The 72089-nt window shown below is 35.3% G+C and overlaps 1 pseudogene; it reads left to right on the top strand.

Moving 5' to 3' along the window:
- The first annotated feature begins 21130 nt into the window (after positions 1 to 21130).
- LOC100856140 lies at positions 21131 to 68696 on the top strand (annotated as a pseudogene).
- The last annotated feature ends 3393 nt before the right edge of the window (positions 68697 to 72089 follow it).

Genomic DNA, 72089 nt, shown 5'->3' with positions numbered 1-72089 from the left:
GGATTATTGTATTAGTCAATGCAAGAGGCCAGGTTCCTGGTAATAGAAGAGCTGCTATGCTGCCAGATTTGGGGTGTGTTTTAAAAGTAGAACAGGCAATATTTGCTGACTGGTTGATCATAGAACATATGTGAGAAGAAGTAGTGAAACATTCTCTTGTCTTCTCTTGTAACTCCCAGGGTTTTGGCCCTGATGAAGTAGATGAACAGCACTGTCATTACGTAAATAGGGAAGATGGTAGGAGAAGCAAAAGTTTTGTTTTGTGCTCCATGATTTTGAAATACCCACAGTTCAAGCTGGTTGGTAGTTCAGGTTGGTTACTGTTTTCCTTCTACTTGGTCTATGATTTACTGAAGGAGGAAGGCTAAAGTTTCCAAGTAGCTGTCGACAAGATTTCTTCCTTTTCCCCTTTGGTTTCTGTCATTTAACTATGATTTATCCTGGTGTATATTTTTAAAAATTTATGTTTCTTTTTCTTGCAGTTCTCTGAGTTTCTTGAATCCGTGGTTTGATATTATTCATTGTTTATGAAAAATTATTTACTCTTCATATATTTTTTTCTATACTCTTTTTCTTTCTCCTTTCATTTTTTGTCCAGTTACACATATTGTTTCTCATTGTCCCATAGTTCATGGATGCTGTATTTGTTTGTTTGCTTCACTCCTTTTTCTTTCTGTTTTTCACACTTACTATTTTTCTTAACAGACTACTCTTGGTGCTATTGGGTGATGATGTGCCTGTCCAAGGCATTCTTCATCTGCTTGTTTTTATGCTAAGCTTCTTGTGGTTTGGCTTTTTAACAATTTGCATCGATCTACCAGATTTTCTCATCTCTTCATGCACATTTGTCTCTCTCTATTTTTTTTTTTCTGGGATCTCGCCCCATTTGTCTCTTACCTTTAAGATGTTTTAACATATTGAAGCATTTTTAAATGTTCTGATAGTTCTAACATTTAGGTTATCTCTGTGTGCTGTTTTAATCTGACACTTTTGAGGCAATTTATTATGCAGCAATAAAATAGTCTGCTTCCATTGATTGTTTTGTTTCTTGATAACGTTTTTTTTTTATAGCTTGCTTTCTATGGGGTGCATCATTTCTGATTGAGTGCTAGACATTGTTTACAGAACAGTGATGACTGAGGTGAATAATGGAATGAGAATGCATTTTCTTCTGTTTGGCTGGTGAAATGGAAGAGTGAATCAATCTAAGCAGTGGTTAGGCTGGGTGTGGCTCCGTTATTATCACGGTTACCTTCAGCAAACCTTGGTTTCAAATGCCTCTAATTTTATGTAATACCTACTATAGAATCTGATGTGCAAAAGATCTTTTTCTTTGTAATTCAGCTACTGACTTCCCTTGTACTTATACCTCAGATGTGGTTTCTTTCTACTCTTTTGTCTCCTTCGTGTGACAAATTGCAATCGTTCACTGCCTAGTGGTTGCATACTAGGTGGGAAAGCCCAGTTTACTCTCTGTTGTTGTAGTCTAATGGTGTCAATGTTTTCTGGACTCATGTTTCTTGTTCTCCATGCTCATAAGTTTCTGGTTTTCCTGATTTTTGCATCCTTTCTCCCCATGGTAACCATGTCTTGTCTTATAAATTTGATGAATCTTGTGTGAGAGACCACAGATTGTCCTTTCCCTAGAGGTAGGAGCCCTATTATATCATCAGATTAGGATTAGTATGGACTCCGCATTCTCTTGTCTTCTCCTCCCGTGGTAAGTATTTTTCTTTCTTTTTCTTCTAGTCACAGTGGTTCTTCACCTGTGCCCTGGGGATGGCAGGATTACTAACTTCTCTCTCAGTGGCATAAGCCTTTGTTCTGTTTGGGAGAAGGTTTTGGTGGGGTTTTGAAAATACAATTGACAGCTGCTTCTCTGTTGCTCTGCCACAGATGACCAGGGATCATGCCTCATCTCTTTTGGAATTGGCCTGTTTTTACATACTCACTAATTGGTTCCATTGAGACCACAATGGTTCTAGAAAAGTTATTATTTTGTAATTTATTTGCTTTTTTGTACTCAAGGTAAGAGCAAAGTATTAGCCAGCTCTTAATACCCTAGGAAGGGGATTTTACCAAAATACCTTTGAAACATCAGCAAAGACATGTCCAGGGAATAGAGTGGTGGTCTCCAGCAGCTGGGAGGAGGCCGAGATGGGAAGCTGCTGTTTGACAGATAAAATGTTTCCATTATGCAAACTGAGTAAGTTCTAGAAATCTGCTGTACAACATAGTGCCTATAATTAATAACATTGGATTGTGCACTCCAAATTTTTTAAGAGAGTAGATCTCATGTTAAGTGTTTTTACCACAATTAAAAATAAAGGAAGAAAATGTAGACTTCTGAGGTTATAATCAGCTGTTCTCCACAGAATTATTCTTGGACTCCATTCTCAATACTTCTTGCCACTGGATTAAACTTTGCCATAAATCCATTGTGGCTTTGTAAATATTCTTCATGTAAGCCAAAAAAATCTTGTCTAATTAGCAGTGGAAGATACAATCCAGAGGTCAAGAAACGTTTAATATTTGAGAAGTAATGGTATATATTTTTGCCTACTCTGTCATTTAATCTGTAACATAATGCCTTGAGTTAGCTTTTCATTTATATCACAATAGAAAGCCAGGACTCAGAATTGGAATTTGTGCTCATAGCCATCACATTATACTTCATCTATGTCCTAACAGTAACTTCAAGGCAGTGTAAGTAAGCTAAGAAGCACAATACACCTACCATTTTTGTCATTTACTTTCACTAGAAAAGTGAAAGGAGTTAAAATGATTTCGCTAGCTGAAGCTGCCAATTAACCACTAAGAAGAGAAGATCCTAAGAGTCTATGATAAGCCTTAAAACTCAAAGGCTGATGTTGTCTCCTGAAGTATGGAGAAGTTGGGTAATTTTAAAGTCTAAATTTAGAAGCTTAGCTCTGAGAATCTCAGCTCTGGCTTCATAATTAAATGATAATAAGTGATAATAAGAATATATATATCTGTTTATTAATCATGACATGGGACTTAGGAGATATAGAAGTAATTGCTTCCAATATAAGATTAGGCATCAGTTGTATAGCAGAAAGAAAGAAAAGCATTTTTCCAGCAGTAGTTTTTCACTGTAATAGTCTGAAAATAAAATACCCCTTGCAAGAAAGATTTATTAGTATAAAGAAAAAGGATATATTATAACTGACTGAAAGAATTAAAAAGTATACCAGCTAATTGCTAGAGAAAATGTATAGATTCATACTGAACCAGCATTAGAAAGTTTGAAATAAATATTTCATTTAGAAGTTTGATTTAAATTGCTACATCATGAAAATGTGATGAAAAGCATTTAATATAAGTATATACATAATATATAATCTATAATACAAATATCTATATTTCATAGCAAAAGTAACCAAACCAATTATGCATCTTAGAAGGCCTCCAACAATTAGGTCAACATAGTTTCCACTATATGAGTAGCCACAAAAAGTCAAGTGAGAAGACTAATGAGGCATATGTTTGAAAGGGCGCATAAATCATGTGCTTTAAGAAAACTTTTTATAAGGAAGAGATAATTACAAAATCTGTGAATGTTATCAGATATAAGCTTTTCTCATCAAATTTGAGTACCTGGATTATCAAGAAAAACTGAACAGCAGAAGTATGGATGTGGAGAACATATGATAAACTTCTTTTTAAATCCATAGGGGTGTGTTTCCTGAAATACATGAGTGGAGATGTCCAATGATCAACTAGAAATACTATAGAACATAGATATGCAAATATATATGAACGTTTTCAATATAAAAGTGGTTCCGAATTTATATTTGAATGATTTACATCATGAATTAGAATAATATCCAATAGAATGTGTTAAGTGATGAAAGAAAAAGACTAGAAACTGGATAAATGTAAATATTTAAGATATAAGAAAGAAAAGCTCAGCAAATGTCATAGATAAAATATGGGCCATGTACTTGAGAAACAATATTAAACAAAATGTCACAGAAACCTCTTAAGACAGAAGACAGAAGCCATAGATGGGGGTAATGCCTTTGAATACATGGAGGATTTGAAATGTGTCTGCCATCATTGATAACTTCCCCATGATGGATTCCAAGAGTAGTAAAGACACAGGATGGGAAACCTGCATGTAAAAATGTGGAGGCAGAGGAGAACAATGAAAATACACTGGATGTAAGACAGGAAGTATTTAAGAATAATTTCCATCTGATTAGGAAATAAATTTATTTTTATTTTTTAAGATTTTATTTATTTATTTATTTATTTATTTATTTATTTGAGAGAGAGAGAAAGACAGCACAAGCGGGGGGAGGAGTAAAGGGAGAGGGAGAAGTAGGCTCCCCCTGAGCAGGAAGCCCCATGTGGGGCTGGATCCCAGGACCCTGAGATCATGACCTGAGTCCAAGGCAGACGCTTAACTGACTAAGCCACCCAGGCACCCAGAAATAAATTTAAAATAAGAAATAGTGAGACGCAAAATTGGTTGGCATTTTATCGGCTATCACAATGGGTTATAAAGGCTCCATAATGAAAACATTGATTGTAGCAGTCTAACGGACATATGGAACAGAATAGAGTCTATAAACAGAAACAAACCTTCAATTTATGATTAATGTGGCATGGCAAATCAATGTAGGAAAGCTATGCCTGTGATATAAGAAGTTGGCACAACTGCGTAAGCATCTTGGTAAAAAAAATTTGGATCCGCACTTTACACTATACAACAAGAACAATTATAGATGAACCAAATGTTTCAATGGAAAATGAGAAAGTGAAAGAATAAGAGGAAAATACAGTAGGGTTTTTTTTTTATGTGCACTTTTTAATTGTGGGAGAATACTGAAGTGTTGTTAGTTTGTCAGAAATTAGGGAAAAATTGCTTCCACTACACATGTGCATGCACACACACAATTATGAAGGAAGTATAAATAAAAATTAAAATCTGGGAAGATATTTACAACCAGTAACATATTATATTTTTCTTGTAAGAAGCTCTGTGAAATGAATACCAAAAAAAGACCTAAAATGAAATGGAAAGATTAACTAATTCTTTACAGGCAAACCCCACCAAACCCAAAAAAACCCACAGATGTTTTACTTAAACATATGAAAAATGTGCAAACTCCTTTAAGTAAGGTAAAATAAAATAATTTAAATAAAATGATTAAAATTCAGGGGTGCCTCAGCTGTTTAGCGCCTGCCTTCAGCCCAGGGCCTGATCCTGGAGACCCGGGATTGAGTCCCACGTCAGGCTCTCAGCATGGAGCCTGCTTCTCCCTCTGTCTCTGTCTCTGTCTCTGTCTCTGTCTCTGTCTGTCTGTGTGTGTGTGTGTGTTTCTCATGAATAAATAAATATATATTTTTAAAAAGGTTAAAATTCCATGAAGATCCTATCCAAAAGTTTGAATACAGTTGATGTTGGTAAGACCTGACTTAAGCAGGGATTTATTTGCATTACTGATTCAGCGTAAATAATCCCACTGGAAGGAGAATTTAGAATATTTACAAAAATTATGAATGCAGATTTGTGTTTCTCTTTCAGCACAAATTTCAGCACATTATTGAAATCCAAATAATGAGAACAAGACAGAAAATTCTGCCCCCTGTCCTCTCTTCCAGCAATATTGGCCCCCTTTCTGACACATCTATGCAGGCAGTTCCTGCTAAGGGGTTACCCATGAGTTGTCATTCAGGCCATTCCTCATACTATGAATGTTCTCCCAAATATTCCTAAATAAAATTCTTCCCTCCTTCAGGTTTTTGTTCACGTGTGACTGAGCCATGCCCTGACCCTATTAGCACATTTATATGGCAAAATGATCCTTGGTGGAATCTCTTTACTTATCGAATAAAGAGAGAAATTAATTCCATCAGTGAAAAATTAAGGCAAAATAAGTATCTGAGAATAGATCTGTTTAAATTGAACCAGAGGAGGATTTTTCAGAGAAGCTTTTGGTGTTCTTAAAGAAGATCTTCAGTAAAGTTAATGGAGCATTGCAGACTTCCCTGAATTCATGATAGAAGTCATATTCTACAAGCTATAGTTGAAACTGCTTTTCATTTCTTAATGAGGAGAGTGCTCTGTAAAACTTTTTTCTCACTGGGTTTTGTTTTTCTACATTATTGACTTTTCATTGTATTTAAATAGCAAGACATGACAGGTACTGGATGCCCGGGTGGTAGTATATATATTTGGTGTAAAGAATAAATGACTTTTGGAACCCCAATATACAACATTTTAACAAATGTTAAAATACCTCATTGCTTTAAGAAACAGAAATCTTATATTACCAGAAAAATCAAACTAGTTTAGGGTCTGAAATATTTCTCAACAAATACACCACAATGCACATAATAGTTGAAGCACCTTTTCTCTTTTGTACTGTGGAATCACTGGCAAATTGCACACTGTGGCATTTAAACTCTACCAGAAAAGCTTTCAGTGATAGTTACAACTTTTGAAGACTATATCTAAAATAACTTTTCCTTTGACCAGCAAATAACCCTTAGTACCTAACACTGTACCCAGGAAGAAGACAAAGCCAGAATATTCTTGCAATTGCTTTGCAGCAGCCATGTTATAAGTGAAAGACCACCACCACCATCATCACCACCACCACAAGGTAAACGTCTTAGAGTACTTTCCAGTGAGTTTTTGCCATGAAGGAAAATATCTTACCTTTCTTCTTATTTTGCTTTCATTAATTGTAAAGTTACACTGACATAGAGATGGGAATATCTCAGAGAAATCAAGAATACTTAAAATATTTTGTTAAATTTCACTCTTAGAAGGAGCAGACCAACATAAAAACACAATTAAAATTTTGAGGTGAAAATACTGGAATTCTACAAGATAAAGACAGTCTTTGTATAAATATAAATTCAAAATATCGTTAATGCAGTGGTGATAATTATTGCTTGGCAATGAATTAAGTACAGACCAGAGAGTCAGTTTACCAGGGTCATCTTGCTAGATGAAGATGGTTGGAAAATACCTACATGTGCCTCAGGTTTTCTGTGTGTGAACTGGACCATCTACCACTTTGTTATTTTTTTTTAACATTAAATTTTTTTCATCAAAAAAAAGAAGCAGGCTAAGGTAATATTTTTATCATGTTTTCTGTAAAAGGAACATAGTATTTTTTATTAGTAAAAAAACATAATCAAAAATTGTATCAGTTGGAAGGCTATCATCAAAAAGAGCCTCTTTCTGAAACTGGACTATTGCATGTGGAAAATCTATTACCTCCTATAAAAACCTGTGCAGGATAAAACAAGAGACCAGCTGTGTAACTGTACGATTCTCTTTCTGGATCTTTGTGATCCCTTCATTTTTCACTTTTACTCTGCCTTGCATTTCATGTGTCTCTGTCCCCAGATATACAATGGCTGCATGTTTGCTGGTATTTGTTTCCTAAGCATAAATTCCATAGAAAATCTAATGGATCTTGTTGAAATATATCTATACCTATATCTATCTATATCTATATCTATATCTATCTATTCAGCAAAAGGCACTGCTAAGAGAATAAAAGGACACAGATTGAGAGAAAATATTTGCAAAAGATATATCCAATAAAGAACTGTTGAGACGCCTGAGTGGCTCAGTGGTTTAGTGCCTGCCTTCGGCCTAGGGTGTGATCTTGCAGTCCTGGGATGGAGTCCTACATTGGGCTCCCTGCATGGAGCCTGCTTCTCCTTCTGCCTGTCTCTCTCTCTCTCTCTCTCTCTCTCTCTCTCTCTCTCTCTTTCTCTGTGTATCTCATGAATAAATAAATAAAATCTTAAAAAAAAAAACAACTGTTATCCAAAATATACAAGAATCCTTAAAATTCAACTGTAATAAAACAGCAACCCAATTAAAACATGGGCCAAAGGCTTTAACAAACGCCTCAGCAAAGAAGATATACAGGTGGAAAATAAGCATGTGAAAAGATGCCCCACATCATATAGCATCAGGGAAATGCAAATTAAAATGGTGAGAACACTACTACATACCTATTAGAATGCTACAAATCTGAATACTGTCAACATCAAATGCTGGCAAGAATGTGGAGCAAATAACTTTCATTCATTGCTGGTAGAAATGTTGAATGGAAGAGCCACTTTGAAAGACAGTTTGGCAGTTTCTTAACAAAACTAAACATATTCTTACCATACGGTCCTGCACTTGTGTTTCTTGGTAATTACCCAAAGGAATCGAAAACATGGCCATACAAAAGCCTGTACAGGCTTCTTTACAGCAGCTTTATTTACAGTTGCCAAAATCGGGAAGCAATCAAAACGTCCTTCAGTAGCTAAATGGATAAACTGCAGAATAATCAGACAAACAGAACATTATTCAGGACTAGAAAGAAAGAAAATATCAAGCCATGAAAAGACATGGAGGAACCTTAAATGCATATTACTAGTTGAAAGAAACTAGTCCGGAAAAGCAGTATAGCATGTTTTCAACTATGTGACAGTCTGACGAAGACAAAATTATGGAGACATGGAAAAGATCAGTGTCATGATCTCATGATCTTTGCCTAAACCCACAGAACACACCTCGAAGGTGACCTGTAACGTAAACTTGTCTTTGGGGATGGTGGTGTGGCAGTGTAAGTTTATCAGTTGTCACAACTGTACCAGTCTGGAAGGAGATCTAATGTTGACAGTGACAGTGTGGGGCCAGGAGTCACATGCTAAATGTCTGCTCCTTCCTCTCTCTTTTGTTATAAACTTAAAGCTGCTAAAAACAATAGATACAATCTAAGATAGAAAAGAAAAATGAACAGCCAGATTTGGGGAACAAAGAAAGAATTCCAAATTTAGTATTAAATGGAGAGGCTAAACAGCAGGTCAGGAAAAGCTGAATGTTAAATGAATGGATAGAAAATAGAGCTAAATTATTTACTCAGAGAAACTTACAAAGAAAAATGGTACACACAAAAACCAACAAATAAAACCCCTAGAGGAGGAGAGGTTTTAAGATTTGTCCAATCAGAAGCTAAGAAGAAAGAAGAAAGCAGATAGAGGGTAGTAGTATTTGAATAGATAAGAACTAAGAAGTTGCATAAAGTAAGGAAAGGCAGGATTTGCTCAACAAGAACACATCATACCAAGCAGGTTCATATAAAGGAGGTCACCATTTATAACTCCTCATATATGTGTACATAGAATATATTTCATAATAATAAATTTTACATACATTAAATACATGTTACATATTAATATATACATATAATTGAATAAATAAATTAATAAAAGGAAAAAAGCATAAAACATGTTTATTTGTGGTAAACATATAGTTAATAATTAAATTGATATTATAATATGATCTAATAATGCAGAGGAATACTTAATAAATGCAATGATAGTAATGGCAGGTAATATTTATGAGATTGTGCCTACTAGGCACACTGTGTAAAGCTTTCAACATGTATTGTCTCTTTTATTTCCCCTCATAATCCTATTTTAGAAAAGATATTTCTTGATGTTCCGTGGTCGTATAGGCATCAAATCTCAGGGCTATTCAATTCCCAAGAGTCTAGGTTCAATAATTGAACTTAATTCTTTTTGGCTATTTTTAATCTTTTATTTCAAATGCTCCCATATCTAATTGTTTTAAGAAGTAGAGGGATAATTAAATAACAGCACTCTAGTTTTGCAAGTTTATTTTTGCTCCAGATACCCTCAAAGTATGAAAAGTATATGAAAATAATTTGTTTCCTTGAGTAAATCTTCTGAACTGTATATATCATATATATCTGGTATTTTTCCCCCTCATTTCTGGTAGTTAGCCATAATTTTTGCTATCACTATTTGTCTTTATAGAAGGAAATTTCTATCTGGATCTCCGCTGATTAAAATTCATGTGTGTTTTTGGAATTACAAGGGAGTCGGGGGAATGAGCCTGTGGGACATACAGGCACAATTAGCAACTTCAGTAGAAAATTCGGTCTGAATTTGAGTTATCCCTTTCTCTTGAAACTTCTACCTTCATCTTGGCATTCCTTTTCTGGTCGACATGCCCCCCATGCTACAGTCAGTGTGACATCTAGGGATATCTGTAGTTTCTGGTTTATTGCCACATCTTTGCTTTGGTTATTATTTTTACTAAATTTAGCTCACTGGCTACAAAATCAACCACACAGTTGTTTGTCTGGTTGTTTCTTTGCTTCTTTCTTTCTATCTCCTCCCCAGAAGTTTCAACCTGAAGGTTGTTTCTTTATGTTAATTAGTGAGACATCTAGAACAGACAACTAATGATCATGATGATCTGTGTTGTCCCTCCTTTAGTCATTTATTAACTGGATGTCATGTGTTGTGCAAACGGACTTCAGATATATTTGCTGCTTTCCTTGGGCTTCCTGTATATGCAGTTGTCTTCTGCGATAAAGAAAGATACATCATCATTTAGGTTCTTCAAAAGCATTTTGGTTTCCCTCTTCAAACGGTGCATGGTGCCAGACACCTGGGGGGGTGTACCGGTAGCCAGAATCCTCCCTCAAATTAATCCAAATTTCACTGCAATGTATGTGGTAAATGATCTTCTTGATATGTGGTGGGGATCTATATTCTATTTTAATCAAATGTGGAATTTTTTATAGTTTAATTACTGTCTCCCTGTGGTTTTGAGAGAAGAGTAAGCTATTTTTAATTTTAACTTGTGCAGATTTTACAAGAAGCGAATGATATTAATTTAGATCAATGCAATTGATGGCCTAGTAAAAGAGCAGGTCTAAAAAAAAAAAAAGCCAACAGAACAAAAACAAAAACAACAAATTATTCCATTCATTTGCCACTCCTAAAAAGAAAAGTAAGCATTTTAAGCTAATGTTCATTTTCTTTCCTATCCTTCTCTTACACTACGACTGTGTATGTTTTAGTGTAACCATCTGTTTTAGAACCCATTTGAGTCCACATGACACCTATTACTTAGATTTATAAGACAGGTAATATTTAGCCAAATTAGCAATCAGAATGCCTGAATGTTTTAACATCATTTATAATTAACTGCTGGGTGTAATAACAAATAGAAACAGCAGCTGCAACAAAACTCCGATTAGGCAGTCAAAATGGGAATAATTCAAATTTATGGAAGGCCCCAAACTCATCTTCAAGCATGGAATAACATCTCAGTAATAATTCACCCTGTCCACTGTGCACCAACATCCTGAGCCAGTTAGAGAATACTTTCAGAAAATGAGGCCTCATTCCAAATCAACCTCAATCATTCTTTGAACCTCAGGATGAGATCTAATCTGAAAGTTGTATTTAGCCCTAGATGCACAAATTATTTGCAGTGGCCAAGAATATGGAATCTAGGAAATAACTTAGATTATTCAAGAATAACCTCTGAAACTTCTGTTGGGTGCATCATATCCAATCCACACTGCCTATGAGTAGATTAATGTTTCAGACTAAGTGGGGAGAGGTATTATTTTACTAAAAGAATTTCACATGCTCTGGAGAGATCATTTTAAAGGGACAGATACTAGTAGCTCCTGCTTCTATAGTATTTATTACATACTAGACACTGCTATAAAAACTTTGCATAAAATAACTTTTCTGTATCTACAGCTCTATTAGGTGTTTTATTATTTCTCTCCTTTTACAAATGATGATATTGAGACACAGAAAACATGAGAAGCTTGCTCAGGATGGAACATTAACTACAAGCTAGAGCTGAGTTTCAAAATCAGGTTGTCTGTTTCAAGACTTTAAGCCCAACCACGGTGATATCCTGCCTTTCTACAATAGACAAACCCACATTCTCGGTAAATGAAAGGTGCAGCTAACTAACCAATTAACTAACAAAGTAAATTTTAAAAGAACCCTCAAGAAATCAATATATACATAGAATATTTTAATAGAATGAATAGTCTAAATCAAATCTGAAAATAAAATAATACTCAAAAAAAGAAATTTCAGGGAAAAAAAATGAGAAACATCAATTCAGATGCTAGAGATGTTTAAACAATAACAGAAATGTAGCCACTTTATGTCAATAGGGAAGAAGAAAAGATTCTGATGATTGCTGCTTCTTGCCATATTATAGAAGATGTCCTAATTAGTACAGTAAGAAAAAATATGTAAATAGCCATATAAGGAGTTTAAAGCAGATGTAGAACTGACTTTTTTTAGCAGCTAAGATAATATTGTAAGTAAAATATAAAATTACGTATATAATTAGAATTATTATCTATATTTACCCATACTTCTAAATACCAGTTAATATGAAAATACATATCTACATTAAACTGTTTGTAAAACATATGTAGACATACCAAGAACTAAAAATTGTAAAACCAGGCAATCTTGAAAAAGACAATGACATAGCACTTCTTCTATCAGAAAATAATTTATTATAAAGCTATAGAATTTATTATAGTGTGATGATGACACAGTTTAGAGAAATAGCCCAATGATACAGAATAGTGAGTATAGGATTGTCTGTTATAATATTGTGACACTACAGTACAGTGGAGAACCTATAGTCATTTTTAGAAATGGTGCTAATTCAATTGGCCACACAGAGATAAATAAATAAATCTTAATTCCTACTGCATGCCTTACAAACTAATTGTGGGTGGATTATAAATCTAACGGGAAAAGTAAAAGAATAAATAAATAAATAAATAAATAAATAAATAAATAATAAATAAATACATAAATTTTATATAGTTTATTTAATAATATTTTGTAGTTAACTTTTTATTCCTATTCTCTGCTTCTCACTGGATAATTCTGATTGCACTATCTTTAAGTTAACTAATTTTTTTCTTATGCAGGCTCCATTTTTATTGAGTGTCTTGAATGGAATTTTATTTCATTTATTATATCGTAGAGCTGCAGAATTCTATCTGGTTCTTTTAATAATTTTTAAGGTATGAAAGAAATTATTATTATAGTATCAGCCATGCATCGAGAAAATTCCAAGGAAAACCTATGGAGAGTCAAATGTAGTGAATGACTCAAGTGGATGACAAAAATTGTGTGAGAACGTGAGTGAACAAATGCATCACTGCATAACTGATTTGAAGAGTGAGGACTCCGGTATGCTTCTCCACTATTCAAACTCTGGGCAGCACTTTACGATTATTGGGAGCAGGTGTAGAGTGGGGTGATTGTTCATTTTATATTTCAAATCCAAAGTAATCTAATTGTACAAAAAGCATATGACATTTTTTACTCAAAAGGGAGAACAGCAGTAAATGAACAGACAGGTATATTCTCTCGTGATGTAAAATGGTGCTGCACTGCACCTTTATCGCGTCCCTAACTGGAATGTCCACCTTGTCTCCCAAGACATGCTAAAGGCAATCCTTCAGCCTGATTCGGAAGGGCTCTGGAGGGTAACTGAAATCCACATAGAGAATAAACAGCGCCAGTGTAGTGGCTGCAGAGGTATCATGAAAGACAATATAAATACGTTTTTGTTTGTAACTTTATGTTCTATTATCTATTTATGATTAATTCTAAACCTATGCTAAAAGGCTTCTAACATATACAAGTGTAATTTGTATGATGGCAATAATACAAAGGAGGAGGTAGGATGTATATGGGAGAACATTTCTGGAGAGTATTGAAGTTAATATTATTTTGAACTAGATTGTTTTAAATTGAGATTCACATTTAGTTTTTTAACAATTACTAAATGGTAACATTATGTAGTGTATGTTACATATGTATTATATATTAGATATGTGTATATACAGGCAGCATTAGGTAGTATATATTATATATTATATATATGTGTATATATATGGATTATATATTGTATATGTCCATGTGTATATGGGTGTATACATATATACACTTACTCTCCTTGTGGAAGAATGATATAATTAGAATATATTATATTATAATTAGAATATAATGTAAATGCAATGACAGACGTATAAATGGGGTTCTCTGTGAGTCCTGAGTCTGGGGTGAACAGAGATCAGTGTTGAGAAGGTGATGGCTGACCAGAATCCTAGTCAGATGGGGGCAGAGCACTACAGAATAAGCAATAACACAGAAGAAAAAATTAACAAGAAGATTACATGCAGAGTAAAGCAGTTGGGAGCTCATTAAACATAGACAGTAAAGCTCAGAGGGGTTGTAAATAAGACTGAGGAAAAATAAAAGGATAACATTATTTTAAGGAAGAGAACAATGATCTTACTTTGATAGAAATTAAATTTTTTTTCAACTATACATTGCTGTGTAAAAAGTGAAGAAGAGCTATATGACATGAAAATCACATTCAGGACAGAAGGAGCAATAGTGAAGGTGGGGGATTGGATAAATGGTAAGAATATTCCAGAAAATAGAAATGATGGTGTAAGCAAGGGCATTACTTGTAGGAAGCAGAAAGTCATAGGACAAAGAAAAATAAACAGTAAAATGAAAAGAAAATTATGGAGGATAAACACAGGTAGAAAAAAAATCAAAGAAAAGTGCAAACTTTCCATGTGAGAATCTCACCAAATAGACAGTAACAGTTGTACCTGAGAAGGGAAGTTAGGGTTCCAATCCTTCTGTTTTTTTTAATAGTCATCCAGCAAGCTCCCCAAAAGCAGTACTGATAGATGCTATAGGTTGGATGAGCTCTACCCTCTCTCTCTATTCAAGTTAAGATGCTCTAGTTTCACAGGATACAACCCAACTAGACAAGCTTTATTTCATTGCTTAAATGCACCTGTGCTAAGAGTAGCCCTCATGCTATCTGGAGAAATAGCTTAGGGTTAACTCTAAAGCAATACTTGGCATCTCACTTTTGGATAATTTTATTTTGAATTAAAAATCTTAAAATAGTGTTATTTATACATGTCTATTTAGAGGCCTACTTTCTTAACACATGTTTGGAATATGCATAATTCTTTTCGCTTTTAGAAAGACAAAAAATAAGATGATAGTCTATTTGATAGATCACATTTCATGATTAAAATAGCTTAGCTTAAAAATAGAAAAAAATGGCTCTACTACTAAAATGAAATTTATCTAAATGCCATGACATTCTCCAGAGGCACCACTGCTCACTCTATGCTTCATTAAAAAAAAATCATATGTCTGTATGTATATGTATACAAACACAATATAAACATATAAAACCCACATGAGCATATAAACATATAAAATATAATATACAAACAATAAATGTTTATAGACAATATAAGCATACATATATTAATATAGAAATAATATACACATACTTTATAAATATACACATACATTTATAGATAAATAGTATGTGAAACATATTTTCACTTCTATATTTTTTTCCTCGTGAAGTGAAGAGAAGTGACCAAGTCAGGAAGCTTTTATACCTTGTAGACAAGGAAACAATACATTTGTGAAGCATAGACAAGATAGAGAAGTTTATGGCTTGGGGTAGTAAATTAGTGAAGAAGGAGCAATGTGTGTTTACACAGCCTTCTCAGCTCTCAGCTCCCTGCCCCTGGTGATAAGCATGTGTACCTCCTGGTCCGGGAGAGGGTACCTTTCACATGGGAGATTCATTCCCTGCTTATGAGGGGGGCAAATAAGAGTTCTTTATGCACTGGCTGTTCTTAAGTAACTCAAATTTAAAATAATCAATATGCCCAAGTGGTATCTTTTGGGGCAGTCCTCCCCGAGCTCCATCAGTAACAATGAGCTTCGTGCACCTAATGGTTTAGGTGGTTCTTTGAGCCGTGAAGCTATCGGAAGTATCATTCAGCATTGCTCAGGAGCCTTACACGTAAGAGGGTTTGTGATATTCAGGAAGCAAGAGAGCTGAGGCAGGAATGATGAGGAAATGCATGGGATTCATACCAGCCTGTGTCTTCCTCCCAGTTATCCCTAGAGATACTGTGACAGATAATAATGAGTTTACCAGGGAAAGATAAATGTTCTTCCAGCCAGTCTTATTTTTGTATTATCAGGCAGGGTTAATGCCAGCAACATGAAACACTTGAAGGAAGCTGAGAGGGGTGAGTTCTGGATATAAGAAAGAAAGAAGAAAGAAAGAAAGAAAGAAAGAAAGAAAGAAAGAAAGAAAGAAAGAAAGAAAGGAAGGAAGGAAGGAAGGAAGGAAGGAAGGAAGGAAGGAAGGAAGGAAGGGAGAGAGAGAGAGAGAAAGAGAAAGAGAGAAAGAGAAAGAGAAAGAGAAAGAGAAAGAGAGAAAGAGCAAGAGCATACTATCTGTACACCAATTGAATTTTACTTTTCTAAAAACTAAGTTGAACATCTTGGCAAATTATAAATTAAAATCATCCATTGCATTTGTCATTAGGAACTCAGATGATTTTTTTGAAGTAGTAATGCTCTCCCATCTATATGTACAGTAGTTATATAATAAAGAGAATGTATACATGTGCATATATGTGTGTATATATATATATATACACATATATATTTGAACCTTACATTGTTATTGGATTTAGGTAAATCTGCTTGTGATTGTCTCTCAGCATCCTCACTGACATTGTCTGACAGGGTTTGTAATTCTTGCCACATACTTTGGAAATAGACCTTCTTAGGGCATTTCAGGTGGCATATTTGGGACAGTAAACTTAGTCCCTTGGTAATTATCGTAGATTCTGTTCCCTAAAGGCAGAGCATAACAAATCTTTTCCTTTTCCTTATCCTAAAACATTTCAAGTAAAATAACTGTGAGGCTATATCCACGTTTAGCAGGTGGGTACGCTCGGTTTACATGATCAAAAATCCTGTAGCTGCAACCCTCAGCCTAAATAAATGGTGGTATTATGTCATCTAGATGTTCTACAAAGGCTGAAACCAGCTGGGACTCATCGCAGAGCCAGGCACCTGCAACCTCTACTTTTTGTGTTTTCTCATAATTTGCTAGCATGTGTTCAGCAAGTATAATGCACAATGTCAGATGAGGCAGAGTTGGCCTAAAAATCCCTCATTAACCAACACTTGAATTAGTAACTAGAGTGTCTGTGGCATAGCACATCCTACATTTTGTGATTATACTTTTGATTTCACTTAAATGGAGAGTATACTTTTTTTCTCAAAGAGAGTATTTTTTTAAAAGATGGATTTAATCTGTTGTAAGAATATGGAAATAGTGTGATGGATTCAGTATTTTGACTTTCTAGACCATCTTTTGAATGTTTATTTTCCTTTTTGTTAAAGATTCATCTTCCTAGCATAAGGACAAGGTAACTCAATTTGACTGTATAACTGCTTTAACGGATTCTCATCTGGAAAGTATCCATCAGAATGCTTGGGATTTGCTTCAGGAAGGGTGAATAGTGGGGTGGAGAGTTTATTCCAAGTTGCATCAAAGGTCATTTTTGCATGTGAAGCAGAATATTGCAGCTTTGTCATCCTTAGAATATTACAGTTCACTTTGCTATGGGAATTGTTATTGCTATAAAAATTGGATGCAAAAAGTGATATGAAAGTTTGGCTGCAATTTTTTTTGACAACCTGCCAACAAATAATGCATTACTTGACATGAAGATGAGAGTGTATTCACTTCTTGTGTAGAAGTGCTTGACATTTGGTCAACACTAACATCCAATTATTTTATTGGGTTTTTGTTATAACACATTTTCAGCATATATTTTCAATTTGTGGAAAAACAATATCAAAAAGTATTCAAAGGTCATGAACCACTATATCAATACCCTAAAGTGGAATGTATTTGTAGTTAATGCTGTTATTATGCATTTTTGAAGAAAATTTAGATTCATTTACTTTGACTATAAGATTGATACTGATGAGCTCACTGATACTCTCGCTAAGGTTTATAAATAGCATTTTTGTAAAATGCCAAAACCTTATTTCCAAGTTATTTGAATATGCATGGTTTAATACCTCCAAAAATATCATGATTATGAGCTTCATTGTGTTATATTACTCATTAAATATAGATATTTTATTATAGTATATTATAAAATAAAAAATAAACCAAGTAATCCAGTCATTTGCTGAATATTTCATGTTTTCCATTTTTTATTGATTTTTAGCTTTAATTCCAGTATAGTCAATATACAGTGTTAAGTTAGTTTCAGATGTGCAATATAGTGATTCAACACTTCCATATATCACCTGATGCTCATCACAAGTGCACTCCTTCATCCCCATCATATATTTCTCCTATCGCCCCCCCACCTCCCCTTCCAAATTTTTAACATTCAATATGAGATATTTTGAAATAAGATGAGTTTCTTGAAATATAGAGCAGTCAAGTCTTAAAAAATAAGTTGCTAGTAGTTCATAGAAATGGCTATATCATTCCCTTAAACAGTGAAGTAGTAACAGAAATTCAATAACATCGTTGCCCTCTGGAAGATCAGGAATAATTTAAAATATCCCATAAGAACTTACACCATTTGTATTTTATGCCTAGAAAAATCTTAAGGATTTATGTCCTGTATATAGAGCCCTAAGCAGCATAAGAAACACAGAAATGGGAAAACAAAACCAGATGAAGCAACTTAGTAACACCCTCTCATCAAATTACAGAATTTTTATTGTGGTCTGGCATCTCTATCATATCTGCTATGGATTTGTAGTTGCTCCTTTTTACAAAGTAAGAACCTATGTTCTCAGTTCCTATACTTCTATATAAAGCAATAGATCTTTAAAAGAACAATAGAATTCTATATATCGGCCAGATTCAGAAAGCTTCCAACGGTTTCATAGTTCCAACTTCATTTTATGCATTAATACATCACAATGGCAATGTAAAGAATATCAAATGCCAATGTGGGGTAAATATTATAGAGTTGTGCATATATATATATATATATATATATATGAAGAAGCTTCTATTGGTAATGCTATGAATTGCTCTGCAGTTGGTAGAACAGACACAAAAAGAGATAATAATAGAACATCTGAGCAAATGCCATATGGGCACTGGAAGAGGGACAAGTACTAATGCCGTGGGATTAAGCAAGATCACGCATTTCAAAAAGAACAAACTGAAATAGTGTGGACTGTGCAGGAATTACTTCAGCTAGTCCTATCATCTAAATGAATCTTTAAATATGCTAGCTTAGCAGATTTGAAATTATATATAGGACAATTATAATACGCTTGTTAAAATAAAAACATCATCAACACCAGTTTTTACTTGCCCCTTTGCAAAAGCATAAACCTCATTCACAATATTTTAAATTGCAATGTAAACATACAATAGCTATTAAGGACAATTATTGTAATAATAATATAGGTTGTAGATGGTTTCCAATAGTAACAAAACAAGATTTTTTCCTTAACTATGGTAGAATGATCACCTATGAGAAATTTCCAAAAGTCAAACACAAAACCAAAAAAAATCTATCAGATTGCTGATAGATTTTAATATTCCCTTTCCTCCAGAATGAATGTCTCTTACTATTAGAATTGTTTTCTAGAATGTAGGAAAAAATATGCTGATATATCAAGGGCGTTAGGGATGCCTCAAAGGAAAATAAATATATAATTAAGGTCATAGAAAATTTTCTCTGAACTCAAACATGTTATTTTCCTTTGTCAAATCTAAGCCTTGATTTACAATTTATGAAGGTTTTTAAATATCATCAGAGTCGTCATCATGATTCAGTTGAGAAACTTAATATTTCCTTATTTATAGACTAATGTTTCTGTTAATGACATTTGTTCTACTTTTTTCTCCACTTGATCGCATCACTTTCAGATGTACTGCCTGGCAGGTTGACATCACTGTATTTTTTAAAAAATCTATTAATTTCAGCATATAAGTAGATTTCTCTGCAGTGGCAAGAGAGTGTCCAGGGTGATTCTCCGTAATGTTTACCCAGATTCTCCCAGCGGTGGTGTCCTGCTAACCCCAGCACAGTGCCACAAGAGAATCAAGCACTGATTCAGTTTTGCTCATTCAGATTTCACTGGCTCCATGAGCTCGTTATAGAGCCACTGTTCCCTGCCTTCTCTTCCCTCCCTGGAAAGCATGAATATGATCTCTGTCTCTCTGATTTTATCATGTCAAGAAAGTTATATAAATAGAATTTAACGGAATTTAACTTTTTGCAGTCGGCTTTTTTCACTTGGTATAAAGTCTTTGAGATCAGTAGGTTGTTGGGTGCATCAAAAGCCCCTTCTTTATTTGGCTGGATAGTAGTACATGGTATTACATGCCTCAGTTTATTCAGGCATGCTTCAGGTGAAAGACATCTGAGCTGGCTCCCATTTGTGCTATTACAAATAAAACTTTGACACATCTTTGATTTTCTTGGCCTGTGGATTGTTATTTCATGTTCAAGTGTTTAGAGATAGTGCTGTTGTTTTCTTTTTTTTTTTTTTTAAGATTTTATCTATTTATTCATGAAAGACACAGAAAGGCAGAGACATAGGCAAAGGGAGAAGCAAGCTCCCAGTGGGGAGCCTGCTGCGCGACTCGATCCCAGAACTCCAGGATCACAATCTGAGCCCAAGGTCAGACACAACCGGTGAACCACCCAGGTGCCCTTAGTTCTGTTGTTTTCTTGTTACTGACCTATAATTTTATTCCGTGTGAGAAGAAAATATTTTGTATGATTTCAATTCCTTTAAATTCTCAGTTTGTTTACTGAACCAAGTTATAGTTTATAATATGGAATGATCTATGTGTTCTTGAAAAAAGAAAAGGTGCATTATGCTATTGGTGGGTAAAGGATTCTGTGGATGCATCTATTGGATCTGATTGGTTGATTGGGCCATTCAGGTGTTCTATATTATTTTTGATTTTGACCAAGGGTGTAGAAGCCCCCAAATCTATCATCATGGATATGTCTATTTCTCCTCTTAGCTCTATCAGTGTTTACCTCATCTATTATGAAATGCTACTCTGAGATGTATGGACTTAGGATCATTGTATCTGCTGGATTGATCCTTTTATTGTTATTCAGTGTTCATCTTTGTCTCTATTAATATTCCTTGCTCCTAATCTACTTTATCTGACACTCATAGAGCCACTTCAATGGTATTATTTTCTTAAAGTGATGTTTTCATGGCATATTTTTCCCATCCTTTTACTTTCAGTTTATGTAAGTTATTATATTTGAGGTCAATTTCTTTCAGACAGCATATAGTTGGACCATATATACACATGTATACACATATATATACATATACATGAATATATATATTCATTTTACTCTGCTAATCCCTGACATAGAAATAGAGAATGACGTCCAAGACCACCTGTGTCAGCCCCCAGCTATTTTACTATTTCAATCGGAGACATCAGACGTGTGATTTAGTAAGTTTTCAGATGATTCCAGCCCTCAGCTTTCAAGCCAAACAGGCTGATGCTGACGAGAACGGACTGGAGATGCTCTTCCCATCCTCTTTCACAGAAACTATAAAACGGTGAATATGGTTGATTTAAGCTGCTTTGCACGGGGGATAATTGTTTTGTCAACAACGGGTACTTTCTTTTGCTACATGAACAAAACAGCAAATTTTGAAGGAAAGAAGACAGCACAAAAGTACATACGTTATGCACTTCCATTTGTATTGGTTTTAGAGAAGGTAAAACTGACCTATGGTGATAGAAATCAAAATAGCAGTTAACTTACGGGCTATGGGGAAGAGAAGCACAAGAAGGAGGTTATAAAATATTTTCTTTTTTATCTATACTTGACTTGCATGGTAGTTCAATACCTGTGTTCCTTTCATTAAGAAATACTCAGAAATATCCTCGGACTCTCTATATATTTATAATAATTGAATAATAAAAATTTACCAGTAATAAACAGGTAAAAACAAATATCAAAGTAAACTACTTCTTGGTGCCTAGATGAATTTATTTATTATTTTACCATTTTATTTTATATTTCTATTACCATGGAAAAAAAGTAACAGAACCTTAAGTGCATGGGTAATCCTTCACTTATGTCAGCTTCTGGCTAGAATTCCATCACTGTGTTCCTTTTCTTAAAACGAGGTCACTTTTCAGCTCTCAACCCCACATCCCATGTGAGTCTGTTCCTGACTGTAAGCAGGAAGGATGATCCCTGGGCCAAATTTGGATCCTAAGAATATCATTTCCTTTGTGCTTACCTGATTTGAACTCTGTGCCTCAACCATGATTTAAAAGTATTGGCCTTCCTCCCAGTCAGCTGACCCCACGTCCCACTCAGTTATTAGCAATCGACTTCTGGGTGTCTTGAGTGCTCTGTGTCCTGTGTCTGAATCTCCTTTTTCGTAATCTCCTAACAGAGATCATAAAGAAAAGCACAAACTATAATTCTGTGCCAGTAAACAGCTTTCTGCGGGCAAAACTGGGTTAAGCATAATCCACGGCCTTACAGTATGCACCAGGCAGCAGATAAAATAATCTCATAACAAAAGGGAAATAGATTATTTTGGTTTAGTTACTTGTTAACAGAGTTCTGGGAAATCCTCACCACATCCCCTCTTTCCCCAAAGAACTCCTACCAGTGACTGAATTCAATAAATTCCCATTTTTTATCTCATGTATTCCAGACACATGCCACCTTATCAATCTCCTTCAACTATGTACGTGGAACACAGCTCCCACCTTTCCAGCTTGGCCTCCCCATGTCTCCACACCTCTTTTATGTTGCCTCACTGTGAAATTCTGACATTTACTGGTTTATGTTGATTTTCCCTGCTTCCTATGAAGAACATGTTTGGCTAATTGCTTAAATCCCGGTGGCTTCACTGTGTACCGTCCTTACTCTTCATTTCACATTCCAACGTATTTCAGGAGATTTCACAGGCGACAAAAGTATCTTTTATGTGCTTTTGTGATACACGCTGTGGCTGAGGCAACACAATCAATAACTCTTTGTGCTCTCAATGCTGTATGTGCACAAGTGAGTGTGGTTGTGAGTGTGGTTTATATCTGTAAGTTATGACAACTCAATTTCTCCCCATTTTCTCTCCTCAGAGTCCCAATTCTCTTGCAGAACAGTCGATTGAGAGCCACGTGTTCTATCCTGATCAAAACCAATGGTTCTCTTGGATCCTGACCCGTTGTTTTAAGACAAGTACGACACATCTTTCTTGCCATAAATAATTCCTCCCTGGGCCTTTCATGCAAATACATGCATGGTATGTCTGCTCTAAAATCCCAGCAGATTTTCTGACATGATCTTTGGCAAATAGTGTTCATGCTGGATGTTAAAAGACCAAGGGCAAAGTAAAATATAGGGTACACAAATTGTACTAGATATAGTTTTCATCTGGAACTTTTTTGAAGAGGCTACAACCTGGCTTTGTGGCTGCCCACTGCTATTCCATGGACCTTTCCAATGAAGCTTGTACTTTATGCTGCTATCCACCAATTTGGAATTTGCCTCTCTGTGTCCTTCCTTTGTCTCTAAAATGCACTTCCTACTCTTATCTTGCTGCACTGACAACAGGGCCCAGAATTGCTGTCTCAGGAGACTTAACTGCAGGCCCTGTCCTCCTGTAAGATAAAGTCCTTCGCGTCTTCTAAGCACCCTCTTTTTAAATAATTAATCTGGGGACACAACATTAACTACAATTATGCAACTGACTATCATAGAAATAAATGCACAGAGGCAGGAATTCACCCCTGGAAAAATAGTTGGAGGCATTTAAAGAGAACGTGATTAAAAGGAAGTTGTACACATTTGGAATACGTGACTTGGTATCAGAATTTGGTCTCGTTTATGACATGCCACCAGATATTAGGAACCTCATATACTCTTGGGTTTTAAAATCTACTCTTCTACAAAGGCAAATATTAAGAATGCCTCACTTAACTTTTCTCCTTCCCTTTTCTTCACGTGTTGTAATTATAACCATTTCCACTGAAAAAATGTAGTTTTGAATGGGGTTACTCTAACCCTCTGTTTCAAAATTATTTCAGGAAAATCCTCACTGAATGAGTTCCAGCAGCAGGTTCTGACTAAGGTAGGTTTTGGGGCCTTGGCTCCTATGTCAGAAGTATTAAATTCCCACCTCGCCTTAATTGACTCTCTTTACTGTCATTCAAATGAAGCACCAGGCTTCAGCCCCCTTCCCCCCTGCCCTGTAGCCTGCCTGGTGCTCCACCTGGAAACTCAGATGCTAGGTGTCACTTCACCTCAATGAACTGCCCTGGGGGGTCCTCTGTGAAAGGAGAAAGCAAAGGATGCCCAATCATACACAATACCTTAGATTCAAAGGGACTTTTAACTGGGAAACAAACTAGGGGTGGTAGAAAGGGAGGTGAGGGGGGTGGGGGTGACTGGGTGACGGGCACTGAAGGGGGCACTTGATGGGATGAGCAGTGGGTGTTATTCTATATGTTGGCAAATTGAACACCAATAAAAAATAAATTTATAAAAAAAAGATTCAAAGGGACAAATGTGGCCTCTGTGTCACTACGGAACTGCCCGTGAGAAATCGCATGCACACACACACACACACACACACACACCGGATTCTCCAGGCTTATTTGAATTCTCTGCTGCACATGTTAACGTGCTGTGTTAGAGGCTTAATGAATGCCAGAACATAAGTCTCCTATTCCCCTGAATGTGAAAGACTTGAGAAACAAGTTGAAGTGGCAAGTCCGTTGTCCCTTCCATTAATATGGTATACTCATCAGTGGCACTTGTGATGAAATGCCTCTGGAGACTGATGTATTTCTGTGGTGACCTTGCCAGCTTGCCCATTTCACAGATGGGCAAGACTGCACATAGAGATGCCGCTTGAATTTCAACCTGTGAATCCAATGGCTAGCACATTATAAAATGGGCATTTCCGTGTTGTTCAGCATTTCCCTAAAAAAGTTAAGAATTTTTGGTTTGAGGAGAATCACCACTACTTTAGAATGGTGTTAATAGTAATGGTAAGTGTTAATAATGAGTTTTAGAACTTTGACATACATGAATTTCTAGCTTATACTGAAGAGCCAGCTCTTAACTATCAGAGAGAATTGTGTGTCATAACACGGTGAAAGAAACAAAGCACTTCCCTATACTCCAGTGGCTTAAATGATCTCTCTAATGATCCCAGCAATTTATTTCCAAATTATTTTCAAGACAAATATACTCAGGATAATAAAGGAAAGGGGATCACACTAAATGAGCGTATGACACTTGTAAAATTTATCATAAACCCACGTCCCCATATCTCATAAGAAGTTGTAAATTTGATTAGAATGTTTTGAGGAAAAGCAATATTCTTAAGAAGAGATCAAATTCTGTCTTTTAATGTTACAACTCACTGTGGTAAGCTAAACAGAATATTAGAATATATTCCATTTGCACAAAATGTATTTTGTGAAAGATTATGAAGCAAATCCAATTTCTAACCTTCTAAAGGAAAGAGGGGAAAAACTTACATGCTACATTTCTATCCCTTGCTGTTTTGAAACATGACACAAATTTTGATATCAGCATTTTGAACCTGTTATTTATTACAGCTTCAAGAATGTGCCCTACTGTCTGCCTGCTGTCTAGGACTGAGCCAGTTGATGATGAGGAGTTATGCAATTTAAAATAGCCTGAGGAAGCCTTGTGGCAAAGCTTGCAGTTCATTCTGTGCATATATATATATATATTTTTCTAGTTATATTTTATTTTTGAAAATCTACATTAAAATATAGTTAGAGTTATATTTTGTAGTGAAGCAAAACATCATGATAGCTGCACATGCTATTTAGGATTGAACATTTTCCAGGGTAATGATAGTTATTTTCCTGTCAACTGCCATTCGGCAGGCAAATATTAATCTGAACACTAGCTGCATTCATTGTCTTGAGGTAGGTAAGATTTACAAAACCCTGTAACAATTGCTACTTCAGGAAAAATATCTTCAATATGTGCCTTATGAGTAAAGAAAAGATTGAGGAATGAGCCTATATTTATGGGATGCCTCTTACATGACAGTCACCTTTCTAGGCACTGTCTTGTTATATCACATCTGTCAAGAGAAAATGCTATACATAATCTTACTAAATTTGTCTAGACCCTTTAGTCAAATCCAACTGAAAAAGCTTTTACTAGATTTTTAAAATATCCTGGTTAGTCATTTTTGGTGTCATTGAAGCAAATATAATGCTCCAGAAAGGAAATGAAAATGAGCACACATAAGACTACAGAAAATTAATATTATCTGAATGAAGTATGGCCTTATAAATGTAAATATACTTAAAACTCTCCATGAATATTTTTATTTAGCAAGAACAAAGAGACAAAACACTCTTTCCCACTCGCTCTCTCCAAATTTACTATTTGAATAGAAGTAATTGAGTTGCCTGGGTGGCTCAGTGGTTGAGAATCTGCCTTCGGCTCAGGATGTGATCCTGGAGTTCTGGGATCAAGTCCCACACTGGGCTCCTTGCATGAAGCCTGCTTCTCCCTCTGCCTGTGTCTCTGCCTCTTTCTCTGTGTCTCTCATGAATAAATAAATAAAATCTTTAAAAAATGAATAGAAGTAATAATAATCTGGTTTATGAATTTTCTTATGTTAATATTTTTAAAGTTTAAAATGACATTTGATGGAGATGAAAAAACTAATTGACATCACACTGCACCATCTTTTTCAGGTCAAAATAGTTCATGAGTAAAACGAGTGTGTTGGCCATGTAAATTGAGTAGACATTATGAACCATAAATGCACAGCCTACCACAGAGCTCTTGCTAAGAACAAGTTCTCAGGAAATTGCAGGAACCCAGATAATGCCTTCAAAAGATCTTGATGGAAAACCTAAACAGTTTCCCTTCCTAATAACATGTGGAAGAGGGAAACTTTTTTATACAATCAAACTTATTAGATATGTTAGCTCTTTGTAAAGGTAAGTCACTCTGTAGAATAAAGCCTGAGATTAAAGCAAATAAAAACTTAAACAATAAGTATCCCAGGAAAAATTCCCCATGGTCTACCTACCACAGTGATTAAATTTGTTGTTAATTTTTTTAAATTTTTATTTATTTATGATAGTCACACAGAGAGAGAGAGAGAAAGGCAGAGACATAGGCAGAGGGAGAAGCAGGCTCCATGTACCGGGAGCCTGACGTGGGATTCGATCCCAGGTCTCCAGGATCGCGGCCTGGGCAAAAGGCAGGCGCTAAACCGCTGTGCCACCCAGGGATCCCTGTTGTTAATTTCTACAATGTAGTAGCAAATTACTTGAATAGAAATATTTGTTTTATACATCATGACAATTACTCAAACTCATGTTGATTAAGAAATTAAATATTGTATTATTTTCTGTGAATTTTGGATGCTAAAATATAAAAATCCTTCCTAATTCTTTAATAAATAAGCTATTTGTGTTTGATATCACTTCCATCTATCATGCACTGGCATATAGAGTGATATGAATAATGCAGTGATGCTAGAGAAAATATGTTTTTATGTTTTTGTTTTTAATAATTTTTCCAGACATAAAAAGAAATAATGGTATAAGACTGCATAAGCCAGTAATCAGAGAGTCAGCAGATTTCTCTGGAACACCATGGAAGTTGAAACACAATGGAATGATGTCTTTATAAACCTCAAGGGGATTATAGACCTAGAAGGTGTGGACCTAGAATTCTATCCACAGGCCAAGTATTAATTGTTACAGTCAAATCAATGTGATTTCTTAGAATTGCATTCTTGCCATTAGAATACAGTGAAAGAAAAACTACTAAATGGTTATTATTAGATTTCTTCAATCAGTAGGAAACTTTATAATTAACTTGTGTGCACATTTTATAGAATTCTTAGGTAGGTAGGGTCAGATAACATGTCTGACTCTCTCAGCTCAAGTACTTAATCACATGTAACAGGATTAGACAAATGGACAGGAAGACTGCTCTTAACTGTTAATAGGGTAAACTGTTGTTTAAATTTATCGCCAAGTTTGCCTGAGAAGAGCCATGGGTGGCCACTGCTCAACTAAGAGCTGAAATTGGCCATATTACCCATAATGTGTCATGTGGGCCTTCTGCTGGAAGTTGCAAGCTTACAACAAGCTCCAGAGTTCCAAAACACTTGCATGAGACAGATTCTGCTGGTTTAGTTGTGTAGGTGAGAGACAGATTTCTGGTGCAATTCTACTTTGTCATCTTTCTGGAATCCTCTTTCAAAATGTTTATGTATTTTTGAAGTTCTTGGAATTTTTATAGTTGTATATAATTATCTACTTTATCTACCTGTACAAATATTTTCTCTAATTTTAGATCTCTTCTTTTCTTTCAGCTCCCAGTAGGATATTACTTAAAAAAAAAATCCAACAAACTTCTTTTTTTTCTGTCTTTGACCAGCAAAAATTGAGCTCTTCAGAAATACCTTTGACTTTCATTAAGACCATTTTTATTAAAGACTCTCTGTCAGGTATTCTGTAGATAAAAGAGAAGTATCTATAGATCTGTACTACCTAGGAAGCCTTGAAATGGAAGACAGAAGCTGTCTTTTGCTATACTTGGTCAAAATCATTATGTCTCTACCTGCCCCAATTCTTACTGGATAGCCCTCTGAAAATGTGAATTTTTGCAAGTAGGCATTTATTTAGCTAAGGGATATGAAAGGTCATGATGTTCAACCTTTTTACTAAATACCCCTTGGATTCGACCACTGCAAAAAATATTAGAGGATTAAATTGTAATATCTAGACTCATCACTGTTTGGAGCAAGAAAAAAAAGTCAGTTACTATTTATTATATTTACGACTTATCCTGAGCTACTTTTATTTATCTTTGTTGAGGAATCAAGCATTGGTCTCAGATCCAAGAGCAAGAGAAGCAAAGACTGAATTCTAGCTTCTGGACTAAAGTAGGTTAAGGGCTAAGCTTAAATCTCATGTGTATGAAATATGTTTTAATCATTTCCCCTAAATTTTCCTTCTCATTCTTTTCTCTTCTGTCCTCACCTCTGCCACTGAGGTGTGTCCACACTTCCTTATCAACTCTTCACCTTTGATGTTGACATATTTAATAATGATAGCCAACAAGATCTTATCTTTATTTTTCATTTTGACACATTTTATATGTTATTAATTATCTAATTTCATACTAACATTTCCCCCAAATAATTAAAAACAGATACATTTTATTTGATAGATAAGTACTTCTTGGAATATTAACAATGGGTCACAAACTATATAATGTTGCAAAGGTTTTTTTTTTTTTTTTTAAAGATTTTATTTATTCATGAGAGACACGGGAAGAGGGGCAGAGACCTAGGCAGAGGCAGAAGCAGGTTTCTTGTGGGGAGTCCGATGTGGGTCTTGATCTTAGGACCCCAGGATCACAACCTGAGCCAAAGGCAGAAGCTCAACCACTGAGCCATCCAGGCATCCTGATGCAAAGGTTTTTAAAGAAATCACTTGGGCACTAACCTCCAGGATCTAACTCTTTCATGCATGAAATGGATAACTTGGTAATTATATATAATTAGGAAAGTTTTAGAATACAAAAACAAAATATGTAAGTATTATTGAGCTTAGAAGATGGAGTATCTTGTTTTGGGGCACCACGTGTGGGCAAATACTGGCAGGAAAGAATGAATATGGTAGTGATGATAAGCTAATTTTTGAATAATACTTAAGTATTTTGAATAAATACTTAATACTTTGAATAATACTTACTCCAGGCTTGCTTTCTTTTTTGTTTCTTTTCTTTTTTTCTTTCTTTTTGTTTTTTTTTAAAGGAGGGAGGAGGATGTAGGGAGGGGCAGAGAGAGAAGGAGAGAGAATCTCATGGATCCTCAGGGGGAAATGGGGCCTCAACGTCACAACCCTGAGACAGTGACCTGAGCTGAAATCAAGAGTCTAATGCTTAAGTGATGGAGCCACCCAGGTGCCCCGAATCTCTTTATAAATACAGACTAAAAGACCTAGATGAATCGAATATGACATGATACATCATTGCTCTTTTCTTTCACCTCCAAACCACCACCACTGCAAACTCCAAGCCATCCTCTCCTCCCTCAGCTCCATCAAAAGTGACAGATTGCAGTCTGTACCTTTTAATCAAAGTGTGTAGGTAACACATGGAGCTGAGGAGATAGTAAAGGATTGTACTGAGTAGCCAGTACAGTGGCCAGAATTCCAAAGCAGCCTCTGGACCCAGAGTTCTCCCAAAGATATATCAACCCACAGTTGACCATGGCCACCAGAATGTAGGAAGTCTTTCTGAGATAGTGACAGATTTGGAAGAATTCAGCTCAAACCCTAAGTCTTATGGGCAGCTGACTGCTCAGATCCTCACTGGTCCATTTCACAAATCTGATAATAAGTCCATCCCACATTATAGTGGGCCTGCATTGTATGGTCTTGTTTAGTCCCCATGGCAACCCTGGGAGGTAAGTACTCATATAACCTCTTCTACTTTTGCATAGGAGGAAATAAAGGCACAGAAATTTGAACTAGTTGCTCCAGATCAAAGAGTGACTCTCTGAAAGAGCAGGTCTCAGCATCCATACTTCCTTCCTAGCTCTCCATTCTAGTGACTACTGATAAAGATGATCACATAAATTAAAATGTGAAGCAAAAAGTAGGGGAAGCTATAAGTAAAATAAGGTATGGATCATAAGAAAAAATATCATTTGGGCAGCCTGGGTGGCTCAGTGGTTTAGCACCTGCCTTCAGTCCAGGGCCTGATCCTGGGGTCCCAGGTTCAAGTCCCACATCCGGCTCCCTGCATGGAGCCTGCTTCTCCCTCTGCCTGTATCTCTGCCTCTCTCTCTGTCTCTCTCTGTCTCTGCCTCTCATGAATAAATAAATAAGATCTTTTAAAAAATCATTTAATCCTCTTTATTTTTTTAATATTTTTTGTTGTTGTTGTTCATTTATTTGACAGAAAGAGAGAATGAGCATGCACAAGTGGGTTAGAAGTAAGCAGAGAGAGAAACAGGTTACCCATTGAGCTGGAAGTCCCACGTAGGGCACAAGCCCAGGACTCTGGGATGACGACCTGGGCCAAAGGCAAATGCTTAACCAGCTGAGCCAACCAGGCGCCCCTTAATCCTCCTGCTAATATGAATCCAGACTGATAATTTGGGTACTAAATGGAGGAGTCATGGAAGTTAAATCCTACACTATAAAAACAGGGCTTTGTTTCATCAGGCCGTACGATCTATAGGTGTAATATAGCTCATGATTTGGGTTGCAATAATATTTATTTAAATTAAATACAACATCAAGAATGTTGCATATTAGAAGTAGAATTATGGATATTAAAAAAAACAAAAAGCTGGACTTTTCCTCTTACACAGCAATTGACAAGTTTGGACCTCATGACCATTTGGCTTCTCTAAGTGCTAACTACTGTGCTAGAAAGGTGTGAATACTTGGCTCTGAGAGCCGTAGAAGAAATCCAGGTCATCCAACGGAAGATTAATAATTGACTTACCTGAAAAATACCCTCCCGTCAACACCTGGGACAATCCCACTGCTGTATGTCCTCCTTGACTCCTCTCCTGAATCAGTGCTCCAAAGGGGACCATAAAGGAGGGAGGCTGGCAGAAAGAAATGGGTTGGGACCAAGCTGGCAATCCGCTTTGGAGAATTGAATGCCCCGGCATCATTGGAGACATTCATAATTTATCAGTGAAACAGTTCAAGGAAGTAATTAAACTTGAAGGACTTACCTGCTTCCCTTGCCACCCCCCCACCAGGCCTGAAGTTAAAAGGGATACACCTCAAAAGACAGCATTATAAAATGTGGAGTTGGGAAAACACATAAAATCACGAGAAAGAGGAAGCAAAAATCTAGGTCTCTTTGCTCAGCATTTTCTTTGCCACCGGGAACTGGAGCAGCAGCCCGCTGATTCTCATACTGAAATGATTATGAGGACTCTCTTTCATTATGAGTTTTAAGGGTCTAGGGAAATTCTTTTTTTTTTTTCTCTCCAGGAAAAAAAAAAAAGTTATTTTATACAAGTTGCTTTGAAAATCATGCCCTTTCTAATACAAAAAATCATTTCCAGATTCCAAGATTCCTCTGATTAATTTCTAAAACACCACAGGTCTCCTTGCCTCAGGAAAAAAATGGAAATTTCAAATGTTTTTTTAAAAAGCATATTTATCTTATGGAATGGTCTTTGGCGCAGTGCTGGGCCCGTGGAGAACACTTAGGCTTGTTCACAATTACCCAGTAACTTCTTTTTAATGGAACCCCCTTACTGGACATTTCTGTCACTGTCTTGAAGAATTGATGGGAAGTCATATTAAGATGACCAGGTAAGCCTGTTGTGCTTGTCAGCTTTCTGAAGGTCACTTTGTCCAAGCTCTGCACTTTATCCTGAAGAAATGAAGGTGACACGATTTACCCAAGCACATAGCTAGTGAGTACAGAGCTGTTAATTCTGCCCTTCTGGCTTCCAGGACCATTTATCATTTCCAGGCATCCTCTTCAAATGAATGGGAAAGCACGCAGGATCCTATATGGAGTGAAATCTTCATACAATTATGATATACATAGATCTCTTGTTTGCTCAGTGATCAAGTAAGTCATTTATAATTTTCAAATTGTGTCAACAAGTAGATAAAATGGTTGTTTGATGAATCAGATATATTGAATTAAGTAGAGCCCATAAGCTAAATATTAATGCATTGTTTATTTGAAATAATACTCGATATAGTACATTGTTGCACTTGAAATAAATTGAAATACTTCTAAAACTTTCAGGTTTGGAAACACCGCACAAAGTAGCACAAGATGTCTCCTGAAGAATGTCTTTGCATGTTGCTAACATTTCAACTTAGTAGCCAAATTAAACCACAAGAATTTCTGGGGGAATTTTTATCTGAAAAGACAAACATGAATGAAGTAACATATGCAAGCTGTCCAGCTCGAAGACCCTTTGGGCCTTTAAGAATTTTCCTTTCAGATGAAAAACTCATAGTATCACAGAGAATGTGAAATATATCACTAAACAAAGTGATCACATTTAAGCCAAGAATCACATGCCCAGAGCTGTTACTATTTTCTACTTGAAAAGTGTAGTTATTATGTTTGCCAATAATTGAACAATATTTATTCCTTCTGAAACACTTTAGTGTTCAAAGTTATGTTTAAAGATTTATTTATTTATTTTAGAGGGGGTTGGGGGGCAGAGGGAAAGAATCTCAAGCAGACTCCCCGCTGAGTGTTGAGCCCCACACAGGTCTCTATCCCATGAATCCATCAGATCATGACCTGAGCCAAAACCAAGAGTCAGTCACCCCATCCTCTGAGCCACCCAGGCACCCTCAAGGTTATGTTTCAGTTTGAAAGTTTAAGACTGAATATATTTTAGTCGGAGTGGGTTGGGTGGAATGGGTCTGGGAGAAAATAAAGAAGCGAGATCAGCTGTGTTGCTTTTTCAAAACATCTGTGTTGAGTGATATTTTACACACCATAACATTCACCATTGTAAATGTAAAATCCAATGATTTTCAGTACATAAAGTTGTATAACCATGCAAAAATTTTGTTTTGAAACATTCCCATCACCCCCAAAATGTCTTTCACGTCCAGCTTCATCGCTAGGCAGCTGCTGACTTATTTCTGAATTTATAACTTTGCCTTTTATGAAGATTCCATTTAAATGGAATCATTTACTATGGAGTCTCTTGCATTTGCTTTCTATTATTTAGCATAATAATTTTTAATTCATCCACATTGATGTATCAGTAGTTTGCTCCTATTTATAGCTGGATAGCATTGCATTATTCTGCTATACCACATTTTGTTTATCCATTCACCTCTAAGTGGAATGTGGGCTTATTCATACTTTGAACTATTACAAGTAAAGCTGTTATGAACCTTCATATGCGAATAGTTCTGTGGGCAAATGTAATGTCCCTAAGCTAGGTTCTTAGGAATGTATAGTATAACTTTAAGGAAATCCAACAAGACTACTTCTTCTTGAATCAGTTCAACAATTTGTATTAACTACACTGTATTATTTGTTGACAAAATGTTGTACATGATTTTCCCTCCTAATTGTTTTAATTTCTATAGATTTGGCACAGTTATCCACTCCTTCATATTTTGCTTCAATTACTTACTTTTCCTTTCCCTCTCTTTACTTCTTTGGAGACTGTAACTAAGGTTTGTAGTGCTCATGTCTCTTTTCCCATAACTCATTTGTGGTGTCACTGAATTTCTTATTTGCTTGTATGCTTTCTACTTCATTGTTTTCCACACTAATATTTATTGTTTTAATTATTCTGTTTTATTGGTCTTTTTTTCCTTCAATTTTCTACCATCAACAAACTGAACACTATTAATAGATTCATAACTTCTTTGCATAGAATATGCATATGCACAGAAGACAGTCTTTGTAAAGAAATCAAAATAAAAATTTCATTGGAAAAAAATTAAGACATATAACAAAAATTTAATAAAATATGTATTGAATCATTGAAGCATAAGAATGTAACCTTATAGGATTACTTAAAAAGCCACAAATTAATGCAAAGTTCATGGATAGAAAGATTCTGCATAGGAACATTCTCTTCAGATTTGTGGACAAATCAGTCATTTCAGCCATAACCCCAGAAGGATTTTCATACATCTTGAGAAGTTGATTTAAAATTCTTTAGGGCCCAGGGCAGAAGCTCTCTCTGCCCATGGGTCCTGTCCCCCTGCTTTTAATAAAACCACCATTTTGCAGCAAAAAAAAAAAGAGGAAAAGCAAGAGGTGATAAAATAGTGACTCTGACCCAACTAAGAATCAAGCTGTTTAAAGCTATACCGAGCAAAACAGTGCAGTATTCATCCAAATGTAGACAAACAATGAACACAGCATGAAACTGGATGAAAGACCTCACCTTTATTGAGTGATTATGGTAGGATAGCATGTCACTGGGAAAAGATTTTATAGCTAAAGCTGCTATAATTGGTGATCTATAGGTATATTTTTTAATTGGAACTGACTCCCTATCTTTCACTCTTCACTGGCAAAAATTCCAAGTGGATTCAAATCATTAATATAAAAGGCAACATTTAATATATCAGAATAAAGTATCAGTAAATAAATTCCAGACCCTGGACTGAGAAAAGGCTTTCATTAACAGGATACAAAAGTGTGTAAAACAAAATTAAATAGTTGATACATTCAATTATATTTAACCCTAAAATTTCAGGATAGCAAAAAAGAAAACCTAAAAAACCTTAAAAAACCTTAAAAAATAGAAATAAGCCACAGATTGAGGAAATTTACCTGACATATATACGACTAAGAAAATTTAATACTCTGGATTTAATACTGATTAAGACGAGTTAGCCAAAGATCCCAACAAAAATTGGATTGCGGGAAATCTCAGATATGACAAAGTAAAACCAATTCATTACAACCATGTTGAATAATAAACTTTGTTACATCGTTGTTGATTTGCTACCATAAACACAAACTCCTTTGTTTTATCAAATCTTCTCAAATAATTGTTCCTTTGTCTGACAAGTATAAAAGCTGCCCTCGTTGGTCACTTCTTTGAGTCCTATGTCTTTGGGGCATACAAAATTAATATTTTCTCCTGATATTCTGTTTTATGTTGACTTAGTTATAAGATGAGCCAAAGAATGCAGAAGGGAAGAAGGGAAAGGTTTTCTTTCCCTATGCAGACATATTCTATGATATTTGGTTATAGGAGATTATTAAAACAAGTACAGCTGGCAAGATTCAAATTCTATAATTAGAATGGGCAAGCCTGTTTTTATTAGACACCTTAGCATGTGTCTAGGCTAAAAGGAAGAGGAATATTTGAATTCCAAAACTGACCACACACCACACTGAGGCATAAGATCACATTAACTGTGGCTCTGTAGACTCTTGGGGGCAGTCTTGAATATATATTGGTGCCACGATGATGATATGAACTTTTATGATTTTTCCTTTAAGATATATTTCTGCATGAAAGGAAGAAAAATCAGCAGAAGAATCTATATCTGACATCTAGAAAAAGAGGGGTAAAACAGAAGATCACTTCAGTCTTTTCATTTTAAATAAATCAATATGTTATAAATAGAAGTGGAACTGCAGTGCTGCGAAGAGAAGGGCAAAGGAGCCACACACTTACTTTTATAAGATTTTGAGAATGTCATCTTTGTTCAGCGAAATCTCAAGGAAAGTTTTGGCTTGCCTGTTTATTTTCAACTTGAAGTGAACATCTCCTTAAAGCAATTTTATCGGAAGAACTGAGCACATTTTCACAAACACGGCACCACTTACGTTTTCACGTGGTGTATAGTGTTTGTTGAGTAAGAGTATTTAAAAATGGTGGAGTCCCAAATATATGTCCACGTCCTAATCCTGAGAAACTGTGACTATTTCCCTATATGGCAAAATATATGATTCAGGTAGGGACTTTGAGAGGAGGAGCTTATGCTTAATTATCCAGGTAGGTCCTAAATCTAAGAACAAGGGTCCTAAAAAAATGAGGCAGAAGGAAATTTGATACACAGAGAAGCCATGTGGTTATGGAGACCAAGACTGAAGCGAGGTGGCCACAAGCCAAGGAAACCAGTGGCCACGAGAAGCTAGACGAGCAAGGAATGAATCCTACCCTGGAGCCTCTGTGACACCTTGATTTTGGACTTTTTGCCTCTAATATTATGAGAGGATAAGTTTCTGTGGTTTTAAGTGGCCAAGTATTTGGTAATTTGTTATGGCAGCTCTAGGAAACTCATGAAGAAGCCACAGGAAAGTAATATAATTCCTACATTAGAAAAATAGTTGTTAAAATGACCTGAGAGATTAAATAACTTACACATATTCAGCAGTTGGGTTTCTAATATAAGCACAAATGCTAGAATTCTTGAAGACACAATTATATTCCCTCCCCACATGATGAAGAATAAATACATGAATCATTTTTTTTAAGACTGTAACAAAAATCTTATATCCATGTTCAGAATTGGGATTTGTGATATGTAATCATTTATGTTCCTCCATGGAACAAAGTATTTCCTTCAGACTTGTACAGCATGCTTGGTAGAGTTAGTTGTCAATGTGTTTTCTCAGCTTGTAAAATAATTAATGTGACTGGTAGAGAAACATCCTATAACAAACCATATGGGGATACCTTTCCTAGCTGACTTCAGTCCTTATGGGAGTGAAAACTTTATGTTCAGATTCCTTTGTTATATTGTAGAAATTCCACTGGGCTAAGCCATCCTAATTTGTTATTCTATATAAAGATAGAAGGATTTTATATTTCTCAGAGAAAGTATAGAATGTATTAAGCAAAACTTGCAGGTAATTTCATAGGGGAAAAGAAATACATTTCTCAGAACATTTAAGATACTAAAAAAACACATATATGGTTTATAATTCCCTGACAAGGGATAGTAGTTTGATGCATATTTAGATTTTAGCTTATTGTCATTTTTGCCATTTATTTTCATTTTAATATGTACCCTTTTGCATGCTCTTTTCAATGCTGAGGGGAAGATAACAATGATCTAACTATTCTATATTTTCCTGGGAAAAGTACTCCCTATCACTTATCATTCTCAACCAATTCATAATTTATTTAATTCTCTACTCTATCAGCTGTATCCTGGCACTAAGGAAGACATACAAGTATTCAAGATGTTTATATGCTTTTTTTTTTTTTTTTTTTTTTTTTTGCTCAGGAGTGTATTTCAGCACCTTAGGACAGCACCTAGGTTAAAATAAATATTTGTGAAATTTCTGAAAGAGCAGTTAACATCATATGAGATTGTCTAAATGATCTCACTATCACTATCACATTTGTATAGGATATAAGTCATTGTAGATATGTGTATTACTTTATACATTTGGATACAGATGCACCAAGTATATGCATTTTGGAAAGGGTAACAGGAAGACCCAAGTCTTGCTCTAAACACATATTTCGTTGAGAATGCACTTACTTTCCTCTAATATTTAGCAGAGTGATATCTGCTCTATAATGAGGTGCAAAGTGTATTCCTCCTATTATAAATATGACATTACATACTATCAGTACAATCAGAAAAGCTGTGCTCTTTATTTGTATTTAGGAGATAGATTATAAGAATGAGGTTTTTGTTTTGTTTTGTTTTTTTGAGAAACACCATGACAATACAATTTGTAATGGATATGCCAGTATCATTAAGCTATGTAAACTCTCCATAGAATGCCTTGTGTATTGAGCATCTTTTTTTTTTTTAATCAGTAACGATGAAGCAGAAGGATGCATAATTACCAAACTGTTGAAAGATCTATGCTGTCCACATTTCCTTGGCACACATAGGTTGAGTTCATTTTATTTTATTTTTATTTTTTAAAGATTTTATTTGTTTATTTATTTTGGAGAGAGAGAAAGTTCTAGCAGAGGAAGGAGAGATCCCAAGTAGACTCCATGCTGGGTGCAGAGCCTGATGTGGGGCTTGATCTCACAACCTTGAGATCATGACCTGAACTGAAATCAAGAGTCGGAAGCTCAACCAACTGAACCACCTCGGCACCCGAGTTCATTTGATTTTAGACCAAGACACATTTTCCAGTTGTGTGAAAAGCATGGGTTTTATATTGCCTCATGTTTTGGCTAATGCTGGACAATTTTTTTAAAATTTAGGTGTTAATTCAGAGATTATCCTAAAATGTTGGTGCCAAATCTAGCCAGATGAATCCCTAATTCTTCAATTACCTTTACACTTGTTCTGTTACTAAATTTTCAGAACAGGAATGTACCTCTTGGCGACTGATTTAGGTATAAATTAAAGTGGCAGTTGGACATGTAAGCAGAAGGTCAGAGTAAAGAAAGCTGTGTTGGGAGAATTGACTGGGTGGTTTGTACTTGTGTGGAGTGATTGGGAAGATTTGCTTCACTTCTTACATGCTTATTGCGAAACTCTTCAGAATTAATAACAAAATTAAAGCACCTCACTGATGTTGGGTTCTGTGATAGATGCCTCAGGAGACATGCATGTAAGTAGAAGCCATTTCAAGCTTCTAGAGTTTCTCGGGCCAGCAGCGAGAAACAAAACCAAAAAAACCCAAATGTTTGCAACAGAATCAAGAAGAGGATAGGTATGATGATAGGAGCTCTGGTGATGTGAGTGATAGCTGACAAACAGCATCTTTCTGCCATGAATTGGATGAGAAAAGCCATTATGAAATGTTTGTGTTTGAAATTGACCTTAAAGAGAAAGGTTAGGATGGTTTAGTTAGTTTGTTTGTCTTGGTAAGAATGCCCAACATTAGCTCTACCTTCTTAACCAAAATGAAAGTGCACAGGACCATGCACACTATAGATAAGAAAGACATGGACTCCATCCTCACCAGCCAATGACCTTCAAAGGCTCCACCTTCCAAAACTGTCCCTATGGGAATCTAGACTTCAACAAATGAATTCTGAGGGACATAAACATGCAAACTACATATCAAGCACTAATCATGAGGGCTCAACCTGACCTAATTACCTCTCAAAAACCCCCCTCCAAATACCATCACGCTGGGGACTAGGGGTTCAGCATATGAATTGGAAAACCTGAATGTGCAATCTGTAATGAATAGTTCTTCCATCTTGCCTCCGACAGAGCTGGGTTTTTAAAAAAGCAAGTTTGAGACCATACTATGAAGGGGCTTGGATATGCCAGAAGGAGAAATTTGCATGCAAATTGCTAAATGTTGAAGCTCCATTTGAAGGTTCGAAGAAGAAAATGTGTTTCTGTTTTAAAACAATGGTTCTGGAAGTGGCATGAAAGATAGGTTGAAGAGGAGGGGATTTGGAGCCAGCTTTCAGGAAGGACAGCAGTGGAATCTCGTGGAAATGAAAGGTAGCTGGATAAGGCTGGAGGTAGAAAGTGTTGAACTGAGTGGCAGAGGAGGAGACTATATTTTTCATTTGGATGAATGTAGGACACATGGATTTAAATGTTTCATAAAATTTGAACTGATATAGATATTCGATACCTGTAAACTCTCATTAATACTGTAATTGTTCCACATGTTCTATTCTTTCCAGTGAATGCAAAGAGAAACATATTAATATACATTTTTATATTTGTGCTATTTTTTCAGACCTACTTTCCCCTCAGGTGGCTACAATACGTTTATTTGCTAAAAATCTGAAATAGTTTTTCTTCTAAAACCAGAATCCCAGCCATGTGCTACGCCAATCAGACCCATGTACTGAGAGCAATAACATTCACAACTATGGTATGGGGTCCTAGTAGATGGAATGTGAGCCTCAAAGATAATTTTATAATAAACACTATCATAAGAAAGTATGTTTGTGAGGAGGAGTCAATTATCCGATGAGGCACATAAATTCTCCATACCTCTGATAATGGTAAATGTGTAAGACATTGTAAATACTGTCAGTCAAAATGGGAATGGATAAAAATAACATCCCAGAGATGCAACATGAACTTTACTGATTTTGCTTCATATTGATTGCTTCCTGTAGTCTTCACAGTACACCTATTTCATTGGACATGTTACTTTGCAAGTAGCATTTTACTGGAGATAAAAACTCACCAGGAAATTGCCATTGGAAATGACTTAGGCGATTAACAAAACTTGAGAGGACTAAGCCATGCTAATGCAGATCTCAGCTAATCCCATGAAAGACGTGCATGTAGGAAGATCAGGAGAGGGGAAAATATCTTATTTCATATTTTGCCATTAGTGTTTTCTAGGAAAGAAATAAAATGTCTAGGAAGGAAATAAAATATTTCAGTGGCGTACACACAAAAGGAACAAAAAGGAAAGAACACGAAGAATGACTTCAGTATTGAGAAAAGTGCAACGATATGGATGCAAACATAAAGGACACAGTATAGGCAAGAGTAACATACAATTAGAGCCAAGACTGAATTGGAAGAATTATTTCATTCTTAAACAGTATTTTAACTGTGGTTATCCTAACTGCGAATGGGTAAGAAAAAAAAAAAGGTGATGCATTTATCAAAAGATCTGTGAATTGAAATGGCAACCAAATGCAGAGCATAAAGTTAAAGTCACATTTATTTTTCTTTTTAAACATCACCAATTCTGTAACTTGGCAGGCTTTATCCTAGAAGGAAAATGTATTGAGTGTTATAAGCCAGGCATTACAATAGCTATTTAAAAAAAAAATCAGTAAGACAAAGAACCCGCTCATGGGGTAGAAAGATATTTTAAATAAGGACATCGTATATGCAGACATGAAATAAAATGTCATTTTCAAGGAGGGATGAGAATTAAGGTATTTTCAGTGAGAGAACGTGAGGATAAACAGTTGTTATGACTTAGATCTTAGCCGAAAGTATCTAATCCAAGTTGAAATAATATTTATTTCACAAGATCAGTGAAGCGGCCAAATGAGACAAACTGTCTAGCACCTCAGTCCAGAGCCCGGGCGTCCCTGGGTCCTGGGCTCCAGCAGTTTTAAGCCCCAAATGCAACCCTCCACCTGCCCCAGGGGCAGCCTCTACCCTGCTCACTGCCTACAAGCAAGTGCACATCGAATTGTGCGTGAGTTCAGTTCCAATGCCATGGAACAGTGGTGTTGGGACATCAAGGGATAGTGTCCCCTCCTCATTTCTGTCATGCAGGCAGCTCTCAGCTGCATCCTGTGTGCATTCCGGAAGTCAGGGCGGAGGAGAGCTTCTACTGCTCCCATAGCAAGCTGGATAGTGCACCATTATACTGGCTTTCTTCCTTCACTGTCTCCATCTCATGCCAGGACCTCTCCTGCTGGGATCTCGTCTCAAGTAAACCCTCTGCCCACAGGACCACGTCTCAGGCTCCATCTCCGGGGAAACCCAAAGGAACACACTGACGCATATCAGGTACACAAATGACAGATTCCTTTTTGCTTGTTCTAATGCATTTAAACTCTCTCCATTGCCTACCAAAGTAAGTGCAATTTTCTCTTTCTGGCAATTAAGGTCATCCACAAAATGGCCACCAATTTTTTGTATAACACATCATGATTTCACTCTTTCTCTATGGGAGCTTTACTCAGCCTCCGACTCTTTCTCTAATGCAGTTCATGTTGCACACGGCTGTGCTCCCCTGCCTGATCTTTAGACTGGTTAGAATGCTCTTAATCCCATTTTGCACATCAAAATTTTATAGAGTATTTAAGATTCTCATCAAATACTATCACCTCCATAAAGCCTTTCACAATCTTTCCTACCGAACATTTCTTTTCCAATGGGGTTCAGTGGAATCCCAAGACTCCTTTATCTGTAGCTCTTATTTACCTTTAAATTTAAGACTAAGCCAGGATGTACTTGTTTTCTAAACTCTGACTAAATTTTTAGCTGCTAAACACCAGGATGAATCCTAATGTTTTCATATGTTTTACTGTGCCTGACACCCTACCTTGGTATGGATGCATGGGTATATGTGTGTATCCCCTCTAGAGCTACATACTATATGGATATAACTTATATGTAAAGTATTACTCTACTAATTATTTAATGCGTATTCATTATTTTAGTTATCTAATTAGATATCTAATATCTAATTATTTATCTAATTATTTTTTTGGTTCTACAGATTATATATGCTAATTGCAGAAAATTAAAGTAAACAAACATTTTCCCAAATCTCACTGGCCAGACAAAACTGTTGATATTTCACTGCTCAACATTTTAAAGTTATTTTAATTAATGATATTATTTTACCATCTGTTAGTAAAATTAATAATGATCACATTATACATAGTAAACCTTCAAATGTACATAAAATAAGCCATAATATCAAATCTATTAATATTTGATGCATTCCAGATGTGAAAATATAGGAAGAAAAGGTTTTTTTTTTTTTTTTTTTTTTTTAAACAGCTATGAAATATAACATTCATCCTCATCAGTTGGAGGAGTATCTCTGCTTAGGTAAAACATCCAGTTTTAGGGCTGCCTGGTGGCTCAGCGGCTGACCATCTGCCTTCGGCCCAGGCTATGATCCTGGAGTCCCGGGATCGAGTCCCACATCTGGCTTCCTGCATGGGGCCTGCTTCTCCCTCTGCCTATGTCTCTACCTCTCTCTCTCTCTCTGTGTGTATCTCTCATGAATAAATAAATACAATCTTAAAAAAATCCATTTTTTATTATAATATACTTTGTTCTTTCAACATCTTCGTAACCATAGTCATTTTCCCTCATTTTATGTTTGTGAGTTTTTAGGCATTATATAGATATAGTTTTACCTACACTGTGTTGCCAGCTCCCAGATTCATTTTCAGCTGTCTATAATGTTGGATAAAAGTGATGAGGGTAGGGGCACCTGGGTGGCTCAGTTCCTTATGCATCTGACTTTGGTTCACGTCATAATCTCAGGGTCCTGGGATCCAGCCCCACAATAGGCTCCCTGCTCAGCAGGGAGTCTCTTCTCGCTCTCCCTCTGCTGCCCCCCTTCAGGCTTACTCTTTCTCTCAAACAAATAAATAGAAAATCTTTAGAAACAACATGACAAGGGTAAAGAACATCCCTGTCTCCCACTTACCATGAAGGAAAAGTATTCAGTCTCCATTAGTCATGTTACTTGTAGGGTTTTATTCCTAGATTCCCTTTGTCAAACCAGAGATTCCTTTTTATTCCCACTTGATGAGAATTTTTAATCAGAAGTGGATGCCAGAGTTTCTCGAATGCTTTTTCTAAGTCTACTAGAAGTGATTATATAAATTCTATTTTTATTTTGAAACATGGAGCATTACATTGATTCACAAACAATGAATAACTCCTGTGTAGTTATGAAGTATGATTCTTTTTAAAAACTGGTAGGCTAGATTTACTAAAATTTCATTTAGAATACTTACATTTACCACATAGGTGATGTATAATCTATTTTGCAGTATTGAAGGTCATTTTGGTTTTATTGTCATGTCTTTGCTCTGCCTATGTGCGTGTGTATGTGTAATTAGTGTTGTTTCTTAAAGATTGCCAGGTAGTAACATTAATATTATTACCAAACATTACAAAAATGAAGTATTTGCTGGAATTCTCCAGTAAACTTGTGTGGTTTTGGAACATTCTTTGTGTCCAAGTATATAACTAAAAATTTACTTTTAAAATTTAGAGAAAGTATTTTTCAGATTTTCATTTTCCTCTTGATAGAGTTTTAGTTTTGTTTTGAGTAGTTTGCCGAATTTAATCCATCAACTTAATTGCCATGAATTATTCATAATATACAGTTTTTATCTTTTAAAATGTGGCATCTGGGGGATCCTTGTGTGGCTCAACAGTTTAGCGCCTGCCTTCGGCCCAAGGCATGATCCTGGAGTCCTGGGATCGAGTCCCACATCTGGCTTCCTGCATGGAGCCTGCTTCTCCCTCTGCCTGTGTCTCTGCCTCTCTCTTTCTGTGTCTCTCATGAATAAATAAATAAAATCTTAAAATAATAAAATAAAATAAAATAAAATAAAATAAAAAAGTAAAATCACTACATCTTAAGTGATACACCTTTCTCATTCCTGATTTTTTTTCCTTTATCTTTCTCTTGCTCTTTCTACCAAGGGATTTATTGATTTATTGTTCTTTTCGAAGGACTAATTTTTGACATCACTGATTTCTAAAAATCATTTTTTCTGTCTTTTAGTTCTTTGACTTCTGCCCCTGCATTTATTGTTTCTTCTCTTAATTTGTCCCTCTTTGCTTAAAGACTTTAGGTGAAAGCTGAGATAATTAGGACATTTTTTTTTTCTTAGACATTTCTTATGTAGCCATTTATTGCTTTAAATTTCTTCCTAAGTGTCTTTATTTTCATTCTGTTCAAAATAGTTTGTTATTGACCTTTTGATACTTCTTTGATCTGTGTATAATTTAGATGTATATTAAGTTTGTGAATATTTGAGAATTTTCCCAATATTTTCCTGTTAATTTCTAATTTAATTCCCCCGTGGTCAAAAAAACATTGCTGATATGGTTTGGATCCTGTCAGATATATGTGAGTCGTTTTATGATCCTGAAAACAGCCTATCTTGATAAATATCCCATGTGCTCTTACAATAAATGTATCTACTGCTGTTATTGAGTGGAACATGGTATACGTTTTAATTAGAATAAGTTGGCTGTGCTGTTCCAATTTTCTACATCCTTAGTGATTTCCTGTTTGTTCTATCAATCATTGAGAGATGAGTGTTGCAATCTTTGACAGGAAATAGCTATTTACTTATTTCTCCTTGGAGTTCTAGTCATTTTTAGATCATGTGTTCTGAAGGTCTGATGTTAGATGAGGTGTGTAATTGTTTTTGATCATTAAGTCCCCTTAATTAATAGCACCTTTATTATTATGCAATGACATTGTTTATCTCTGGTGATTTTTTTTTCTCTAAGTAGTTAATCTATTTATTTGAGAGAGAGTGAGACCTGGTGAGTGCATGGGCTGGGAGGAGGGGCAGAGGGAGAGGGAGATGCAGACACCTGCTGAGCAGGGAACCCAACCTGGACTCCATCCGAAGGACCCTGAGTTCCTGACCTAAGCCAAAGGCACACACTACCCACTGAGCCACCCAGGAGCCCCTCTCTCTGGTGATACTTGCTACTCTGAAAAATAATTTGCTTAATATTGACAGAGCCACTCCAGTTGTTTTCTTCAAATACACTTATTTTGAAATATTTCAGATTTAGAAAAAAATTGCAAAGAAAGTTCCTTAAATTTCCAGATACACATCATTCGGTTTTCCCTTTTGTTAACCATCTTACGTAACCTTGGTAGATTTGTCAAAATTAAGAAATCACCCTGCCATCCCCACCCCTTCAAGCTTTCCCAAGACACATTCTCTGCCATACTTGCCTGGAAAGTAGCTGGAGACAAGCCAGGATCCGAGTCCTGACGCCTGGGCTGCCAGGGCTGGGTACTGCTCCCACACATCCATGTAGACCGAGCTGGGAGTGTGTATGCACACCAAACCACACGTATAAATAGTTATGTGTATCTCTGTCTGTCTCTCCATTGAGCTCTAGGGGTTCATCCTTGCCTTCCTACCTCAATTCCTTCTACCACTCACCATCCATTTACATAGTTTTGACCAGAGAATTCACGTAAGACAGATACAAAATCGTTTACTCCTGTGCTCATGAGAAACAACTTTAAAAACTGCAGACTTTAAAAAAAGAATTGCCTATGTGATATATAGATTTTTTTTCTCCTATCATGTTTTGTGTAATTTTAGTGGTCGCTTTAGGGCTTAAAATACGCATAGTTAGCCTATCACAGTCTGCCTTTAACCAATGTTGTATCTCATCTTCATAGTAAAAGGATCTTCCAATAGTATGCTTTGCATTAATCCCTTTCTGACTTTTGTGCTTCTGTGACGTTTCACATGTGTGGCAAACCATGCACTTCATTGGTACTAGTTTCGTTTAGTTCCTCAATCTTGGTTTAAAAATATTTAACAGATAAATCTTGTATCTTTCCCCATGTTGTTGCATCTGTGGTGCTCTTTCCCTTTGCTTTCCTCTTTCCACCTGGTATCCCTTTCTTTCCACCTGAGCAAATTCTTTAACAAGTTCCCATAGCATGAGTCTGCTGCTGCTGAATTTTTTTAGCTCTTGAATGTCTGAAAGAGCCTCTACTTCATCTTCGTTTTTGGCAAACGTTATTTCTGGACATCAAATTCTACCTGGACACTTTTCCCCAGAGTTTTAAAGATGCTGCTGTAGCATCTTCTTGCTCTCATTTTCATATTATTTTCCAACAACAAAAAAATCTATTGTGATGCTTATATATTTTTTCTTTTAGTTGTCTTTAATATTATTTTTTAACATTGGTTTTGAGCAATGTAATTATGCTATGACTTGCTGTTGTTTCCTCCATGATTCTTACACATGGAGTTCCTTGAACTTATTGAAATTATTGGTTTATAGTATTATCACATTAGGGAAAATATTGACCATTGTTCTTCAAATATTTTTCTGTCACCCCTGTGGAGATGCTAATTGCATATATATTCCTTCTCATGAGGCTGTCCCACAGTTCACTGATGCTTTATTCAATTTCAATTATTATTTTTTTCTCTATGTCTTTTCTTTGGGTAGTTTCATTTGCTATGTCTTCATGGTCTCTAATCTCTTCCTGCAATATCTCATCTCATCTTCTTCAATTCATACAACATGCTTTATTTATTTCTTTATTTCTGGTTTGTGTTTATCTCATACACTGTAATATCACGAATATATGAACAGCACACACCTCCATAAATTTCTTCATTTAAGTCACAATTGCAAATTGTGTAAGTGGTAGTAGAATAAAAGGTAAACCAAGATAATTTAAGCATAAAATCAGTCAGAGTCTTAACTAAGGAATTGTCTCAACTGAGGCACGAGGGAGTTATCAACATAAATAAATGCTGAAGGAAAGTTCTGGAATTCTGTGCCCGCACTGTTAAGGTCAAAGCTGGTATAAAGGCTTCTATTCTTTGATTTTTAACATCCTGTAATGGTTAAATAAACAACAAAAAATAGACATAAAACATAGAGATGGATGAAAATAAACATGTCTACTAACAACAAATTATGGCAGATAAGAAATATATGAAAAAAATATCCATTAAATAACTTGTTTAGACTAGAATATAATCTCTTCTCTCATTTTCCCTCTTAACTTTATCTTTCTCTCCTGACAAAGCCTCTAAGTGAACTCAACCCTTAACATTTCTTCAAGGATAACCAAATGCAGTATTGACTGCTGCTAATGGAAACTATCCTGTAATGTGTCAGATAAGTGTCGACTTGAATGGGCCCTTCAGTCACACACAGCAATTCCAGCATATTTTGTCCAGTAACTTTGTTCCTTTCTTCTCTACAGGAATCATTCACCCTGTCCTTTTCATCCTTTAATGCTTTCCCAGGACACATTCTCTGCCATTTTTTCAACCTTTATTTTTCTATGGAATCTCAAATGAATTTTTTAAAAAACCCAATTTATGAACTAAACTAAACTCCCATGATCCTGTGACCTTCCACTTTTCTTCATCATGTACACACACTCCTCATGTGACAAAATTTCCAGAAAAATTTAAGTATGCCCGTTTTCCCCATTTCCTCCACTGTAGTTTTGTCCCAAATTAAAACCACTGTGGGTTTTTTAAAAGGATATTTATTTATTTATTTATTTATGAGAGACACAGAGAAAGAGAGAGGCAGAGACATAGGCAGAGGAAGAAGCAGGCTCCATGCAGGAAGCCTGATGTGGGACTTGATCCCAGAACTCTGGGATCATGCCCAAAGCCAGAGGCAGATGTTCAACCACTGAGCCACCCAGGCATCCCAAAACCACTGTGCTTTTATTCCCACTATTCTTTAGAATATGTTCTTGGCATCATCACTGACCATCATAGTCAAGTCTTCACATACTCTGAAATGTTAATAAATAAAATAAAATGTCTTTTTATTTTAGACAGAAAATAGAGCATGGGGGTGGGGGTAGAAGGGACAGAGGGAGAGGAAGAAATAGTCCTCACTGAGTGTGCAGCCTGATGTGAGGCTTGATTCCACAATCCTGAGATCACAATTTGAGCTAAAATCAAGAGTCAGACACTCAACCAACTGCGCCACTTAGGCACCCCTTTAAAAAAGTATGTCAAAACAGTTTCTTAGGTACCTAGGTCAGTAGATTTTCTTGGTAGATGGCTAGGTCAGTTCCTTCTGGCTGGAAATAAGAGCCCCACAAGAGTAAAAAGGTAAGTTCAATATACTACACATATATTTTGTTATCTTGCCTGTATATATTTTTTAAATTGAAATTGAAATGGTTCAGGTGCATCTACTTTGGTTGGCATATACCACCTGTATCTCACATACAAACATTTGAGTTTTCAAACATATAACTATTCACTCATTAGCCTTCACATAATGAGAACTTTTTCCAAAAGTGTTCTTCTAATGCCAACCCTTTATTATATGTGAAGCTAAATAATTGTGACATAAGCAAACTTTGATCCTGAGAGATGTGTGGGCATGAACCAAGCACATTGTCTGGCAGGTCACAACTTACACATCAATTCAAATTGAAGTCATTTTGGGGGATGGTGTGCCACAATGGTTTGAATCAGGACTAAAGAAATGTGCACCATTTGTGGTGGACTAAACGTTTGTGTTCCCCAGAAAGTCTTATCTTGAAATTCACCAAATTCATCTGCTGAAATTTGCATCTTAAATTTCACATGTTGAAATACCAATATGAAAATATCAGAAGGTGAAGCCTTCAGGAAGTGATTAGGTATGAGGGTGGAACCCTTGTGAACTGGGCTAGTGCCTTTGTAAGAAGAGACTTTGGAGAGAGGATCTTCTCTGTTTCCTCTGCATGAGGATACCATGAGAAGACTCTCAAGAATTCTCAGTCTCCAGAAGTGTGAAAAATAAATTTCTGTTGCTTAAGCCACCTAGTCTACGGCATTTCATTATAACAGCTCAACCTAAGACAACATTGAATACAAAATATCATAAGACTAAGTATTCTTTATGTGCTTTGATTTTAGGGTAAAGAATAGTCTGGGACTAATGTCTAAGAGATGGAATTGGAGCCAGGTGATGGTGTTTGCAATGATGGTATCATAGAAAAGAAGAGTTTTGTTAGAGCTAAGACAGCCTAGAGAAACATACCCCCAAGCCTTGGGTAGTAGCAAAAGGCAGAGCAAATGCTGGTAGTGATACTGACAAAAGGTTCTAGAGTTAAGAAGCTTCACATGAATGTCACTTCCTGTTTTACAGGCATAAATTTGGCATCAGGTTGACACAGAAAGCATAGATCAGATGAAACTTCCAGGTTACAAATACTTTTCTTGTATTCTCCTGAATTTTGATTAAAATTGATGCCAGTTGATTTTTGTGGAATAAATTGCATTTCAAAATGATTTAGAGATATTTTAAAACAGTGTTTAATAACTGTGAAAAGCCTATATGAATTATGATAGCAAAGTGAAGTCCTTCGGGAATGTGTTACATAAGATTGTGGTCTGTTTGCTCTTAGCAACTTATTTGGAAAAGAACACTACTCTTGTTCATCCCCAAATAATCTGTAGAAATTAAAATCAGCATGGGAATGACACTCTTAAATGTAAATATGTTCGGCAGGGAAGTAAAAGGGTTAATGTTTTATTTAACAAATCTGTTGACCCCAAAATGAAGAGCTACAACAGATGGTTGTATTTAAATATACACAGTTATCAACATACCCCTATTATTTAATGCAACACATTGTAATGAGACCACTGAGAGATTTAAGTAGTAACCTCCAGGGATCCAAGGGGAGATGCAAGTGGGATGTAGTAGGATGTTTAATATTAAGTCTAAGTACCACATGTACTGCATTAAAAAAAAATAGAGTATATAGAGCAGACACAGCAGTGGAGGGTTCTCAGGCTCCTGAGAATCACGTGGGAGACTTTCCACTCACAGATACCTTGCAAAACATCTCTGCAGTTGAAGGAGGGCAGGGTGGCTGTGACTTTAAGCCACTCCATGTTTTCTCCAGCCATAAGTAGGTGTAGAACAGCTCCTGCATATCTGCCATCAAGGGCTAAACACCTGATTGCCTTCTAAAGGACTGTCTTGAAATCATCTGTTTCTAACTGGGTTTTCTTCTACCTCTCTGTCCTCCTTCAGTTTCCTAGTACTTCATCAGCTAGATTTCTTAATTAAAAAAGAAAAATTCCCTAGATTTTGTTCCTGGAGAATTCATAGCCTCATGCTCTTGCATATGGTGACTGTTCTGTGAATATTCATTAAATAAAAACATGAAAAATAATTTGTTTATATCAATCCTGATTAGTAGAAAGTAATCCTCTTTTAAGAAATATGTGGAGGAAAGTCATAAATGATCTAGATGGAAACAGAAACTCTTAAAAGCTGAGAAAAATTTATATTTAGACCAGGAGACTCTATGAAATAGTAGGTGACATATGTGACATTCAAGTCATAGGTATAAAATAATTTAATGAGTGAAATGCCTTAGATAAAAGTCTTAGTTAGATGACAGGTGAATTTATAAGTTAATATGAGTTAACACAGGGAGGTACATAAAAAAGGCTATCTTCACTATGTGAGTTATCTAACATGTGTTTTTCCCTAAGGACTATTAAATGGAAAATTTCCAAAATTTCAGGGAAAATTAAATATGAAGGTAGCCTTTGCTCAGAGGAATATTTAACATTTTGTAGAGACAATTATTAAAATCCCAGCTTCTAAGATATGTGAACACACACAGGAACGAACATGTTTTGATATCACATAAGAAGAGATACCTTTAGTGCCACACAAAATCTAGAAAAAAACTTTATTGTTTATAAATTAAAAAAAAATGCCAAAACAGAAATAACATATATGGAAAGAAAAAGAAAAGTATTGATGCTACCAAAGAATAATGTATTTTGTTCCAAGGTCAAAGAGCTAGTGACAGTAGAGACTGTCCCAGCCTAACATTCCTGGAGGAGTAACTGAACCGGTTTCTGCATGTCCCGCAGGCTCCTGTTATCCAAAACGGTGACAGTGTGACACGTGCTGAAGTCAGTTTTGGCAGTTTTGATATTATCCAGACTCATAAGTAATAATGCCTGAGTTCAGAGCCAGCAGAACTATAAATCTAATAACCACCTGTGGATTCTAGGACACATAACAGGAATAGGAACTAAGAGAAAGATCGATTGGACCCCTTGTCAGTCTGATGCCTGGGAACTCAGACATAGAATATTTCCATCAGTGGGCATGGGCGGCATTGGCTCCATTACCCACACTATGTGCTTTAGCATTCTAACCCCACAGTGCTTAGCAGGCTTTGTGCCAGGTGATGTGCAAGGAGCAAGATTGCAAAGATGATATCCTCAGTTTGTGTTGGTGAAGATAACCAGGGAAAGAAGAAAGTGCAACACTGGGTATTGGCAAATGATGACCTATTATTATAGTGGTCAAATGAACACAATTTTTTAAAAATACAGCTAGCTGGTAAGATTTTATTGTCAGCCATTTATTTTATTTTGAAATTAATATGTAACTTAAGATGACGTCATGCTTGTTCTTTCTATAGAATTTTTAAAAGGAGACTGAGATTTCTGATATACTCACCAAGGCATACTAGCACTTAATTTAACTTAAAAATTTATAGAAGACAATGAATATGTTGGGAGGGAAAAAATGTACTTTACCCTTCTTGGTTCTTTGGTTGGTCTAATAATTTAAAATTAAACTGGACAGTTTAACAGGAGAAAAACAACTTTAATTATGCATGTATGGGGGAACCCATAAGAATATGAGACCCAAAGGAAGCCAGTCAGTCAAGGCTTATATGTCATCCTGAGCTAAAGCATGGGAAAGGGACCTGGGCTTCGAAGGAGAGGAGGATGATTCACAGGACAATAAGAAGGGTAGATGCTTGGTAATTGTTTGAAGGGTAGATGTTTGGTAATTGTACAGATAAGGGCATTCAGATAAAAAGTTATCTCTGTTAATAGCTCTCTTTCTGGGCCAGGCTGCCAGTCTAAGTAATTTTGATAGGTAAGGGAGAGGTAAAAGTGGTTTTTTTGTTGTTTGTTTTTTTGAGGCTTTTGGGTCTTGATTGCCTTTAGCTCAAAATAATTCACAAGCCAAAGTGGCATATTCTGGGGTCACATATTTTGGTCCCTTTCAACCGCAATGTATTTTTTTTTTTTTGCAATGTATTTTTTTAATCATAGAGTCTTGGTTTATGAAAATGTCATTTTTGTACATAAACTTTGTGCATGTTGTTTAGGATACAGAGTGATATTTCAATTTAATTGTTTTAATAAGAATTTATATAAAATATCAATATACAGATATACAATTTTTGAGTATTTCATATTACTCAGAAAATTAATATTCTCTGTCATTTTCAGGCATAATATCTTTAACAAAATAATTCCACATTTTTAAGCAGTTCTCGAACAGATAGCAAATTTGACTTATAAATATAGTAAGTTATGATCACTTTAATCATCACACAGAGTTTTTTCTTTTTAAAATTTTATTTAATTAATGAATTTATTTTAGAGTGAACACAAGTGGGGGGAAGGGCAGAGAGAGAGGCTCTGCTCTGAACATGGAGCCCAAAGCAGGGCTTGATCTCAAAATCCTGAGACAATGACCTGAGCCAAATCCAAGACTTGGACACACAACTGACTGGGCTATCCAGGTGCCTCTCACCATACCATTTTAATTAAAATTCTTCACTATTTGTTATATTTTGCATATTTTCAGTTGTCAAGAAACTTAAATATTTCCAAGCTAGCTCTAATAACACAATAATGTCATTGTATCTGATGCATATAATCACTTATTCCAAAACTACTTAACTGGACAAATGGCTGCCAACTTCCAAACACAGTGAAAGGCTATGGGAAAGCTTGAATGAAAACTCCAGTTGAGTGAAACTTATATTTAATGGTGGGGAAAGGGAAGTTGATGAATGAATATATATATATGTTATGCTATAATTAAAGGAGTAAAGTAATAAGCATTTTTTCCCTTGTATAGTGAAAAATCTTTTAGTAAGCATATAAATTATTCATATTTTGCAGTGGTAATTAGTGATACAAAAGAATATTGCAGAAATTTAGGAGAAGGTAAAAACCACTTCTAACTATTGTTTTATGTTAAAACTGGACAAAATATGTTTCTAATATTGGTAAGTCTAAAAAAATTAACTACTTTAAGTGATAAACCTCAGTAGATGTTTAAATATTAGTCGGGAATTCAGAGAGAATTGTAGAAAGTGGCCTCAAAATTATTTGTCTTAGATCTCAGTGCAGATATAGTATAAAATGCACAAAGTTCCTACGAAAAGTGTGGTTCCAAAATGTCGATGGAGATCGAAGTAGCTCTCCAATTCTAAAGGCACTGTACAAAGATTTTCTGTGTAAATATTATCATATGTCCCTTTGTAAACTACTCAGTATGAAGTATGAAATATAAAGAAAAATGGACCAATTCATATCATGCTTTATATATTTTACTTGGAGTCTACGACCTCAGAAACATGAAAATCTATGATAGAGATTACCAGTCCAATTAAAATAATTTAGTTTCTTGATTTTTTTATGGCATCTTAATAAAGTGGGTTTTGTTTTTGTTTCTGTCTTATATACTGAACAAAATTATTTGGCAAGGGATTTGTCATAGTATTTTATTCTCATGCATCTGTTCTATACCCTAATTATCCTGCACTTTTTAATAATACATTTACATGAGTGACTTTAATCTCCTGAAGCAGCACATAGCTAAGAGGAAGTTAATGTACAAGTAAAAAGAATTCGAAAACCTAGATCTAATAGCCCATAGCATCACATGCCTGGACTTGGTGTGTAGCATAGCTTTTCTACACTTTACTAAATAAGGTCAGTAAGTTCAATTTGTTCAGACACACACACACACACACACACACACACACACAGATGCAAACATGCACAATTACATGGTGAGAAATGTAATCCAACAGCTTGCAATTTTTATTTTGGTCACAAGGCTAGATTTAGGAGTTTTAGTCACTGAAAGTTAAAACACATGTTATCATTCGGGGCATGCATATTTTATTTCTATCCCAATTTTTATGTAAAAGTTAGATTTTTGCCTTCATATTGAGCCTACTTATATATCATAATATGTTTAAATGGCTGAATTCAAATAGCATGGACCCATTCATAGACACCTTGGTATCATAAAAGTAAAACCAAAGGAAATAAACCAGAAATGAGCAAGGCTCATGATTTGGCTACACATTGCTTAGTGCACAAAAGGAATAAAAGAAGGGATTGTTGGCAGAAAACTATGCTTGCCAAGTGCCTGTTATCTAACTTCTAGCCACATGAGAACTCTAAACGAGTTCTTATTCTCATATAAACTACCTGATTGATTCATTACATTATATGCTCTTAGAACAAATTAAGAGATACTCTCCAAACTGATTTTGGTTATTATTGTCAAAATCATGCTTCATACTAGTACCTAAATAGAGAATAACAATTAGAAATGGATCTGGTCGAGAACTGTAGTAAATCACACTGATGACCTTCTTTCCAGAAGAATCTCCTGAAGAACAGTGCACTAAATGCACCGTACTATTTGTAGTATTCAAGAATGGCTAACCCTGGTCCATGTTAACCACGGATTTTTAAGAGAAGTGAACACATGCATAAGTGACTATGTTACCATAGGGTCAATTCATACACACAGACACATGCACACACAAACATATAGGTATATGCATAACTGCATGAATCTCTTATTTTAAAATTGTACGTGTAAGTTTGTAGTTACATATACAGGTATAAATAAGTATAAACATCAATACAAATATATGGATGAATATTTCTACCTTCTACAATATCAGGCTTTAGAAGGCTCATTATCTGGCACAACTGTGATCTAATTATAGTTATGACTCTGGAGTCAGTGGGCAATGGGGTAGATTTTGAAGAAGGTTAGCGTCTCCTCCCAAAATCAAAATTGCTTAGCTTCATTCTGGGAACATGTTTACGCATGATTTTTTAGATTTATTTATTTTAAAGAGAGAGAATGTGTGAGCAGGGGAGAGGAGGGGCAAAAGGAGAGGGAGAGAGAGAATCTTCAGGTAGACCCCACTGCCAATGTGGGGCTCAATTCCACTACCCTGAGATTGTGATCTGAGTGGAAACCAAGAGTCAAGGCTTAACCGCCTGAGCCACCCAGGTGTCCCTTACCCATGACTTACTTTCTTATAACTATGGTTGTCATATTTTTGATGGTGGGTATGGGGGGGGGGGGAGTCATATCTTTTCTCTTTTACTGTCTGCATTGACTTCACTACTATTTTTATTTTTTTCTGTTATTGAACATCCAGGTCACAAACTAGACCATTTCACAATGCTTTTATGCTGTGAGCACACATTTTTCCTAGCTGCCCAGCCATGGCAATATCATAATGCCCTAAACTGGTGGCGAGGAAAGGGATTCCCTCTGGAAGCTCTTGAAATTGTTTTGCTAACAAAACCAGATTTTGCCTGCTTTGCATGGCCAGTGGTCCCATGTAGATTCAATGTAAACACTTTCCTTAGGATGTAAAAGCTTAAATTAGCCCCCCATTGTATTCAATCCATCAAATGGAGTAGTTTATGAACCAATAGATTCCTGTTTTCATAACTTACTAGCCTGCAATTTACTCAGAAAAGAGTGAGTTAAGATAGGAAACAAATGAAAGCATGCTCATGCTGAAGAATGGGAAAAACACTAGCAATTGTCTGCAGGGCTCCTAACATAACGGAAAAGAGTCATACTTTATGAATGAATAACACATAGAAAAGCTGGGCTAAGAAAAAAGTCAGGATGAAAAAACAGAACTTCATCTCAATTTAGTACCATGTAGCAAAAATTGTGCGCACAAGTAATTTCAAAATAAGGCAACTTTGAATATGTGCAATAATTTTACATGAAAAATTATCACAATATGTTAATGCTGATGCCAAATGCAAATGACTAGGTATTCTAACTTCAATATGATCCTTTTCAAACTATTCAAAGTTCTAGCTGGTTCTAAGAAAATATTCCTTCCTAAATTCTGACTCAAGTTTTATGAGCAAAAATTCATAATATAGGTTTTAAGATTATCAATATAAAGAAAACAAGAGATTATATGGCTAAGATAAGATTGACCAATATCATTACAGTCATTGTATGAAGCTAGAATAAAAAATGTATTTGATCATAAATTTTAAAAAGTATATTCTAAGACATTTAAAACTGTTTTACTTAGAAAGTATTTTAAAATCTAAAGTGACATTCGGGATGCCTGGTTGACTTAGTTTATTGAGCATCTGACTCTTGATTTCAGCTCAGGTCCTAATCTCAGAGTCATGGGATCAAGCCCTGCATTAGGCCTCACACTCAGCATGGAGTCTGCTTGTCCCTCTCCCTCTGCTCCTTCCCCTGCTCTCTCTCTCTCTCTCAAATAAATAAAATCTTAAAATAAAAATAATGTGACATCCCATTTTGGAAAGAAATTTTTAGCATGTTAGGTATTAAATGAATATTATAATAATTTTTAAAAAACTAAAGGGAAAATAACTTGACCCCATAGATAGTTAAATATCTATCTCAAAATTTATAGACCAGCAGGTTAAATCAGTGTACTTGTACTTACATTACTAGGCAAACAGTGAATGTGGGCTGCCCAATATTATCATTACAACATGATAAATTTTAAAACAAACTGTTCCTAACATGCCTAAAATATATCTATGACTGCTCCAAATTATGGCACCCTTAGTGTGGTGACCTTATTCTTTTGCTTTCATCACTTTGTAAAATATTCTGGATGGACATCATAGCCTAAATAGTTTTATCCTTTGAATAAAATGGTACAGAGATTAGTCTAGCTTTGAAGTAACTGAGAGATAGATTCATTCAACTTTTCATTGGTTGATAAATCTCCTCTTGCTTTCAAATCTACAAATTTGGTATCATATTTCATATTATAGACTTTTATGGATATTGAGCTAATGAAAGTGGAGTACATGGCATAACTAACCACTTAGTTGAATGACATCTACATCACATAACAGAGGAAAGCATTTATGTTGAGTGTGGTGAAGGATGACAAATTATAGAAAATGAAGAGGAAAGTGGAGACAGGAGGGATAAAAAAGAAATTCTAAATTCATTGTAGTGTTGGCTAAAAAATGTTTATAATGTTCATGCCATGGAAAAATGCTATTTTTAAAATAAATAATACTTGCACACATATTTGTATAAAGTCTAGTAGAATTAATAATTTTAGGTATGTTTAAATATCAAGGATAGCTATTTAATTTTATAAAATATTTTACTTATTTTAAAATCATCACTTAGCTGTGTCTGTCATTATTTGTGACAGCAATACTTTTTAATATTCAGCACAGAATCTTTAATAGTTTTTGTGCAATGACTCCTAAACAGTTTATCATTTTTATACTATTTTGAATAATTGTTTCATTTTTAATAGCTTATAGATTGCACATAAAAATGAGATATATCTATATTACTTCATATATGTAACCCCGCTAAAATCATTTATCACGGTGTTTTCTATATGCCTCAGACTCTTCTGGAAACATTCATGCCTTCCGTAACTAACTGCAATTTTACTTCTTTTCCCATGCTAAGACCACGTAAATTTTTCTTGTTTTGTGCTGTGTCGTGCCATCTATCCAATGTTGAACAAAAGTAGTGAGAGCAGATCCTCTTTACTTATTTCTACCAGAGGAGGGACATTGCTTAATATTCTGTGTTTGAGTATAATGTCTGCTGTACGTTTTCCAGTAATGACTTTCAATGGAAAGATAATATATCTTTTTATTTTTAGTTTTCCATGAGTTTATTCATGAATTGGCTTGAATTTTGACAAAAATTTTCTTGGTATCTATTGAGAAGGGTGTCTAGATTGTCTCCTTCTGTCAATATGGTGATTGTCTAACCTTTAGATATTAATGCCAACGTGCACTCTTGATATCCCGACCCCCAGTTAGTGCATCTATTCCTCTTTTGTATTGTTGGATCTGATTTGGTAGTACTTGTGAAGAATCCCTGATAGAGATTGGTCTGTAATTTATATTTCTTGATGACATTTTCAGATCTTATAAAACTTGTTGTAAGGTATTGCTTCTTGCTCTATTTTCTGGACAGGTTAGTGCTCTACTCGGACCACTCTCGTCTTTTACTGGCTAGAAGCAAGCACTCAAAGGCTGCAAGTGCAGGAGGCTGGCAGCTCTCAGCTAAGTTTCTCTCCAGGAACTGCCTTGGCCTTCAGGAGCCTCCTCCTCCTCAAGGCCTCATGGGTGTGATGTCTCAGGCTTTTGAGAGGTATGCTGGGGGCAAGCCATGCACTGAACAAATACACTGAAGCTGAAAGGGATTACTCATCATTTAAAAGGCTATAATTTGAGCTAGAGGTCTACCTTCCAGCATATCAGTGGTGCAACACCTCCTCCAAACCGAAGAGTGCTTAAAACAGATGATTAGGTCCAGAGTTCAATTACTAGAGCAAGAGAATATTGGAAAGAATTCAATTCTTAGCAAAATTATCTCCCCCAAATCCATACCTTTTTGGCACCTTGGTAATCTTCTATTCTTTGTCTTTTAAGCAGTTTCTGTGATCAACCTAGATTGGTACTGAGAATGCTTTTGATGAAGTTAAAAATGAACATCTGAATTAGCTTTTTTTGTTGTTTTCCGGAGTTTATTCTCTGGTCTGATTAGATTAAAAAGGAGTAAGAAATCTGTTTCTATTTCTTTTTTTTCTAAGATTTAAAAAAAATTATTCATTTGAGAGAGAAAGAGATAGAGAAAGCACAAGCAAGAGGAGAGGCAGAGGGAGAAGCAGACTCCCAGCTGAGCTGACAGCACAACATGGAGCTCAATCCCAGGACCTAGAGATCACAATCCGAGCAGGATGCAGATGCTTAACCAACTGAGTGACCCAAGTGCCCTGAAACTTGTTTCTATTGATAAAAGGTACACTATCCACACATCACACAGTGGCAAAACAGTTACTTAAATAACCACTTGTAGTTACAAAGATATCCAATGAGTAAAAAGCAAGTGCTCTGGGTAACAAAGTGATTGCTGTGATAGAACTCTTTAATATAAATAAGGAATATATGTTTCACTAGTTATTACTATATGTACCAGAGAAATTGGTGGAAAAAAAATGACAATATCAGAGCTACTGATCATCAAATCAATGTCCTGTAAAGGACCAGAAACATCTATGATTTCATGAAAAGAAAATCTTATCTCCTCTATCCTCCTGGCCAGGATTTGTGTAAATGTGATACAAAATCCCTTCCTATCAGTGGCTGAATTAGACACACACTTAATCCACTAACTCACAAGATCTGTAATGTTAAAATTAGGGCAAAATAATATTAATTGGGAAGGTGTGAGATCCTTAATATGGGGAGGTATGGAGATAGGCAGATTCTGTTGAATTTGATGGTCCCAAATGCCATCGAGACTCTTTTATCAATGAGAGACCTCATCCCATCCTTGGTGGGGGAGCTATAATGGCTAAAGTGGCCATCATGAATAGACAGTTCAGTTGACTAAAATTTGACCCTAAAAATGGTCTACAGCAATCAAGTGAAAATATCAGCCTTAGTGTATTACAGAGAAAAGTATCCAATGACTTATGGAGATTGGCGTGTAAGGGCACATTTATCATGTAAGACTGACCAACCCTAAATTTGTCCCTCAAGACTGTCCAGAGGACAGTCTTTTCATGAGAGATGAAATACATTCTTGACAAGAGTCCCAATAACCTTGAAGAATTCTAAAGTGACTGTTACCTGTAGACAAGACAATGATGGGACACTCAAAGTGGGTTCTTTGAATTCTGTAAGGATTCCTGGAGTCACAATGGCCACATAGTGATACTTTATCACTGAGAGTGAGACAGGCAGGGATGCCATAATAGGAACAGGTCTGAAGCCATTAAAAGTACATCCACCCTGGCTGGCTGGAACTCCCAGATACTCTATCATATGTGATTCCAGAAATTGTGCAGTCTACACCAGCCTCTTACGATTTGCCCATGTTGTGGATTTGTACGTTACATGTACATGGCTTAACATCCAGAATCAGAGACCGATGTAGAGATCAGATCTGCTCTTTGCAAATCCCAGAAGCAGCAGCTCCTGAGCTATGATCTCTGTCTCATTATGAGAAGAGGCAATGCTCTGTTGGGACAACCCTTCTTGGACTATGATCCAGAAAGCAACTCCAGACAGAATCCAGGGTCATCAAAGAGGCCACTCATCTGTTCCCTGTCTCTCAGGGATCACGGTGCTGCACTGACAATTATCCAGTGTCCTAAAGCCCTCAACTACTAATATTTTGTTCAGTCCCAGATGTTGACAGGGGGAAGCAGCTCCTGTCCCAGTTATTCCATACAGACCATAAGCTATGTAGTCCATTTTGTTCTGATTCTTTTTTTAATGTTTAATTTCTGTGTTAAGATTTATTGACTCTAAAAAAAAAAGATTTATTGACTCTTTCCTTATTAAGATCATTTACTTATGTATCTGAACATATATTCCTTTAATTCTTTAAATCCCTTTCAAGTCCAGGATCTGACCTTTGAATTTAATTTCAATTGACTGTTATTATTATTCAATATAGAGCATCTTCTTCTGTCCTATATTTTGGCTGTCTCTGTCCCTACTGTTTTTATTTATTTTATATTTCACATCAGATAACAGTTCTTTGTAGATGACACGAAGTAGAGTAGTATTGAGTTCTGTTGCCTTTTTCAGAAGAATGTTACTTCTTTTCTCAACAGGCTTTCAGATTATCAGATGCAACTGCAACCATTCTTCATTCTGCATGTATAGTGCATATTGAATGCACACACAAATAATACCTTTAAATACTATATATTTTTATAACAGTTTACAAATATAGCTTTAGTTCATTTTTTACTTTTATTTTTAATACATTAATAAATACAATAGTTTAACATGTCATACTTTAATCATTGAAATGCATTCATTTCACATATCTTGTGGAAATAAGAGATAATTTAAGCCTATTTCATCAACTCAACTAACTAAAAAATGTTTTAAAAGTGTAAGATTAAATTTTTCTTGATGAATATTAGTATTATCTCAAAATTGAGGGAAGAAGTAGAATGTTATGTTTCTAAATATTTGCCCAATATTGAATCACTCCTGCTGAATCTCTGGGCAGTATAAAATTAAGGTGAACTGGGAGAATGGAAATCTTTTTTGTATCCTGAACTCTGTTTCTAGTTCTCATTGTCTCTTCTTCGGGTTTCACTCCTTAGCTTAAAAACAGGTGGAAAAGGCTCTGGGGAAATATCTGTGTCTTATTCCTCCAAACTTGAGACAAGGTCACACAAAGGAAGCCATCTTCCTAGAAGGCCTAACTGGACTTTCCCAGAACTGCCCATGTCATGTGTTCTCTCTCTTGAGTTTCACTCCTGTCTTCCAAGAAATAAGAATTAGATCTTTTAGGCAGTTTAAAAAAATATATTAGACAAATAGAAACTACAAGAAGCTACAGAAAAGCACTTTTTTAAAGAAGAGCTTTATCTTCCTTCTTCTGAAAATATGTCCTTATCACATTGGCAATTTTTTTGTGTATGTTGACTAAAATTAGCCTGTAGCCCATATCAAAGCTCAGCATGGGTATGGGACAGTTGTGAATTCATGCTCATTTGAATGTATGCCAAGTGAGAGTACATCAAGTTAAATTCAATGACTGGACTCCTGAATAATGAATGTAAATTTTAACTGTGCCCCTTACGTTCACTTATCTCTTCCTATTACTATCGATATTTGTTTACACTCAAGAACTTACAGAGACTACATGGAGCTTATGGATCTATGCTGTCTAGTACAGAAAACAGGATTTACTAGTAGTAAACATAAAATCTGTACTTATCAATTTACATTTGAAGTTACATTTCTAATTCATCATAGTATATATGCCACATGGCAGCTAAAATCAATTCTTTAGACAGTAGACAATCAATGCATGCTTACTGTAAGATTGGAATAAAATATGCTACTACTACTAGGGAACAGATTAAAATCTCATTTCCTAAAGAGACTACATTTTCTATATAAAATTTCAATTTTTTTTTTCACGCAGAGTAAATTAAAATGACACACAGAAGGATATTGAAATTGTTAACTAGGTGAAATGAAATAGTGTTTGCTTTGCTCAATATTGTCTCAAATTCTGTCTTAGGGACTTTGAGGTATCACTTACGTATTTAAGAGATTAATTTGGCAGTATTGTTAAATTACTCCAGAGCTGGATATCACTGAACTAAAATTAGATTTCACAATCTGAGGCTAGATATTTTAAAAAGCTTCAAATATAGTTTCCATGACTATTACATAAGTTTTGAACAAGTAGGAATTGATATAAATGGAAGGCTAATGCATTCACTGTTCTCACTAGGCATTAAATAACAATAAACTGAATACAACAGGTAAAGGATTAACTTTTTATTTTTTTCGGCTTTCATACTAAAAGTTGCATCTATAGTCAAAAGAATCTTTTTTTTTTTTTTTTTTTCTGAATCTAAAACTGAAACCTTGGACCATATTGTCCCAGATTCACTTAAACTTTCCTTTCCCTTGTGAAATTCAAATATATAGAATGCACTTTCTGGAGTTGCTTTTCCTTTGGTCGCCCACGGGTAAGAACTGATAATGATACTTTTTGCTCCTCTGTGCATTACAATCTCATTTCTTTGTTCCAACTTTCTCTCTGACCAATCTGAGTGCCTATAACATAAAACCTCTGCTAACTTTCAGACTATTCTTGCTTCTTGCAGTGAATAAAGTCTTTCTCTTCGTTGATCTTTTGTGGTCTTTATTTCAGGAGGCTTCTCCCTCATATCAGTCCTAAATTGATTCAATTTCATATGGAATAGATTGTAGCAAGCTTAGTGAACATGCTCTCGATTCTTACTTTCTTGGTTTAGCATTTATCTTCAACAATTACTCATCTTTGGACTATTAGTACATTATTGAAGCTTTCTAAACCCCAGCTTTTCCATTGATACAATACTTATGTTAAGGGATTAACAAAGAATTAATAAAGTGAAGTGATAAGGCAATTAGATTCATTTCTGGAATATGATGAGCACTCAAAACTCAAAAAAACCTTTAGCAGCTATCATCTTTTAAAAAGAAACATAGTATTTTATGATATTATGTAAAGGAAGTGGATTTTCTAATGTCAAACATAACACCTCTGAATTCTCCAGAACTTTAAGAAACTTATTTAAACCCCTCATTAGACAATATTTACATTTTACATAGCCACAGAATGTATCACAAGCACAATCATGGAAATCTGACAGAGACATCATGCTAAATAGCTGTTATGTCTTCCTTAGTGTCATATTAGTCCAAATGTACTTTTTGAGTGGGTAAAGGATAGAGATTCTAAATACGTTAAGTGCTGTTATGTTCTCACCCCACATAAGGCACATATTATATTAGAAGAAAATTTCACTAATGGCTGAAGTTGCCTTCCGGCAACAAATAAGTCCACTTCATTATTTAAATGAAAGATTTAAAAATTATAGTGTTTTTTTAGAAGCAGCCTAACATTAGAATGAAATGAGAAAGCTCTCTGACGTATCTGGTAGCATAGATTGTGTGTAAATAAGACACCAAATGTAATTAGTTTCCATGGATATTGCATATCTTGAAAACTGAACTTGCCATCCAAATTTTATCTCTAGTTTGAACTCCATTGCCCAAGCTGCAAACCACCAGGGTACACTGGACTCCTGTCAGTCTTGTCACAACTATATTCAAGTCACATCATGCCTGCAGATGCTCCCATTTTCATGGAGACAAAAGCCATAATCTGTGCCATGCTCCCTGAGTTCCTACACGAATACCCCCAAACGGATAACCTGGCTAAGCTCTGCTCTCCCACCCACTTAACTCTGCACCAGCTATTCCATGCAACCTGGTTATGCCTGGAATGGACATGTTTTTGTTTCAAGGCTTTGTATTTAATATATCTACCTGATTGACTCATCTTGTATCAGGTACCCCTAGGACTTCATGTTTCATATTAGTCACTCTCTGTGAAAATATTTCCTACACTATGAGACCTTCAACTGTCAATTGACTCCCATATGAAGTCCCTATCACCTTCTATGCTTTATTTTCCTCCTATGACTATACCACACCTAATTAGTTAAAAACTATTTGTTTATTGCACATCTCTCTATTATAATATAAATTCAAAGGCAATGGAATTTTGTTCATTTTATTGGCTGTGATATACTCTGTGCCTAGAAAGGCAGAAGCTGACGAATAGCTGTTAAATGAATAAGCAGCAAGGATTTGTAGACAGGAAAATACAGATGCATGTGAAAGTTGTGGCAATTCTCTCTTTTTGAGAGCCCGGAAGGAAAGAAAGGTGATTGTGAGGTGGACATTTATGACCAAGTCATAACAAGTATTTCCTACAAGTGTGAGAATGTACAAGTGTAATTCGGTTTTCTTCTCTCTCTGTCTTTCTGTTCCTCTCTCTCTCTCTCTCAGCATGGCAAATTCTAAAGCACAGTCTCACCCAAATTGCTAAGACGTCTACATAGAGGAGCAACAATCATTTATTTCAATGGAAGAATTTCTTAATCAATCACTTTACAGTGCCAATATACAAATCATCTATGGATTTTTTTGGCATCTCATACTCACACACCAGCTTTTAAGATGATTATATTTTTATAGGCTTTATAAATCTCAAAAGACAGCTCCCAGAGCATTAGTTGAGGTATGTGCTCACTCTATCACCAAGTCTTTCTCTGGAACAGAAAATCAGAGTAAAATGTTCCGTGCTGCTTTTTCCTATCTTCTCTTTTCTGTCTCCTTCCCTCCCATCTCCTCCTTCCTACCATACTACCTCCCTTCTTTCTTTTTCTCTCTGTAACAATATTCCTTCCAAAATAATTTTCTGAAAAGTAAAAAAAAAAAAAAAGGGAATAAAATAATTTAATGATTTCAACCCCACACCCTTTTCTTAGCAAGGATATAAAAAGATTTTTTTTAATGTAGAATTTTAGCTGAAGCGGAGAGAGTTTGTTTAGCAGTGATTCGATTGAGTTCTCTAGCTACAACCAATCAAAGCCTGAATTGTATTTAAAAAAAAAAAAGAAAAAGAAACTAGAATAATATTTCACCACGATGGTCCAAGAAATATGGTGAAACAAGATGGAATTTCTTATTTTTTTCGTTGTTTTCCTGTTTGTTTGTTTAAGATTTTAATTCTTTATTTGAGTAAGAGAGACCACGAGTAGGGAGGAGGGGCAGAGGCAGAAGGAGAAACAGACTCCCCCATAAGCAAGGAGCCAGACATGGGGGGCTTGATACCAGGGACCCTGGGATCATGACTTGAGCCAAAGGCAGACGCTTAATTGACTGAGCCACCCAGGCTTTCACAAGATGGTATTTCTTTAAACTAAGAGAGCAGATGTGAGCAGATACAGTGTGTTCTCATCAAAGCCCAACAGCAAGATTAACCCTAACCACAGAGAGCCGATAAGAGAAGACCAGAGGTATTCAGCACCTAATTGCCATGTTTTACTTTGACAGTTTGAAATGTTTTGACCAAAAGAATGAAGTTAACATTGTTAACTGCCATAAAGGGAATATATAGAAATTTACAATCCAGCACGAACACATGACTTTGGGAAATGCTTTTGTGTTTGTATTTAATCATAAACAATACTTTTTCAAAAATTCATTGTAAAATCTGAATTAGCACTAAAAAAATTTAGATCTTACGTTTAACTCTAATAAATCTACCCTTAAGCATGCTACGTACAAATTAACAGCCAATAGCAGACTCCCAATTTCTAAGGCCAAAATCAAAACAAAGCAAGAATTATTTGAAGAAGGGATTTAGTTGTTTCTATATTTGGATGAAGCTATATAATGCCTTTCTATCATGCAAGCCACAAAAATTATTATCAATAGACTCAAAAACCAAAACAATTAACTAAAGTATCACAAACAGTAAATAACCTCATGTTTACAAAGGACAACAACACTTTCTGATAATCTTTCACAAAGACCTCTCTTTTAATGCCACATAACTTTTCAAGCCCCCATTGACTTGTTAGTAGTAAAAGAGAATTTTGCTATTCTTGCTGAACAGAAGAAATAATGCCTTTCAGAATAATGTGTCATAAAACTAAGGTAATAAAATTATTAGAAATATTTGTAATAAAGTAAAGCAATATAAACTGTGAATGGTTGGCTTACTTTCCCAAAAGAAATCATAATATCACATGTGGACTTACATAAAATTTAAAATGTTTCCCTTGGTGAACTGAAATTGTGTGTATATATATATATATATATATATATATATATATATAACATATATATATTTTTTATATATAAATATAAAATATTTTCCTCTTAGGGATATAATTATAAACCAAATCTGAGAGCATTTTATATGGTGTTTTATCTGCCATACCACAATCTTTATCAGTGAGCCAAAAATAAATAACCTAAACCTTTTGTAGTAGCTGTCACTGGAAAACTAAACAAAGTCACCATTCATCTTGCTCATAGTCATTTTAGCCTTTAGCAGATGTGTTCTTTGAACAAATTTATTGGCCTTATGAATAAAGATTAGCACTCCTCTGTTCAACTCTGTTGGGAAGAACATTATTCTACTGTAAATGAACAAAAAATTCAACTAAATGAATGCTTTAAAAGGAAAAGAAACAGTTTGAACTCTGTTTTCTGAATACAATGTAGGATTGGTTTCCCCAGGTGTGTATAATGAGTATATTAGTTTTATCAGTACATCCATCTGTAATAATCTAGATAAAAGAAGGTTGAAATTCCTGTTATAAATATATTAGTTAAAATTATGAAATTTAATTATAATCATGATTACAAAAGTGTCTATATGTACCCTGATATTTTTTTTCATTTTTCAGTTATCATGGTTTGTAAACACGTATGCATGCTTACCCATGTATGACTCATGAAGAATTATAGACAACTCCTCCTCTCTTAAATCTCTGAATACAGCTACATGTTTAATATTATATATTGTAATCATATTCACATTGAAATGAAGGATGCTCCGTGCACATATGCAGTGTTCTATAAAGCAGAATAATACCTATTTCACTACATTTTTAATGAAGATTAAATGAGATACCTGCATGTGTACATTGTAAGATATAAAAATCTTAAGATATTTGATTATCTTCTTTTTTACCTATCTTTTTAAAGATATTTGATTACCTTCTTTTTGTCTTTCTCAATGCCACATACAGTCCTATGTAAGAACATGCCACCATTATCAAAAAGTTTTATCAAGTTTCACATGTACGTAGTTATATACTACTCATGTGGGGAAGACTTAGGTAAGTCAGTCCTTTACCACAAGAGGTTGGATTCCGCCCTGGTCTGATTCCGTCCTGCGCAGCTGTTCTGTGGAACAGTTGTTGTGTATCTCTGTCACCTTCTCGCCCACTGAAGTGCGTGCCACCACCCCGTGGATGATTCGATGGACATGAACATGAGCCCCCTGCGGCCCCAAAACTATCTTTTTGTTTGTGAACTAAAGACTGACAAAGATGACCACTTTAAGGTGGATAATGATGAAAATGAGCACCGGTTATCTTTAAGAACGGTCAGTTTGGGAGCTGGTGCAAAGGATGAATTGCACACTGTTGAAGCAGAGGCAATGAATGATGAAGGCAGTGCAATTAAAGTCACACTGGCAACTTTGAAAATATCTGTACAGCCAACGGTGTCCCTTGGGGGCTTTGAAATAACACCACCTGTGGTCTTACAGTTAAGTGTGGTTCCCGGCCTTGCATATTAGTGGACAGCACTTAGTAGCTGTAGAGGAAGATGTAGAGTCAGAAGATGAAGAAGAAGAGGATGTGAAACTTCTTAGTATATCTGGGAAGCATTCTTCCCCTGAAAGTGGTAGCAAGGTTCTACAGAAAAAAGTAAAACTTGCTGCTGATGAAGATGATGATGATGATGATGATGATGATGAAGATGATGATGATGATTTTGATGATGAGTAAGCTGAAGAAAAGGCTCCAGTAAGGAAATCTATATGAGATACTCTAGCCAAAAATACACAAAAATCAAACCAGAATGGAAAAGAGTCAAAACCATCAACACCAAGATGAAAAGGTCAAGGATCTCTCAAAAAACAGGAAAAGATTCCCCAAGCGCCAAAAGGACCTAGTTCTGTAGAAGACATTAAAGCAAACATGCAAGCAAGTATAGAAAAAGGTGGTTCTCTTACCAACCAAGTTCATCAATTATGTGAAGAATTGCATCTAGATGACTGACTAAGAGGCTATTCAAGATCTCTGGCAGTGGAGGAAGTCTCTTTAAGAAAATAGTTAAAAAAAAAAAAAGAAAGAAAATAGTTTAAACAGTTTGTTAAAATTTTCTGTATTATTTCATTTCTGTAACAGTTGATATCTGGCTGTCCTTATTTTTATTTTTTTTATTTTTTTTATTTTTTATTTTTATTTTTGGCTGTCCTTTTTATAATGCAGAGTGAGAACTTTCCCTACCGTGTCTGATAAATGTTGTCCAGGTTCCATTGCCATAAATGTGCTGTCCAAAATGCCTGTTTAATTTTTAAAGATGGAACTCCACCCTTTGCTTGGTTTTAAGTATGTATGGAATGTTATGATAAGACATAGTAGTAGTAATGGTGGTCAGATCAGACAAATGGAAGTGTTGGGGAGACAAAAATATACATGTGAAATAAACTCAGTATTTTAATAAAGTAGAAAAAAAAAACCAAGAGGTTGATTTCCAAGAGCTGTTTGTAATTAGATTGAAATTGAAGGCATTAAATACTCTCTTATCTAAATTTGTTTTGGAAGTCCTTTAAAATTTTGTGCATTTTAAGCTTTATTTCTTCTACTCCTACAGATTACTTATAACTAAGGAAAGTAGCAGACTATTCATCTCTGTTGTTGAACTCCTTCATTTATAAAGATGTATAATAGTGTGGCAAAGAAGTAAACTCATGTGAGAATATGTGTAACATAAATTATATATTCCTAAAAACAACTACATGCATTAATATAGTGTGATCACACAAGTATGTCATGTGTATTTATCCATAAAATACATATAAGTGCACCACTTTCTTTAGTTTTTGTATTTAGAAACGCCAATTAGGAAATTCTAATTTATTATGTTGTAGTGCATATATTCTGTGGATAGGACTTCAGACCAAGGTTTTGAGTTTAAGGGCTAGAGACAAGTGAAGGAAAATACTGTCTAGCTTCCTGTGGTTGTATGGATTAAAGAAAGAAGCAAACAGAAAAACGTTTGATGTTCCAATTCTGGCTTCATTTTTTTTTAATGGTTAGTGGATTTTGATTACTCTCTCAAGAATTGTATCGTTAAAAAGGAATTAAAGCAGATTCTAATCTAATGTTTATCTTCACTACGGTGAAAGACATAGCCTAGACAGAAAAATGTCTTAAATGGCTTACCTGTGTGGGACCCAGGAGCTGGACAAGACTGCTATCTGGTAGTTGCTTCCCTACTGCGAGACATCTGAGTTGAAGTTCCATGCCAGAACACACTTGCAGTCTTTTCTGGTCTTTATACCAACAGTTGCACTCCAGATGTTAATAGATAATAAGAGAAATGCCTTTATTCTGTGTTCAAGTACTTTAGAAAGCATTAAAGTGAGATAAAGTTAATTGTCTCTCTAGAAGATATATGACTTGGCCAGAAAAAGAATATAACTTTTTTCAATTTGGAGCCATGTGGTCCAATTAAACATTACTTAGTAGGTAGCTGGAGGGATTGGGATTTTTGCATTTAATTTCTGACACCTCAAGAAAGGGCACAAAGTTGCTTTTTAGTGGAGAAGATTCCTTAAAGTTTGTAAACAATTGAATGTCTTTTTCAAGGTCTTTATGCATCACTTCAATTATCTATAATTTTTTTATCTGTCACTTATTATATCTGAGGGTAATTTGAATTAGTCTACATTTGTCAACATTAAATTTCATTTGCCACATGTCAGCCTATTTAAGAAGCAAATTCAAAATGTATTAGAATGCATTAGATGTAAGTTTGAACATCACTATTTAACTCTTCCCTCCTAATCTATAAATCGAGAAATTCCAACATGTTAAGAAGAGGCTAAATGTCTAATTTCATAATTAAAATAAAATGAAAAACTGAAAGAAAGAGAATACAATCTGGAAAAATACCTTCGAGTGAAGAAAATTTTGGCTTTTTTATAGTCAACATGAGTTTTTACAATTTCGAGTTAGCAGCATTGTTTCCAAAATGTTAAGTCTGAAAAGGAATTACAAGGAGTTCATACTTACCAATTCCTTTGAAGAACCTGGTAAAGTCAAAATGGACACATTTTAAGAAGTAAGCCTACAAACAAATGGAATAGATTGTCAGTAATACCATAAATTATTAAGTTTTACCTAAAGCTTATTCAATTACAACTAAGAAAGTGAAAAATCAATAATTTGCCATTAAAGGAAATAGATAAACATAACGTTAGCAAATAGGTAACAAAACAGTTTCAATATATAAATTAGGATGCTTTGATTATATGTGACTAAAGCCTTGAAAGAATTAACTGATATTTATGAAGCACTTTAGATATATTATCTAGATAGGTACATTTCAAAGGGAGTGCAGAATTTTCAAGTAATTGTAAAATGTGCTAGTAACTTATGTTATATGAGCATCTCACTTGCAGTTTAAAGCTATTTTAAAAGTTAAAATACTAATATAAACATATGTTATTGTATTTCTATGGGAGGAGCTTGTATTGATAGTGTTCTTGGAACAAGTCCAAGTTACCGCATTTAAAAATTATGAGAATTGAGGATCCATAAAAATATGCCATCATTTTGGAGGAATTGCCAAATAATCAGACCATAGAATAAAGTGTACACTTTCAATAAATATTTTCTGGGCTTTAGTTATATTTCAAAAATTATTAAATTTTGATGGGAGGTAACTAGAACTGCATTATGAGAATATGTGTCTTCCTCAAAAAATTGAAAGCTGGGACAGATACTTGTATATGTGTGTTCATAGCAGCATTATTCACAATACCAGAAGGTGCAAGTAACTGAACTGTCCATCAATAGGTGAATGGATAAATAAAATGTGATATATATACACACAGTACGAAGGATATACAGTGGAATATTATTCAGTCTTAAAAAGAAAGAGAATTCTGACATCTGCTACAACATAAATGAACCTTGAAGAAATTATGACAAATGAAAAAGCCAGTTACAAAGAGTAAATGCCATATGGTTCCACTTACAAGAGGTACCCAGAATATTCTAAATCACAGAGATAGAAGGTAGAAGGGTGGGTACCAGGGACTAGAGGGAAAGAAAATGGCAGATTATTATTGAATTGGTCCAGAGTTTCAGTTTTGCAAGAGGAGAAAATTCTGGAGGTGGATGGTGGTGATGGTTGCACTACAATGTGAATGTCCTTAATGCCACAGAATTATAATCTTAAAAAATATAAAAATGGTAAATTTTATGTTGTGTATATTTTATCACCATTATAAAATATGACCTAAATCTATCTATATCTATCTTTACCCTTATCTACATAGTTTTACCACTTAATGTTATGTTGTCTTCATGTTTGAATATTGTACTATTATATAGGACATGAATTTCATATTATATAATTGTAGTTTAATTTCTAAAAGCATAAAGGAGAACAATATATATAAATTACAATTACTAAAAGTTGATTTAATTTAA

Source organism: Canis lupus, chromosome 1 (assembly GCF_011100685.1).
Source record: "Canis lupus familiaris isolate Mischka breed German Shepherd chromosome 1, alternate assembly UU_Cfam_GSD_1.0, whole genome shotgun sequence".
NCBI lineage: Eukaryota > Metazoa > Chordata > Mammalia > Carnivora > Canidae > Canis > Canis lupus.
This window is presented reverse-complemented; position numbering and strand designations above follow the sequence as displayed.